Source organism: Pyrus communis, chromosome 14 (genome assembly GCF_963583255.1).
Source record: "Pyrus communis chromosome 14, drPyrComm1.1, whole genome shotgun sequence".
In the NCBI taxonomy this organism is placed as follows: Eukaryota; Viridiplantae; Streptophyta; class Magnoliopsida; order Rosales; family Rosaceae; genus Pyrus; species Pyrus communis.
The window spans coordinates 3,586,962-3,651,130 of NC_084816.1; the positions used below are offsets into that span (position 1 = coordinate 3,586,962).

The 64,169-nt window shown below is 36.3% G+C and overlaps 8 protein-coding genes, 1 non-coding gene and 1 pseudogene across 11 annotated transcripts in view; 8 read left to right on the forward strand and 2 right to left on the reverse strand.

The window, feature by feature from the left end:
- The window catches only part of LOC137715665 (superoxide dismutase [Mn], mitochondrial-like), a 1,779-nt gene extending 723 nt beyond the window's left edge, over positions 1–1,056 (forward strand). The window contains exons 2-5 of the mRNA XM_068455002.1: positions 100–211; positions 350–525; positions 664–741; positions 964–1,056. Of these exons, the coding sequence (XP_068311103.1) occupies positions 100–211; positions 350–525; positions 664–741; positions 964–1,056 (459 nt within the window). The remainder of the gene's footprint in view (positions 1–99; positions 212–349; positions 526–663; positions 742–963) is intronic.
- A 1,003-nt stretch (positions 1,057–2,059) lies between these two features.
- LOC137715036 (small ribosomal subunit protein eS26x-like) lies at positions 2,060–4,369 on the forward strand. Its single transcript, XM_068454249.1, has 5 exons — positions 2,060–2,200; positions 2,303–2,395; positions 2,575–2,659; positions 2,837–2,967; positions 3,900–4,369. The coding sequence occupies exons 1-5, from the start codon at positions 2,198–2,200 to the stop codon at positions 3,984–3,986; spliced, it is 399 nt and encodes a 132-aa protein (XP_068310350.1). The 5' UTR covers positions 2,060–2,197; the 3' UTR covers positions 3,987–4,369.
- Positions 4,370–7,646: 3,277 nt separating this feature from the next.
- On the forward strand, positions 7,647–11,907 carry LOC137715487 (uncharacterized). 2 transcript variants are annotated; one of them, XM_068454833.1, is made up of 9 exons: positions 7,647–8,145; positions 8,649–8,834; positions 9,327–9,419; positions 9,565–9,747; positions 9,833–9,935; positions 10,031–10,216; positions 10,297–10,632; positions 10,754–10,802; positions 10,962–11,125. In XM_068454833.1, exons 1-9 carry the CDS (start codon positions 7,888–7,890, stop codon positions 10,984–10,986), a joined length of 1,419 nt encoding a protein of 472 aa, XP_068310934.1. In that variant the 5' UTR covers positions 7,647–7,887; the 3' UTR covers positions 10,987–11,125. The 2 variants fall into 2 exon arrangements, with proteins under 2 accessions (XP_068310934.1, XP_068310933.1); XM_068454832.1 differs by having other exon boundaries at positions 7,648–8,145; positions 10,297–10,802; positions 10,962–11,907.
- A 543-nt stretch (positions 11,908–12,450) lies between these two features.
- On the forward strand, positions 12,451–12,521 carry TRNAG-GCC (transfer RNA glycine (anticodon GCC)). Its single transcript has one exon. It is a non-coding gene; the product is annotated as a tRNA-Gly (tRNA).
- Positions 12,522–18,377: 5,856 nt separating this feature from the next.
- On the forward strand, positions 18,378–24,059 carry LOC137716278 (probable serine/threonine-protein kinase WNK4). Of its 2 annotated transcripts, none has more exons than XM_068455706.1 (7): positions 18,378–19,128; positions 20,800–20,943; positions 21,340–21,563; positions 21,646–21,803; positions 21,881–22,190; positions 22,282–22,599; positions 23,066–24,059. In XM_068455706.1, exons 2-7 carry the CDS (start codon positions 20,897–20,899, stop codon positions 23,485–23,487), a joined length of 1,479 nt encoding a protein of 492 aa, XP_068311807.1. In that variant the 5' UTR covers positions 18,378–19,128; positions 20,800–20,896; the 3' UTR covers positions 23,488–24,059. The 2 variants fall into 2 exon arrangements, with proteins under 2 accessions (XP_068311807.1, XP_068311806.1); XM_068455705.1 differs by having other exon boundaries at positions 18,379–19,128; positions 20,800–21,065.
- Positions 24,060–28,865: 4,806 nt separating this feature from the next.
- On the reverse strand, positions 28,866–30,240 carry LOC137716244 (transcription repressor OFP4-like). Its single transcript, XM_068455668.1, has one exon. It carries the CDS (start codon positions 30,138–30,140, stop codon positions 28,989–28,991), a length of 1,152 nt encoding a protein of 383 aa, XP_068311769.1. The 5' UTR covers positions 30,141–30,240; the 3' UTR covers positions 28,866–28,988.
- A 4,233-nt stretch (positions 30,241–34,473) lies between these two features.
- On the forward strand, positions 34,474–35,136 carry LOC137716298 (transcription repressor OFP17-like). The gene has a single exon (XM_068455736.1). The coding sequence runs from the start codon at positions 34,474–34,476 to the stop codon at positions 35,038–35,040; it is 567 nt and encodes a 188-aa protein (XP_068311837.1). The 3' UTR covers positions 35,041–35,136.
- Positions 35,052–37,023, reverse strand: LOC137716297 (protein GRAVITROPIC IN THE LIGHT 1-like). The gene is made up of 2 exons (XM_068455735.1): positions 35,565–37,023; positions 35,052–35,416 (listed from the first exon to the last, which is right to left on the reverse strand). The coding sequence occupies exon 1, from the start codon at positions 36,926–36,928 to the stop codon at positions 35,603–35,605; it is 1,326 nt and encodes a 441-aa protein (XP_068311836.1). The 5' UTR covers positions 36,929–37,023; the 3' UTR covers positions 35,052–35,416; positions 35,565–35,602.
- A 9,976-nt stretch (positions 37,024–46,999) lies between these two features.
- LOC137716326 (EPIDERMAL PATTERNING FACTOR-like protein 6) lies at positions 47,000–48,703 on the forward strand. Its single transcript, XM_068455765.1, has 3 exons — positions 47,000–47,240; positions 47,366–47,409; positions 48,277–48,703. The coding sequence occupies exons 1-3, from the start codon at positions 47,135–47,137 to the stop codon at positions 48,508–48,510; spliced, it is 384 nt and encodes a 127-aa protein (XP_068311866.1). The 5' UTR covers positions 47,000–47,134; the 3' UTR covers positions 48,511–48,703.
- Positions 48,704–53,711: 5,008 nt separating this feature from the next.
- Positions 53,712–57,448, forward strand: LOC137715666 (putative disease resistance protein RGA3; annotated as a pseudogene).
- The last annotated feature ends 6,721 nt before the right edge of the window (positions 57,449–64,169 follow it).

Genomic DNA, 64,169 nt, shown 5'->3' on the forward strand with positions numbered 1-64,169 from the left:
TCAAGTACGTTCATACTTTATTTTAAATCGTGGTTTGGAATTAGTTTGTTGGGCTTTTCTTTTCCATCTAGAAATTGGTTAATAAAATGTAATGTGCAGGAAGGAGATGGGGAGCCTCCAACGGGTTCGTTAGCATCCGAAATTGACGATCGGTTTGGTTCTTTAGGTTCGCTGATTCATAAAGTGAATGCAGAAGGTGCTGCTTTGCAAGGTTCCGGCTGGGTGGTAGGTGTTTTGCCTACTTCTTAGCTTTGCTATTTGTTCCATTCAATTCTTTAGGATGGATTTCGCCAAAACGAATAGACTCAAGTATTGAGAGTTAACGCTTCTTTTTTTTCAATTTTGATAGTGGCTTGCTCTCGACAAAGATCAGAAGAAGCTTTCTATCGAAACCACATTCAATCAGTTGCGGTGTTCGAGTCTTTGCTATTGACAATTTGGATTTATGGATTTGGAGATGTCACGGGCTGCCGTTCAGTTTTAGATCTATTTGCTTTTTGCAAACTCCTCAGCTCATTAATATCGGTAATTCAGAGGGTACTTTTACGGCGTGATTGAGTTGAGTTTGTAAAATACACGCATTTGCTTCTCTTATTGGTAAACTTGTATTCCATTTTTCTGGCTGCGCTGTGTATTATGTTGCCTGACGTAAACTTAATGCAGGATCCGCTTGTTACTAAAGGAGCAAGTTATGTACCTTTGCTGGGGATAGATGTGTGGGAGCATGCTTACTACTTGCAGGTAAATTTGCTGCGTTCGGTATTATGTTTTTTATACCCGCGATAGTCTGATATGGCCGTTTCATGACTAGTAGACAATGAACAAATCTGCTTGATTTCATAAAAAATTTCGGACTTCCGCTTTGTTCCAATATGTGCTGAGCTATTTCGACCTTTAGCCATCTTACTTGATTCTTCATCATGGGATATACCTTGAAGTCTTGAATTATTGACGTTTGTGCAGTACAAAAATGCGAGGCCAGACTATCTGAAGAACGTATGGAACGTTATTAACTGGAAATACGCAAGTGAAGTGTACAAGGAAGTTTGTCCTTGAGGGCTAAAGCCATTTTCCTGGTAAGTTTTTAGGTTGAGTTTGTCCACTTTGTGCAGGAATAAGATGCATCCGTTGATGGGATTCCGAAACTTGTACCGAGACATCCTGTCTTTTCGACGATGCATAATTGCATAGTGTATCAGCTTTTGTGTAACTCGTTTATTTGAGGATCTCCTTTCCTCTTGTGTATTCCGACTTATGATTACTTAAGTTGACGATGGTGAAGCATGTAGCTCCTTTTTGTAAATCCTCTTTTTTTTTTCTGGATTTCTAGTGATGGCAGCACATTGATCATTGACTAACCTGCGGTGCCCTGGCGGTTTGTTTTATTGCTCATTTTCAAACAGAGATGATTTTCACACGCGTTTTTCTTTTTCCTACACACCATCATTTATTTATGATCATTGAATTGAATAAATCAAAAGTTAGTCGATACAAACAAACAAGAGTGTGCATAACAAGAAAACAACTGAATCCAAATCTGCAAGCAAAAAAGTCTCTCTATGAATAAGGCAAAAGAAATCTTTTGAAAAGAACCAGTAAGGTAGACAAATTGAAGTTTGCAAGGATTGAACCATTCACAAATAGCACTATTATGAAACCAATATATTCAAATGACAATACTATCAGTGTATCAAAAACGACAATAGGTTAATAAAATTGATATCCACATAACATACATAACATCGAAATGATATCAATATTGATATAATGAAATTGTTTGTTACAGTAATTTACAATTAAATTGTAACAAAAATCTTTGATTTGTATCAGTTTAGTTTTCATTCTTGAACTTTATTAATAATTTTTCTCGTCGTTGAAATCATCCTTAAAATATATTGTGTCCTATTCACGTAACCTAGTACATGTAACCAAAATTCCTTATGAATTGAGTAAACGTAGTTTTGATCGATTGTTTTTTTTAGGGGGAAAAAAAAAATGAGGGAGAGACAATGAACAGATTTTAGCGGGCCCGCCCCGAATGGATCATAAGACCCCGCAAAACCCTAGTAAAAGAAGCGCACCCATATATATCCTCCAACCTTAAGAGGCCGCCGAAGCGTTTGGCAGCAGCAGAAGAAGCAGCTCAGATACAGACGGCGGCTTAGGGTTTCACTTCCCTGTAGGCAAATCAGCAAACATGGTAATTCTTCTCTACCTCATATCTCCATCCCCGAATTACACGATTAACGACTAATATTTTACTTAATTCAGTTTGGAAATCTCAACCTCTCTCTGTTTGCAGACTTTCAAGAGAAGAAACGGCGGCCGGAACAAGCACGGCCGTGGCCACGTGAAGTTCATCCGCTGCTCCAACTGCGGAAAATGCTGCCCCAAGGTGTGCTTTTACCTAATTATCCTTTTTTTTTTGTATTTTTATTAAAGTTTAAATCTTTATAGTGAAAGATTCTAAGTGGGCTCTGGGTGTTGAATTAGTTTTTGGATTTTTTTTAAGTGGGTTCTGGTTTTGAATTAGTATTAGTTTTAGGATTAATTTATTGGGTCTGTGTTAAAAAGGACAAAGCTATCAAGAGGTTTGTGGTGAGGAACATTGTTGAGCAGGCTGCAGTTAGGGATGTTCAGGAGGCTTGTGTTTACGATGGTAATTTTTCTTTCCCTTTCTGTTTAATACAGTAAAAATATTCTTCGTTTTGTTTTTGGTGTTATTTTTGTTTTTGGTTTTGATGATTGTGCTGATAATGTTTTTCGCTGTTAGTTTTGTATTTGTTTTGATGATTGTACTGATAATGTTTTACTGGGAATGCTGTTTGATTTGAAGGTTACACCCTTCCTAAGCTGTATGCTAAGATGCAATACTGCGTTTCTTGCGCCATCCACTCCCACGTTGTGAGGGTTCGGTCTCGCGAGAATAGGAGGAACCGTGAGCCCCCTCAGCGTTTCAGGCGCAGGGTATGCTCAAAATTTCATTGCTATGTATCTCTATCTCTTATTTTGTTTTAGTTTATGCCTCTGTGCAATTTGGTTTACGGTTCAGTGTGAGATATACTTTCATTTAAATTGTGTGTTGTGTTTGTTCAATACTTGCGTTTTTGGGGATTTTGTGCCTGAAATTAATACATTATACATTCTACATTCCCCCTACGTGGATTAGTGTCCATTTTGTACAAACTTAACAAGTTTAAGAGCAAAGGAGGTAATGCCATCTTGAATTTTCTTAAAAGAGGTTCAAAAGCACCCAACTGCAAGGATGTTATCTCTTTTGCCTTTAGGACATGCATATTTGGTAGCTAAGCTTTGGACTTATTATTTGGTTAAATGATCGTCGTACTTCCATTATTAGTGACATTGAGGAGCTTGAAAACGCATGCTAAAAAATTTTGGGTTTAACTTCAAATTTATATCTGCTATCATAGTATTATTTCATTAACATATTTACTGGCAGGGAGTTTCTCATGCTAAGGTATAAATGCTTTTGTATCCAGCTGTTGCTTTCTTCCTTAATTTAAGGTTTTTTATTTGCTAATATTAGGATAAATTTTGAAGGGCAGTACTTATAAATGCACGTTGCTTCCTATCTGTCTAGTTCAGCTACATCCCCTCTCCCGAATGTTAGCCTTTTACTAGCCTTTTACTTTTTTTAATTATATAGTTCCTACTCGGAAGCAACATTTGATGTAATTGGTTATGTGAGACTATAGTATGGAACCTTTTCCCCAATAATGTTGTTATGTGGCCTAGGGAATGCTGGGGATGCTGGAGTGTTAGAAAGTTAACTGTATTATGTCTTCATCACATTTGGCTGTAATTTTTTATTTAGTACATTTGCTTTCATCATTCATTTTCTTTTACTAAACCTTTCAATTTTGATTTATGCATTTCAGGAGGATACACCTAGGCCCGGTGCGCCTGGTGCTCCTGGTCAGGGTCCACGCCCTGTTGGAGCTGGAGCGCCAGCTGCTCGTCCATGAAAAGGCATCGCATCAGCTGCTTGATTGCTTTGAGGATGTGCATTGAGTCTTTTAATTTTGGCTGCTACCTTACTTTATTTCCATTTTATCTTTGAATGTTTCTTCTTTGACGCCGTTGTTACTTATGTGTACTATCGTAGTACTTTAGTCTTATATGTCATACTATCATGTTGTGGGAAGTTATTTGCAAAAGGTAGCAGGAGATTCAAAACCAGAGATCATTTTCGTGTGTTAATTTTCATCCAGTGTTGGTTTTCACTAGATTTTTATTTTCGAAGATTTTGGTACTCTAGATTTTAGGCTAAATTGTAGCCATGATCCTTGAACGATGTTATGAGTTTAGTTTTGGTCCGTGAGCTCTAATAATAGAATAGTTGCTCTCATCCTCGCATTATGTCTCGTGTTGCACTAGTGGTACTTTTCGTTATCTCTGATCGGTAAAGTAGGATCCAAGTGTTGAAATCAGTTGTTTTTCTTGATTTCTCCTTATTGCCAGTTTGTTGCTAAGCATTCAACCCAAATTTGTTGAGTCGTGCCACCACGTAGTGATGTAGTTTATACTAGGACACTACTTGATGAACACCGTTACGTGGTAATGTTGTGTTGTGATCAGTTACTTAACGGATTTAGGGTAAAATGTTAACAAAGGGTTCATCGTTAAGGTTCATATTTCATGAACACCGCCACGTGGTAATGTGGTGTTAACAGTCAAATACTTTATTGATGTAGGTTAAAACAATGGACAAGGATTGTCTGCCCTCTCACTTCTGATGCTCTTCCGTACCTTTCTGTTACGTCAACATTTTATATTACTATTCATTTTTGTCTTATTATCTGTATAAAAAAATAATATAAAATGTTGACATGACTTAACCGTGACCACACAAAACAGGAAAGCATGGGAGGGCACCGGAAGTGGGAAGGCAGACAATACTTGTCCTAAAACAATAACAAAAGGTTAGGCGTGTTATAATTGAGTAATCCAGTAGGGTTTGAATTTCTGTAAGGCATTGGTTTTCCATCCTAAAGGAGATAAGGACTAAAGGTGAACAAGTCCACGGAGAAAGAGATGGATGGTTTGGCGGGCGTAGGAATTGGCTGGATGGCAGGTCGAATACAGTAGACAACTAGACGTGTTGTTGTTGTTGCGTCACTAATCGGGTAAGATATGAGGTTTCATATGTCAAAAGTCATCTGAATATTCAAAGAAACCATGTGCACTGCCATCCAAATCCACACACTACACAATCATGCCATTTTGTGGGATACATTATCGTAAAAATTTGAATGTTCAACTACGTCATCTCTGTAAGACATCTTTCAACCTCGCTAGTTGTAATAGTTGTCTTAGTCAGCAATCTTAACGAAATCTTTCTTTGCTCATAAATCCAGCTTGGTGCCATACTTTCTTCGACAGACTCTGTTTGTTTTATTTATTTTTGCTGAGTACTGCCATGTAATTACACATTTCCGAACTTTATTTTGTTTTAAATGGGAATTACTAGTGAAATCACGGTTATTCACTTTTTTGGGATTCGGAGGAGGCTAGTTGGGAATTTCATCTTACACGTGGTCACGATTAAGCTGATTCACAACTTGCAAAGTATCGAACAAATTACCTCCCCCTTTTTTGAACACATTTTCCAGTTGGGATATTGTTATTATTGTGTAATAAATATGGCACAGAGCAAGACCATAAGTAAAATGAACAATTTTTAGGATTTAATTGATAGTGTAATGTGTGATTTCATATTTAGGCTCAATGCACTCTATTCCCAACAATTAAGACATGAACCTAATAATATACCCTTCATTTCGTCACAAAAAACAGTGAATGTTTTTATATTTATTAATTACGACATTATTTAATAAAGCGTTAAATTTGGGAGGCAGGTTCTCTGCCCTTCCACTTCCCGTGCCCTTCTGTTTGTGTGGTTACGGTTAAGCCACGTCAGCATTTTATATTACTATTCATTTTTGTCTTATTATCTCTATAAAAAAAACAATATAAAATATTGACGTGACTTAACCGTTACCACACAAACAGGAGGACATGGAAAGTGAGAAGGTTGAAAATCTGCCTCCTTAAATTTGACCGTTCTTTCTTTTATGCATGTAGCTGGTACATATCAGTCATACATACATCAGTAACAACAATAATTCACCCATATGAAAAAGTAAATCGAGGTCAAGCATAAAAATAACATGTACAACTAAGCAAAGGGCAGGTCGTATCTGCATCAGTAATCGATTCATTCATGTACATTAAAAAATAAATCGAATTTAGACACACAATAACTTGTATTATTAAGTAAAGAATCAATCGTATCTACATTAATGATTGACAATTGTTCATATGCATAAAAAAATAAATCAAATTCACACACAAAGAACAAAAAAAAACGTATTCCCAAGGATCTTCCAGCGGAAAAAAAAAGGACAAAGAATGCGAAATTAGGAAATAAATATTTCATACACTTACGGTATGAAATATGGACAAGGATCCCCAATGTCTGAAAAAAGCAGGCGGCACGAAACAACGTCGTTCGTCTGCATCAGCGCGGTGTTGTGGTGTCTGCCAGGCGTGTCTGCCAGGCGTAAGCATTGCCGCGGTCACTGTTCTAAAAATTTCCTTCTAGATCCATTTTAGACGGTTGATCACTGTTTCGATTAATTTATAATAAAATTATATATATTTTAAGCATAAACATACATTTATTTACACGAAATATAATAAATTTAATTAAATCCGCCTAATTCCCTTAGACGTCCGTTAAAATCCGCCTAACCATTTAGGCGCTAAACCCCAACCCATTACCGAACTAGCGCCTAACATCTTTTAAAACCTTGGCTGCGACATGTTGTGCTTCCTCCTTGACAAGCTGATGCGTCGTCGTTTCATGGCGGCCTTGCGCTTGCATGGCGTCGCGTCGCTTTCCGGCAGACCTGTGTTGTTGTGTACTCGTGTGGCCCACCAACTGAAAACTCCCAAAAAAACAATTTAACGTTAAATTTTCACTATTAGTCCTCGTACTTTAGTTATATTTTTATCTGCTCCTATAGTTTTTCTTACATTTTCATCCTTATGATTTTATTATGAACAGTGACGTTGTTCGAATTCTTCAAACATGAATGTAGCTAAAGCTAGGCCTAAAGGGGACACCCCCTCTACAACGAAGTTCATTTTTCAATCATTTCAAGCACGTGCGAAATTTTTTTCAATCCACCCTAAAAATATTTAGCTCCATCCTATCGCCTAGTTGAATTTTTCAAACGAGAAGTATCTATAGTTTTTTGAGAGAATCGACAATAAATTTATAATGAAAAAGGATTACAACTGTAAAAAAAAAAAAAAAAAAATTGACTCTGATTATAGAGAATTAGGCGAGCAAAAAATACACATCAAGATCCGACATGCAATTGCACAAACAACCTACGCCTTTTTCTTGCTCAAGAGTCAGAGCAATTAGATGGAGAGGTTCCCATAAGTAAATGGAAACAAAACGAAGCTCTAGGGATACAAATGTTAAGTACAGAAAATACATGAATGAAATTGAAAATATTACAAGGACCATTCGTGCAATTTAACTTAATAATAAAATAACAAAAAATAAAAATTTAAGAAAGAAACAAAAGGGGAGAGAGAGAGAGAGAGAGAGAGAGAGAGAGAGAGAGAGAGGAGGATTTTTGCCGCTTTTGCGTTTGGGTTTTGTGGAGGTGGGGGGGGTTTAAAAAGGTTTTTCCTCACACCACCAAAAGAAATGAAACTGTTCGTTCCTCTCCAATTCTCCGACCACCACTCTGCTAATCCCTCCCTCAACGGCGCCGTTTGGGCGTTTCCTTCCTCTTCTCTCCATTATTTTCTTCTCCTCCCCCAATTTGGCCTCCATTGATCAATTTCATGGCCCGCCTCCTCTGTTCGGCGCGGCCGAACGACGGCGTTTTCCGCGAGGATCGACCCCGCCCTTCGCCGCCCTCGCCGTCATTGCCGACCTCCAACCCCGATCCCTCCTCCAGAGCCCCTGAGTCTTGGGCCGGAGCCGAGAAGGCGACCCAGGAGATAGTCTCAAAGATTCAGCCTACTCTGGCGGCCCACCAGACGAGGACGGAGGTCATTCAATTTGTGCAGAACCTCATCACATGTAACGTCAGGTGTCAGGTAATTACAATTCTGCCGAATTACGTTTCTTTCGATTTCAGTCTTCCATCTGGGTTAGTGTTGGTTTTGTGTAATTCTTGTGCAATTTGGTGGTAATGGCGATATGGTTTAGCTGGTAATGTCCAAATTTGTCTAGACTTGCAGTGCCACTGCCCACCTGTAAGCAAATGTTACTTGTGATGTGATTGATCGTAGCTTTTCAACGTAATGACTTCAATAAATGGAATGGAATTTTTGTTTGGAGCTGAAAAAATGGATACTTTACGCGTTAATTGAGTTTTGTTTGGATCCTAATTACTTTTAGAGGCATATTTTCGTGTTCGATTTCTGTTTGGCAATGAAATGTTGGGACTTGGTGAAATTTGTGAAGCAATATTGTTTTCGAGTTCTTTTTTTTTTTTTTTGAGAAACCGATGATGTTACTAATGATGTTTCCGAGTTTCTTCATTTCATTGACTTGCTAATAAGTTACGTCTGCAATTTTTGTGTTGTTTATCTCACAGGTTTTTCCTTATGGGTCAGTTCCATTGAAAACGTATCTGCCTGATGGAGATATTGATATGACGGCATTTGGCAGTGCAAATATTGATAAAGTCTTTGCAACTGATGTCTATGCAATTATGAAGGGAGAGGAGAACAACGAAGCTTCTCCGTTTCATGTGAAAGATGTACATTACATTGATGCAGAGGTTCTTCTCACCATGATGCCTTTTTTTTTTTCCTGGGAACCTTCAGTTTTTTGAAAACCTTTCCAATTCCATATAGTATTAGAGTTGAAGTCTCTGGTATTTTTCTTTTGTTTGCATCAATGTACAATACTTTTTTGTTCCATACATTGTCTAGAACTGATTTGTTGGTTCAGAGTTCTATTGTGGTATATTGCCCCCTTTTATATATACAACACAGCTGTTTTTATAGGTTTTCTATTCGCTAGATTAAAGTCGTTGGACTTTACCTTATTAATAGGAAAGGTTTCTGATATTCATGCTTGGATATTATGGAACTCAACATTTGCATGGATTTTGTTGAGTGCTTTTACTTTCCTGTGTTTTAACATCAATGCTTCAGGCTCATTGATGACGCTCCTAGGTTGATGAAGATATCATAATTTTCTTCATTATACATTTTCAATTTCCATTTACGAGGATACATCATCTCAAATTTGGAGGTTTTCGTTGCAGGTTAAGCTTGTGAAGTGCATTATACAAAATATAGTTGTAGATATATCCTCCAATCAGTTAGGAGGATTTAGTACTCTGCACTTTCTTGAACAGGTATGATCACTTCAAATTTTGATTAGCTACGGTTGGTATTGCATAACTGAATCAGATTGCTCCAATGCTATTTTAATTTACCTACTATATCACTGGCATGAAAGTTCACTCCTGAGTATTATTTCTCATGTCGCTTCGCGTGCAGGTTGATAATTATATTGGCAAAAATCATCTCTTCAAGCGGAGTATTATTCTGATAAAAGCCTGGTGCTACTATGAGAGTCGTATTCTTGGGGCCCATCATGGGTTGATTTCAACATATGCTTTGGAAATATTAATCCTATATGTTTTCCATTTTTTCCATTCATCACTGGATGGCCCTCTGGCAGTGAGTACTCCCAAGTCAATTTTGAGTCCTTATTTCAAAAATATATATATAAGTTTAAGAACTTAATTACTTTTCATTTCTATAGGTCCTTTATAGATTTTTGGATTACTTCAGCAAATTTGACTGGGAGAACTATTGTATAAGTTTAAACGGACCAGTATGCAAATCATCCTTGCCTGATATAGTGGGTAAGAGATATTATTGTGTGCTTTTGATGTTGGGTGGCTTATTTGTGTTATCGTGCTCTCTCTCTCTCTCTGTGACTCACTCACTTAAACTGCAGCTAAGGCACCCGAAAGCGGGAGAGTTGATCTACTGCTGAGTGAAGAATTTATTAGAAATTGTGTGGAAATGTTCTCTGTTCCAGCAAAGGGGTATGAGACAAACTTGCGAGCTTTTTCCCTGAAGCATCTTAATATAATAGATCCACTAAAGCAGGACAACAACCTTGGGCGAAGTGTCAGCAGAAGTATGCATTCTCTCTCTCTCTCTCTCGCTCTCATGCTGTTGTGGAGTTTTATCATAGTATGATTGATGGGTTTTCCACAGGTAACTTCTATCGAATATGCAGTGCTTTTAAACATGGAGCTCGCAAGCTTGGTTGGATTCTTTCATTACCAGGGGAATGCATAGCAGATGAGCTGCCCAAGTTTTTTGTAAATACTTTGGATAGACATGGAAGCAATGGTCAGACTAATGTGCACAATAATGCCTTGTCTGGAAGTTCTGAATCTTTGAACGTTTTGTTGGAGCTTGGTGGAGATTTCGACAGTCATGGAATGAACCTGCAATATGGTCCCTTTTTCCCTGGATCTGCTCCATTACCTCCTTTATTTCCCAGTCTTCCCTTGTCACCTCAGCTATGGAAAGAGAACCGATGGGGAGGTACGTCTGAAGCCCTTCATTTCCATCAGAATACTAATTCTCAAACTAACGTACATGGTGTTGACTGGGGAGCGCATGCGTACCATGCAAATGATTCCACTTTCTCCGTTGCTGCTTTCAGAGGAGAGAAAAGGAAACCCCGAGGGACTGGAACGTACATCCCAAATCCGGTAGTGGCAATTTTGTTTTCTAGATAATCATTTTTTCAGACTGCATTCCTGTAATTTTATATTCATGAGCTTTATATTTTTGGGTTTATTTTTCTATAAAGTCATTCTCAGCAGAGGACTAGTCCTGGTTTTCATAATCTCATGGTTATCTTATTACAGTCTTTTCAGAATTACCGTCCCTTAAAGGATAGGTTGCCTGGAAGGGGAAGGAAACAGGCACCAGGAACTTGTTTTCCATTTCAGAGACACGCCTTTGGTTATGGCTTCACAGTAGCTCCTCAACAGTCAGTCTCACCTAGAGAATGATGCCGAGAGCTCTCAGAAGCGGAGTACATAGTTTTAAGTCATGGAAGCTCCAACATTAGATTACCATTAACCTCACATGCCTTTTTGGGAGTCTTTTCATGACAACAGTTTCTCCAACTTGCAAGCGAAACTCGACTCTAGATCCTCATCCCTTCAGTTAAGGGAGGGAGGCACCCGTGCCAGAATTGAATCATCAAGCAGAGTTGTTTGGAGCCGATGAGGAGAGGTAGTTGGATTTGGTAATTTGAAGTAGTCCTGCACAATAGCTTTCTTCAAAAGCTAAAGTTCTCTTGTTGATGTCCACCACTCACCCCTCGAGTGCCGTTGAAGGAAGGATTATACATTGGAGAATGAAGACGCTTATGACGGTAGGTGCTAATACACTAGACCGAGCTTCCGGGAAGACTTGTTCCTCTCAGCCTCGGTATCCTTGGGGACCTCTGTTGTTGGTAGTTTCGGTGTAAAATACACATGTTGTACATGCTGGTTCCTTTTCTTTTTCGTTTCATATCTATGCGCACATTTGTGCGCCTTCATTGGGTTGGGTGGATGATGTATATACCGGGCAAAGTTTGCCCCTCGGCCTGTCATTCCCTCCCGAAGTTTCTAGTTCTAAACACACTACTGAGAAACCTTTGTCGGGTATTTTGGCTAGAACTGGTTAGTATACACATGATGAGATATATAAATGTAACCAGGAAAATTTTGGTTATGTTTAGGTTTTTTTTCGGTCGAATGTTACTATGAATTGATGAAAGTTTATTTTGGTCAAGTTCATTTGTTTTAAGTGAAGTCGTGACAGTTGTGGGTCTGAGTTTAATCAAGTTGCTTAGAACAATGTGTTTTTTTCCTCTTAGTAATCGAGTTTGAACACCCTCCGGAATTTAGGTTTTATATTAACTTAAAATATTTGTACTAACAAATTGAATCAGCTACAAAGGTTACTGTGTAGGAACCTTGTGCTTGACACAAGATGAATAAAATTGTCATGTAAGGGCTCGTTTGGTGCCTCGATTCAATTGGATTATAAGGTTGAGGTGAATGTTTTTTCATTTTTAGGGAGGATTTGAAATGGTTAGACATGAAGGAGACTCTTCAAATCCTGCTGATTGTTTGCTCCTAAATCTACATTTTTGTGAGAATTTAATAAATAATTCTTGTACTTTCATGTTGAACAAAGTTTATTCATTTCTTCCTTCAACACGTCTTGAGTATCCAATCCAATCTAATCCTACCAAATCAGCCCTAAAATGATAAATCCACCAACTTTATCCCTTAATTTTCACCTGTTTCAGTTAGTTCTTGAGGGTTAAGTAAGAACATGCAAACCGAACTCAGCAAGGCACCAGTGGTCTAGTGGTAGAATAGTACCCTGCCACGGTACAGACCCGGGTTCGATTCCCGGCTGGTGCATCCCTTTTTTACTTTTTTTGTCTTTTTCAGAATGAGAACCTAATGAAAAGGAAAGTTTTGTCCACTCCAGAATCCACATTTCCAACCACACAGTCTCCTGACGACGTGGCAATCGACTTTTGGGAAGAAACAAATTAAGTCGTACATGGGTGGCACAATTAAGTAGGAAGAAGAGGGAATATGATTCTTCAGATCCTCAATCAATCATGAAATTAGATATTATATTTAAAATTTTAATTTAAAATTAAATATAAATACAAAAATTGATTACACAATGTACGATGAACGAACACAATTAATTAAATCTAGAAATTCCACAAAGAGCATCCGAAGAATATCCTTATCCGAAGAAGAGCATCTAAGTTGCTTTGTCCCTCACATTATTTATTTTTAATTTATTATTAATTATTATACAAGGACTATGAACTTGAACCGTATATTATTATTACTGTATTCTAGATAAAATTGGCTGAATTCATTTGATCTGTCCATTTCATCCTTCCTCCTTCCTTCAACATCACAATAAACCTTTCAACGGCCTCCGCGGATATCATCCACCACTAAACAAAATGTGGGCGGCTTAACACCCTACATTTACAAATTACAATTCAATAAGATAAACAATCACATTTCTGAATTGTGTGCATATGCGCAGATTAATTAACTCACGAGGAGGTCATAGTCAGGGCTGGTCTTGAGATTTCAGGAGTCATATTCGAAAGTGAATCAGAGGTCCTAAAAAGTACTAAAGATTTTTTTTTTTTTTCTTCAAAAAAATATTTTAGTTTTCAATTGAGCTTCTATAAATTTCATGTTATTGTGTGGAATTTTTATATTATTTTGTGGAAGCTAAGCATTTAATAAAAATAAACTGATAAAATAATGGAGATGAGTTTCGAACCCATCCCCTAGGCCATTGTAAAGAAATAATAATACCACTTGCACTAAAACTCAAGTTTGTAATATTCTACACATACTAATATATATAGGTATATGAATGCAAAATTGGAAATTAGGGGCCTTCCGATTTGGAGGCCTTGTGCGATGGCACCACTTACACCTCCTCAGAGCCGGCCCTCCATAGTACGGGAGAGGTAGATGAACTCTATCAAGAATTTGTTCGTATTGATCTCATATTAGTTATCACGTATGATAAATAATGAATTTCTTTGTCAAGTTTATTTACCTATTGTAAACATGATCCTTTTGCAGGTTGGTATATGTGTGTGTGTATTCTCGTGTAAGTGTAAAACTCGTACGAAAATCTATGCAGGCGACATTGACACCCAAGTCTTCCTACAGTATTAGAGCCACAGTTTGTCTAAGCAAATTCCTCAAGTAACAGATAAACACCAAGGAAAAAGAACATTTCTGGATCTCTTTCTCCTAATCCACCACATTAGAGGATCTGTGTTATTGAAATTTGATCCAATGGCTACAAATAGGAACTCACTTTTAAAGTTATAATAACTTTAGCCGTTTGATCAAATTTAAATGACATGGATCCTCTGATTTAGTGGATTAGGAGGAAGGAATTCGGAGATGATCATTTTCCAAACACCAAAGGCAGGCATAAAACTTGTCTTATTGTACCTGTTCATCTTCATCCTAATTTTTGTTGGGGGTGTACCATCCATACACTTCTTTTTACTTCTCATACACCTTTTATTAATTTCTGTCCGTTGATCTTCTTCATTTCATCCAATTCGACGGCCCAAAATTAGAAGGATGTGTGAAAATTAAAAAGGAGTGTGTGGATATCACACCCCTTTTTGTTGTTGTTTACACATGTAAGAATTTAGAGTAATGCAATTCTTACCACAATTTTATATCATATTTCTTTACCATCTTAGGTGGCAGATGAGTTGGACAATCTACATCATTTAATTTCAATCTTTTTAAATGATGATTGTGATATATAAGGAGTCTCTTTCTTCCACCTAAGATTATTTAAGTGTTTAAATTAATAAAAAGATTGAAATTAAATGATGTAACTTGTCCAACTTATCTGCCACCTAAAATGGTAAAGAAATGTGATAAAAATAGCATTACTCAAGAATTTAAGCCAAATTAATCAATGGGCACAGATGTCTAGTCATACTTTAACTATAATTACCTGCACTAGTGTGCATATATATGGGGTGCCATACATATTTTTAATAAAGTATTTCAATGATCTGAGTTGTCTATTTTTCAAATATTTTCTTAAAGATCATGTCTATTAAAAATTACTCAAATATAGGTTTTTTTTTTTTTTAAAAATCATGTCTATTAAAAATCACTCAAATATGAAATTATATGACAGTTGGCTGAAGGATTTGGATTGCTTTGTAGAACCGTATTTGTTCATTTTCTTCATTATTTAAAACAATCATTGAGTTTGACTATTTTCGTATTCGCAGTGCATGAACTTATAAATGTAATACTCCATTATCTATATAATAGAAAGCGATAGCTCCAATTTGGGGTCACGCATGCTGACAAAGTTTTTGGGGTCACGCATGCTGACAAAGTTTTTGGGGTCACGCAGTTGACAAAAAGATTAGGACAAAATTGTCCCTCAACCAAAAACATTCAAAAGCAGCCCAAAATAATATATCAAATAATATAAGGGTAATTTGGTCATCATAAAATATAATATAAATATAAGTGAGAAGATAGAAAAGAAAAAAAAAGGGAAAACTAATGAAAATGGCTTGAAAACTTTGAGTTTTAATGATAAGGACAAAATAAAGGGTAAAGTGAATAATGCCAGGATTGACTTTTTAGTGTAAAAATGTGGTTTTTCGTTAAAGTGAACAGTACCGTGGACTTTTTGTTAAAACTCCCTAAAAAAAATGAAAGGATAAGTGAAAGTTGATGGTGCCCACGTGAAGTGGAAAGAAAAATATAATAAAAATCTATATAATAGAAAGCGAGAACCCTAATTTGGGGTCACGCAGTTGACAAAAAATATTAGGACAAAATTGCCCCTCAACCAAAAAAATCCAAAAGCACCCCAATATAATATATCAAATAATGTAGGGGTAATTTGGTCATCATAAAATACAATATAAATATAAGTGAGAAGTGAGAAAAGAATATAAAAAAAATGAAAGAATAAGTGAAAGTTGATGGTGCCCACGTGAAAGGGAAAGAAAAATATAATAAAAATAAGGAAAATGATAAATATTGTGTTCAAAACATCTTTAGAGGCGCATAGTGCCGATGATAAATGTGATTCAATCAGTTGTTTATTAAATATGATTTTTTTATTTATAAAAAAGGTATTTCGCACGCGGATAATAATGTGATTAAATTAATTGTCAAATGATTGTTTTTTGTTAACAAACGATATTATCTACACTAAGGGGAATGAGGTGGGCTTAGCCTCACAATGAGCTAGTAATAATGTGATTTAATCAATTGTTTATTAAATATTATTTTCTCTATTCTTAATGTAAATTCTATATAAACCAATTTTATTACATGAATTCAGCTGTTTTAATTGGTTTATGAGGGATTTCTTTTAGCATGATTTAAAATTATTCATTTACTTCAAATATTTAACTTTCCTTTTGTCAATTTACGCATATAAATACATTTAAAACGTGTAAGTCACGCGTAGCAAGCCGTGATTTAATTCAAAAAATATCTTCTGCACGCGCATGAGTGCGTGCATGAAGGCTAGTTAAACTTAATATAATGCAACTCGTTGTGAATTTGGACTAACAACATTATACTTTGTGGTCATTATTTACCCTTATTTTAATGTATAATTGGATTCGGCTGCACAGACAAAAGCAAATGGCTCCATAATTACAATTCACCACGTTTTATTAATGTTTTTTCTTCAAATTTTACCCGACAAGTCGTGACTTGTTTCATTAGAAATAGAATGAAAAAATGGTAATGGAAAGTTTATCCATTTAATTATGATAATATTTGTTCTTTGTTAATTTGTACACTACAACCCACAAACAAAATGTCTTCCCCTTCTCACCTGTCTGAATTAGTCCAAATTCATATTAGGGTTTTCAGATATTTATCCTGTAATTCTTATCAACAAGTTTGTTGTAAATTACTACAAATTACAGAAGATGAGTCGCAAGATGGCATGTGTGCATGCGTGGCCGAAATAGTCAGCCAAATAAAGGTATAAAAATGTTTTGGTGACAAATTTCACAGGTTTCATGCCGCATGTATAGTTTATATATATATATATATATAGAGGTAACTGTGAAGTATGCTGTGAGGAGAAGAATGGGGCCAAATACAAAGAAGAAATATCATTGAGAAAGAGAGGATAAGAATAGAATAAGTGGGGAGTGGAGGGACCCCAATGAAAAATTGAAATGCATGAAAAGATAAGTGAGAGGTTGATAGATTTGTCAACCCAATACTAAATACTTAGAAGAATCATGAGGTGGGCGCCCTCAGTGGATTCCCACAGTTATTTAAGAAATTTATGGTGCATCGAAAATACGAAAATAGGGTTTGGAAAGTCGGATTAAGAATTATAGCTCACAGTTTTTATGAAAAATAACATTGTGATTGCAGATTGTGATCGACCGGTAAGAGAAAATTCCAGTGAGTATGAAGCATCCTTACCATTTACCAACAACATCAAGTTTGTTTAGCAGTGCTTTGACAAGTGCCTAAACAAAACGTATTTGCCTTAAGGAAAATGCTAGAGAGGGTCGAAGACTTGAGAGGTTATGTTTTTAAATCATATTTTGTAAGTCACATGATGTGTCAGTTTATAGTTGAGATCTTTATGATCTACAAAATATGATTAAGTATACATCATCATTAACTTAACTTTAAGATGAAACAAGTGAAAGCGTTCATATTATTGAGCATATAATGGATGCTAGTCCAGATGTCTGTGGACTTGACTCAACTATCATATGTCACTGGCATATACCAGGACTGGGAGCATATCTTGAAAGAAATTTTAAGTTTAAATCTCTCTTATTGTTTTTTTATTATAAGAACAAAAGAATCAAACCCATATCTTTGAATGCATAAAAGAAAGAAAAAAAAAACTCTTAAAGTGTTTGTGATACACGTCTCTTGCATAGCTCTTACTAGTTATAGGGATTAACTTGGTTCTTCCATGGTGAGGAGTTCTCCTCAAGATGCTTTGTAACAAATTCACAAAATTTCATGTTTATGATCAAAATTGTTCATATTATAAATAACTCAGTAAAGATCATTTCTTGAAAATCAATAAAATATAAGATTGTTTTGTCATCGAAATATATAAAAACAAATAATCATGTACAATAAAAGTATATTTGTCTATCTAATTATTATGGTTGGTTGATTAAATAACTTTATTTTTAATTAATATTTTTATAAATATAATTTTTATAAAATGATTTATAATAATGTTATCACGAGATTCCATGAATTAGTTTAGGAGCCAAACCGTTCCTCCTATTTATTATTGAATTTCTTTTTTTTTTTTTTTTTTTTTTTTTTTAAGTCAATAGGTTCACAGTCAACTATATAATGATGGTCACATTAAACATTACCAAACGGAAGTCCAACCTACAAAATGCAAAAAAAGGCAAATCATTTGATGCAATAAAACAAGAAATTTTTTTCCTGTTCTGTTCTGTTCACAGAACACAGCTAGGTACACCAAATGTATGAATACAAATGGTTAGAAGTTTAAAAAAAAATTTTAATCACTTATATTATAATACTTTGTCAACTTAACTATGTTTCCGACACACTGAAAAATCTCGCCAATAAAACAACCCAAATAGTCCTAGGGAGTTGCTGCCGCCACCACCACCAACTCTCACATGTCGTCCTGTACAGTCTACTAATGGTGCAGTATTTGCCTCTCTCCTATATTTACATCTTTTACCACTTCTCTCCATTCACTTGAAATCTCAATTGCTTTGCCCACAACAACTACAAAATCCCGCAAAGTTGTACAATTTGATTTCTTCCCTTTCCCACAAATGGTACCAACAATGTGCAGCCGCAGATTCTTCAAGTTTCGTACCCCATCTTCCACTCCACCGCAATCTCTCTGATTCCTTAAAACTTTTGAAAACTTCCCAGACTGCCCTTTTCCAAAACCGCACCAACTATTCCTCCAAAATTCGCCACACAAACACAAGTCTCCCTTTCAACGTTTCAAACTTCCTCTCCATCTGCCTCTAACATTTGACATCTTCTGAAAAACCCAAATCACGAATGGTTGCCAACAAGTACGAGTGGGCGTCACGCGCCGTGGTAGTGAGCGTGGACTGTATGGGTTGGATTATGCTGAGGATTGACTACTCGAGGCTCTTCTGGCTCTTGTTTGGTGTCTTCTCTTATGAAAACCACGAGGGAAAGCCTCGGATTTGATTTCCCAAATTTCCCAGTTTTTATTTTCCACACCCTTTAATTTTCCCACCACACCCTCTTAGATTACATTTAGCTACCCTTTTATTTGTTTCTAGTGATCAACTGCTCTGTCTCTGGTTTGTTCGTCAAACAAAAGAAACAACGTCTGAATTTGTAGTCTTGGGAACTGGGAAGTCATTAGTTGGAATCCTCGAACATGTCGAAGGCAGACAAGGCTGGCTATGTTGAAATGGATCCTACTGCGAGATATGGTCGGGTATGTAATTTGCATGTTACCATTAATTTGTTTTCTGAAACTTTTTTGAAATTTTGAACGTTAACCAGTTGCCGGAATCGATTGTTTTGTGGTTCAAAGTGTACACCTTGCTTATATTTTTCATGAATTTAAGATGTTTTAGTTCCTTTTTTTTGTTAAAGTTGGTTACTTTTTGTTTCTTTAAGTTGTTTAATTAGATGGGTTTTGAGAACTATCTGAAAAACCATGGAAATGATCTTAAACTTCGGAATATCAGATTATCAGATATTTGAGTTTGATCAAATTGGTGAGCATGGTTTTCTTGCTCGCCATGAGTAGGTAATCAAAATTATATTGTATGTGTATGTATCTATGGATATATGTATGTATATCTGTGTGCATGTATGTATGTACGTACGTGTCTATGTACTTATACACAAGTTAAAAAGAAGGGTGACTCCAAGCCAACAAGCTACACCCTTTGCGAGGGTTGAAGGAACGTCTACCGTATACACAGTCTTGCCCTTGGTGTGCAAATCTGTGATCTTTCAGTCACAAGTAGAATAACATTAAGTCTGTGGTTATAGAATTTAGATAGTTTTTAAAGATGGAATAGTTTATTTGGTCAATCTTGTTTTAGGGCGAGTCACTGTCTAATTCATTATTAAGTACTTTAGTTTAAGCAGGAGTAATAGCCATCCGGGTGATCCCGATGACCTTAAAGTCTAACCCATTGTCCATTAGTTTTGATGACAGTTGGTGTTAAGAAATATTGTTAATTTAATTCAAGAAGCTAATTCTTCTCTCAATAATATTGGTTTTATATTCTGTGAGCTCTTTGGACTTGGATTGATGGTGCTTGTTAGGAGTTGAGAGAATCGGGGATTAAATTTGATTGTTTAATTTGGTGCTTCATTAGTTTAGTAGTAAAACAAAAGCAAAAGGTTTCTGGGCCTATGCAAGCAAGCATCTAGCTGGAAGTTCTGTTTTAAATAAGGAGCCTTGAGGCGCGCCTATATGGCTTTGGAGGCGGGGCAGTGACAAAAACGCCTCTGCCCAGTGGGAATAGTCTTAAACTCGCCTAGACGTGATCGAGGCACGCCTAAGGCGTTCTACTGGGCATTTTCTTTATTAAAAAAAACTGCCCAAGTTCAAGTTCAGTTTAACTATATGACATATACCCTCCAAGTTCAAGGTCAACTAGACTATATGACATACCCTCTAAGTTCAACTAGACTATACGACATACCCTCCAACTAGACTATATATTAATAATTTTAGGTCCCATGAGGCGAAGGGCTTTTGCCTAGGCAGGGCTATCCATGCAATACCTTAGCTTCGGCTTCGGCTTTGCCTTTTAAAACATTTGTTCTTGATGCTATATTATCTCTGAAGGGACAACCTTGTAATACTATTAGAATGAGAGCTTCAAATCCGATTATGCCCCGATGAGTACTCTTGAACTAAAAGTCAGTTCCTGACTCCTGAGCATTTGTTGTTACCTGATATTGGTGGACATTGGATTAAAATCAGCAGAAAAATGTAAGACCAGGATTATGCATTCAACAGCAATTAACCGTATGTTTATAATTTCGCGCGTTGAGCCAATTAATTTGTTCGGGTTTTATGTATGGAAATGATCTTTTCGATTGCTTTTTGAAGTGATGAGAGCATTTTCTTTGTGTTGAATAGTTTGAAGAAGTTCTTGGCAAAGGAGCAATGAAAACAGTGTACAAGGCAATTGATGAGCTGCTTGGGATGGAGGTGGCATGGAATCAGGTAAAGCTTAATGAAGTTCTGCGCTCACCAGAGGATTTGCAGCGGCTCTACTCAGAGGTTCACCTCCTTGGCACCCTCAACCATGACTCCATTATTCGGTTCTACACCTCTTGGATCGACATTGAGCACAAAACTTTTAACTTCATTACTGAAATGTTCACATCGGGGACGCTAAGACAGTAATCTCCTTTCCAACTTTAGTTGCTAACTCTAGTTCCTCAATTTGCATATCTTTTGAACTACCCAAATGGAGAAAATGCAACAACGGACCCTAACTGTAGCCTCTGCTCTTGAAAGTCATCTCTTCATTAAATTTATGTTAATGAGAAGGACAACTGATCAAGAGATTTTGAACCGTTATCCTTGATACTAATTCTTAAGCATGAAACAGGATTCCTATTCAATGCATTTCGCTAAATGTATTGATAAACTACTCTATCTTTCATATTGCAGGTATAGGAAGAAATATAATCAGGTAGACATCCGAGCCATAAAGAACTGGGCCCGCCAGATCCTTCGGGGTCTTGTACATCTACATGGACATGATCCTCCAGTGATCCATAGAGATCTTAAGTGTGACAACATCTTTGTTAATGGGCACCTTGGGCAAGTCAAAATTGGTGATTTAGGGCTTGCAGCAATTCTCCGTGGTTCCCAATCTGCTCACAGTGTTATAGGTACTCGTTTATCTCCATTATTAGCTCAAAAATGCTGGCACTTATTTCCGCTAGAAGATAATTTGTCTCTCGATACTTTCAGGCACTCCGGAGTTCATGGCACCAGAACTATATGAGGAAGATTACAACGAACTAGTCGATGTCTACTCATTTGGCATGTGTGTTTTAGAGATGCTTACATCTGAATACCCATATAGTGAGTGTGTCAACCCTGCACAAATCTACAAGAAAGTGACAGCGGTAAGGTGAAGTTTCAAAGTCAAGATTAATAGGTGTTAGTGAACAGAACCTTACCTGTTTCTACTGTATTTCTTCAGGGGAAGCTTCCAGGAGCATTCTACCGGATTGAAGACTTGGAAGCACAGAGATTCGTAGGGAAATGCTTGGTAAATGCATCAAAGAGATCATCGGCTAAAGAATTAATGCTTGATCCATTTCTCGAGTGTGGCAAAGATGAATCATTGCCTTTGGGAAAGCTTGGACTCCCGAAGCCATTTTTAAATGACAAAGAAATGGAGAAGCTGCAATTGAGCGATTATCCTACCAGGACTGACATGACAATCACGGGGAAGCTAAATTCTGAAGATGATACCATTTTTCTTAAAGTTCAGATTGCTGATAAAGAAGGTACTATTTAACAACCTCTGGCTGTTGTTGTAGTTAAAGTGAACTCAAGAGATTCAAATGGTGAACGTTTCTTCAACTTTTTCTCATGCAGGTTCTCTTAGGAACATATATTTTCCTTTTGATATATTGAATGATACACCATTTGATGTTGCGACGGAAATGGTCAAGGAATTGGAGATTACTGATTGGGAACCATTTGAAATTGCTAATATGATTGAAGGGGAGATATCTGCTCTGGCACCAGATTGGAAACCTGAAGCCTACCACACATTTAATTATCAAGATGACGACGACGATGGACCTCACCACCCTTCTCACTCTTATTCCTCATCATCCCACTCATCGTTATCAGGCTTGATCAGTTCTCATGGGATTAACAGAATGAAAAATGCCTGCGATTGGTTCCAAGGTATGGCTCATAGAACTCACTAAGTTAATTAGCACTGTGACTACCCACTATTATTTTTGGCCCCTTACTGCTTGAACTAAAAGCCCAAGGTGAATATGACCATCTTTTCTATACGCTAGTCTTTCCTGGAAGGCCATTGCCTATGAATGCTCTTTTGTTTTTCCATTCCTTTTTTTATAGTCCATTAGGGATCAATGGGGCTAGTTGTACCCCTGTTCCATTTCTTATACCACATCCTTGGTGAAGAATGGACTTCATCCCAAGTCCCTATAGATATGTCAAGAAACTTTACGGACCTGATGAGAACATAAAATCACATGATAATATCTTGATTATCATCTCGGATTCCTAGGTAACGCCTTTAGGGATGCATTTTCCTGCTAAAATTACTGACATAGGGATTAAGCTAAGCCTCATCTTAAGATTTTGAGTCTTACATTTTAATTGCAAATGATTGCCGTTGCAGATGATTTGCTTGATGAGACCAGCTCACAAAACTCTTCGCACTCAGGAACATATTCCAACTTAAGTTTCATTTCTGGCAATGAGCACGGCACTAAGATGATCCCCACAGGAGGAGACAAACATCCCATATCAAAATGTCACAAATCAACAAGGTTTTGTCCCGAAGAAACCAGCAATGCTGGGCAGTCCATAGCCAAAAAATACGTTGGGAGATGCAAAGCTTTACTAGCATCTGGTTCAAAAGATGAAAGGGTCATGGACAGCCGTAAATTGATGAGGAATAGGTCACTAGTAGACATAAGAAGCCAACTACTACACCGGTCTGTGGTTGAAGAGGTGAATAGGAGGCGCTTGTCTAAGACGGTGGGAGATGTTGAAACTATTGGGTTTCAAGCGCCTTGTGATGTTTCAAAGAAGTTGTAGAAGCCATTAGCTGCTGTTTGGTTTGTACCACAAGCAATGAGAAATTAAAGGAGGCACAAACTGCATAAAAAACTAAAAAACTCACGTCACAAGATTAATTTCTAGTTTTCAACATCATTGCAAAAAACAAGAAGCACTTATCTCAAATTGTATAAGAATAGTTTGCATATGGTATTTGTTTGTTTTTCTGGTGCTTCTGGTTTTCCTATCAAAGAAATTAGTATGTAAATTCAAAGGTAAGGCCAATCAAAGTTTGAACTTGTGTTATTTAAAAGGAATTTTGCCGGGTAAATTACACCAGTTACTTTGTACATTTCTTATCAGCAGTAAAAGTAAGGGAGGAGTTTATTTCGCAATCTGGAGATACTAGAAATGACAGTTTACTGGCTTGATTTCCTCCTGATATGGTGGGGGAATAGTTGTGAAGCTACAAGCAAGGACTGCTTTGTACTAATGAAGTTGTCGACCACTTCAAGAACCAAGTGACATGTTGTAAAATTTCTGTGCAAACTGATTAGTATTGTAATTATGCTTCCATAATATTTTCTATAAATAAATGGCTAGTTTGTTAAGGTGTTGATGCCCTTTTCATTTACTTCTTGCCATAAAATAAATTTTATTTAGTTTAGTCCAGACAATTGATAATCTTAATGAGAAACACTTACGATCAAACTACAAAAATATAAGTTCCTCACCTATAGTTGGATAACAGTTGGGTCTAGATCAGGTCTTCTTTCTTCCAAATGAACTTCTAGGTGTGGTACCTATGAAATGAAGTTTTGAGGGATTTATGTAATATGAATGCAATCATGATGGTGACCCAAACCAATAATGTACTGGCATGTGAAAAAGTTAAAACCCATGATATGCACTACGTTCACAATTAGTATTTCGATGTATGTAAGTTCTCTCATTTGGAAGGAATTCAGTCCTACCCCTTGCAGCTAGCAGGCAGCAAGTGTCAAACATGCCATTTTACATTATAAGATGAAGGTGAAGTGAGAATCCCATGTCCATATGCATGAGGATGCTTGTCTTCACTTGTAGGCATGAGTAGTCCCTGCCTGGTTATCTAATTCATGGTAACACAGAATGATGTGTTTTAGGTATGGGTTATTTCTTGTTTGGAAATTGCTTGTATCTATAATGTGGAATTATTGAAGATGGGTTAAGTAAGGTAGCTGCTTTAGGAAAGTTCCTTGATGGCTATGTTTTGCTAATTTTGGATATGTGAAGGCTGTAGACTTCTTGCTATATGCGAAATCCAAACAGTCCTTTAGCCGGGAATCCTGGGTTTTGCACATTTTTTGTAGGTTATTATTATTATTATTATTAAAAGAGTGAAAATGTTCGAAACTATTACAATAATTTAGAGAAATGAGAGTTTTAAAGTCGGGACGCATGAATAAAAATCCAACATCTCATTCATTAGGATATTGGACCACATACTTGTAGGTTTGGTGATGAATAAGAGTTTGATCATGTTAGTTCTAACTCCCGAGTCCGACTATACATCACTGCATAATCTATACACGCACATTGTCTTTTAAGTGGTTTGCGTCTATCCATTAAATCCATTTGAATTCTTAAGCATATATCTATCCTTTGAATTCATCAACGTATGTCATACATTGTACTCTGAAATTTTTTGCTAATTAACTCCATGTCTTCACCAAATCACACTTTAAAAAATTGTAATGATGGTCATATGTAAAAGAAAGCCATGCCCTTCTAATTAATTACATTCCAAAATTATTTGATTAAGATCTTCTTCATGAAACTATAATTAGGGACCCAATTTGGAGTTGATAATGAGTTGTGGTGATGAGAGGTATGGAAGAAAAATCACTGATGTTTAATAATTAGAGGTAGCATGCTGTAATTGTAAATCGTAATGTACTTACTGCCCCATATCATGTTTTAAGTGAATCCTATAAATTAAATGAACTCTTAAAATACGAGAAAGAAAATTTTAACCAAGACTTTTTCTTCAACAAGTTATTAGGAGAGAGAAATTTGAACTTAGAACGTCTTCTAGACTTCTAGTATTAAAAAAAGGTGATCCCAAGTTAATAAGGTTTCTCGTTTTGCGAGAGTTTGGAGAAGGAGAAACGTCTATTATACGCAGACTTATTTTTGTTTTGCAAAAAAATTGTTTTCACTACTCAAACCCATAACATTTTAGTTTATATTTACCAGAACTTCTACTGGTATCTACTTTTGAAAAACGGTCGACCAAGTGTGAGGTCATGGGATTTATTCCCGGAGAAGATTATGACTGACCTTTAATTAGATTTCTTTCCTGAATTTTCTATGTGGTCCTAATTGGATTTATTTTCCTCAAACTGGTACTTCTTTGTTTGTTGATCCTCTTGCATGTTATGATGTGTCCAAATTCGATATCTTGTCATGTAAGGTTTGCTTGTCATATTGCACCTTCGCAATTGGTAAAATTACCTTCTCTCTCTCTCTTGGTACATACCACTGAGCAGTAAAAAATCCTAAAGTTAAATCTTATATATAAAGATTTAACGGATTTCTGCAACCGTTAAATTTCACATTAAGCTCTTACAGTTTGACATAGTACTGTAACGGGACTTGAAAGATAAAGAGAGAATTAATATTTGAACAAGTCATTTTCTCGCCCCTAGCAATTAGGGTCTTTCGTAGAGAAAGTTTTAACCTAATGAGTTCATATGTGGGTCGACTAGTTTGCCTGAAATGGCTCTTTAGGTTATGCTAGGTTAATAATTTGATTTCATTTCAATATAACCAGAGAAGTACCAAGTCAATATGTGGTACCATGCCAAGTATTTTCTATAGATAAAACCAAGTGTGAGTTTATCTTTTTTCCTATTTGGTTTGTACCTACTATGTAGTGTACATGCACAATGCATGCCTTCAAAGGAAATTCACTTTTATAAATATATAATTTTTTTCTCAAAAAAAAAAAATTCAGTTCAAGTGAAAAACCTCCCAAATAACCAGTATCTTTACATTAGAACAAAGGAGCAGGTGTAGCCTGTGAAGAAAGGGTCTGATCCCGAATAAACATGTTAGGAAGGGATACTCCTATATTAGTTACAACATCAGTCACAAAGTTTGTTTTCCTATAAATATGCTTCCAAATCACACAATGAAACGAAAATGCCAACCAACAAAATATATATACCTTTACTTTTTATCTATGAAGCTCTTTATTTCCAAGAGACTGAATGGTGAAACATTGGTGGTCCTATATTACCAAAAACTGATGATACCCTAAAAAATTAACCTATTATCTGGTATGAAACGATGGCAATTGTTATATTTTGGGCAGAGTCTATGGTCCTCGATCTCCTGTCATCAAGAAAACAGCACAGTAGCCCCAAATCCACGGAAATTAGGTTGAATTTATATCAACCCTACAATATATGTATATGCATGCTTAATTGTGTGTCAAAATCTACAAGTCAAATATACAGGCTCTTTTAAGTTTCCTTTTAACATTTATTCTAATGGAGAGGAGATGCTTCTAAACCCAGAAGACAGAAAAATTTCTTTGAGACTTCCCTATCACGTGACAAGTTAATTGAGTGATAGGTATTGTTCGGTTAATTGCTGTCATTTTTTAATTGTAATATATTAGGTTATCTACGTTATTTTTTTATAATTACCTATTAAACATAAGAACTGTCAATATTTTCCTTATGTATTTTTATTCCTTGCTATGGCTCTAGGTTATTTTCTCTATATAAGCTATGTAATTTAAGGTTTAGAGGACTTTTCTTAATATTAATACTAAATATTGCTCTTCGAGCGGCAAGAGTTATTGCATTTTATCTGTTTTTCGGGTGTTTGTTGTTGATGTGTGCGCTTCCTGATCCGCATTAGATTTAGAATAATGATACATGTTACTCGTTACATGGCAAGAGAGTCCATGCAGAAGCTTTATTCACCATCAGCAAAATTACTATATACAATTTCTTTAATGTTTTACAAATACAGTTTCATGGCAATCACATTGTTTAATGTTTCAGCAAAGTTTTCTCATCTGACTCCTGCACTTTTGTACAGTGTCGTTCCTTTGGATTACACTAATACGACTGATGATCTGATACCGACTACTTGAGCTTGTTTCCAGAAACAAAACCTGGGGGAACAACAATCTTTTCTCAAAATTATCCAGACAAGAACCAAGCCAAAACTCTCAAACAGGAATATGTGCTTACCCTTCTGACATGGTAAGGCCCATTCTTTTGTACCCCCGTGCTATTTTTCATGACGTTCACATTCAGCTTTTACAATATGTAAAAAAACTGTATTTAAATTTAAACAATTAATAGTCTAGTGTTGCAATATTGTGGTAAAAAAAGTCAAATACTAATAAATTTTTTATTTTTGGTCAAGCAACTAATTTCATTGAAGATAAAACATACTAATACAAAGTGAGACTAGTCCGAAGATAATCTACAACACGGTACAATTGCAGCCCATTACAAAAATAAAAGAAACAAGCCCCAAAAGTGAGCTCAAAATAAAGCCTAAACCGAAAACCTTAGATCTAGAAACAAGAACCAACCGCTTCCGCCAAAATAGCAGCACCACAATTGCCAAGCCACCGCCACCGGTTGGAAGAACCAACGAATTAAACGGATGAACGGAAAATAAGGGCGGGCAAGCTACCTGCATAAAAAGTGCTCCCATATTCCTACAAAATAGTGGGAGATGCACTTTAGAAGCCACTGAAATCCAAAGCACGCCTCCAATTGAAGTCCATGAGGAAAAACTTGAGGAGCTAGATAGCCGAACCAAGGGCAGAAGCTTGCCGCTAGGAATAGCAAATTGGAGAGGAAAAAACATGAAACTCATATCTACTACAAGATTGCCAAACTTGAGACAAAGCTCAAAGAAATTGAGACAAAGCTTAAGGAAAATGAGAGAGAAGGTCAAAGAAAAACAACCAGAAAACAAGGGCCAAAGAAAAAGAAAAGAAGATGGGGTTTAGGGAAGAAAGAGAAGGGAAAAAAAAAAGGAGGAGATGAGGTTGCTACTGACCCCACCCAAGAGGAGAGGCCGGCGGGTGAAGGTGGGGTTTGGGAGAGAGGAGCGGCGCATCAGGGTTTGAGAGAGAAGATTAATTAACAATTTTTTTAAATTTAAATCCACTTTATGGTGTTAAAAATTTGTTACTAGTTCATTTTTTGTTTTTTATTTTTTGGATATTAGTCTCTTTATTGTCTATTAGTGGACACTATGCAAACGATAAAAGAACACTAAATTGTGGTTTAGATAGAGCTTAAATCATGATTAGCTAGCTGCCGGTTCAAATTTTTTGTTAAATATTTCCTGGCTCAAAATCAGTGAATCCAGTTCCTTCAACAAACAATACATGCAGCTTTATTGTGGTATAAAGTTATATTCTTAGAAACCCAGAAGTCAGAAAGTAGTCATCTTAAGATTATATACATGCATTGGCATTTAACAATTAATCTAAGAAAGTTATAAATAAATAAAAAAGGTTACATTTTGATGTGAGCCATGTCAAACCAGATTTGCTCAAAGGCCTTGACAATGAGATCATGATATTCATTTGAGTTGAGTGAGAGATAGCAAGCAAGAAGGTCTTCCAAATCCTTAGCTGCCCTGATGTTGTTCTCCACAATCATCTCCATCATTGACTCCCTGAAGTCTCTCTGTGGATCAACTGAGGTCTTGACAACTGCAAAACTCTCCGAAAGGCGCCTGTTCTTCGACTTCAAGCACGACGATGGTGATGATGACACACTCTTTCTACCACATGGCTGAGTTTTCTTCTTGCTTCCAAGTCTTGGAGAGTTGCCTCTAAGTCTTATGCCTGTTGAACTGAGAGAAGCCTTTCGAACCGAATTTGGGGTAACCTTCCTTTGGTTACCCTTTTGAGTCCTAATGCTTTCCTCCTTGACAATTTTGACAGTGAGAGACCTTTGTCCTTGTATTTTCTTCGCTTTTGGGGAACTTCTCTTGAACTTGGCTCCCTCATCAAATTTCACTGGCTTTGTCAAAATTGGAGGAAGCTCTACCTCTGAGATCATATCAAAATCAAACCCATCAAGCTTCTGATCATGGATTTTTCTTGTACAGCCTTCATTTTTCATGTTAGCAAATTTTGGGTCACATTCAAATTCTGATGGGATTAATTCATGAAAGTCAGGCTCACTAGAACTCTCACTAGAAGAGCCAAAGTAATCTGGAGATTGAATAGTTCTGTGGCTCTCATCATCAGTCCAAACCGAATTAACCGCAGCATGACAGTTGCAATTTGATGAGGATTTTGAGACAGATTTGTTAGGAGAAGGCTTGTAAACTGCTTTTCTTTTGGATGTTCTGGTGGATAGTCTTCTGGGGTTTTCAGGAAAATGTGTGTCTGAGGCTTTGGGGTGGATTGGGGAATTATAATACCTGTTTTCTCTGTTGGGTTGCGTGGACAAGTAGTAGGAGTATTTTCTTGTTTGAGAAATGTGGGATTTTTGGGGTGGTGGAAATTTATTTGAGATTGGTTTTTGTTGCTTGGTGGAGTGATGGTGGTGGTGAGAGGTGTTGTGGTTTTTGGTTCTGGTACTTCTCATGTCTTTGAGCTTGTAAAACCAGGCATTTGGGATCATGTCTGAAAATCTGAACTTGTAGTTCCCCATCAAAGAATGAAACAGGTAGCTCCTCCCTCTCCTTCTCTCTCTCACTGACTCACTTGGTTGTGTGAGTGTGTGTGTGGCTCTCACTCTTATGAGTTGGGGGTTTTGAGTAAGGAGCACAAGTGAAGATGGAAAAATAGTTAAAAGAGCTGAACGTTTTGGTCTATAGAAGGTTGTAATTGGGGTCCAGTACTATAAAAAGTTTAGTAAGAAAGCAACAGGTAGCAAGTAATGAATATTAAAACAGGGTCCAGTACTATAAAAAGCTTAGTAAGAAAGCAACAGGGAGCAAGTAATGAATATTAAAACAGGAAAAAAAAAACTTTCATGCAATGAGTTTTACGTCTTCCCGTTTTAATCACGAGATGGGAAATGAAAAAAGAGTATACATCAAGTTGAAGGTAAGTTTTAGCCCTAATTAACTAGGGTTAATTTGTTTGTTTGTATTACTTGGCATATCCAATTAGTTCACTGTTTATGCATGGTGATTTCTTGCAAACACCAAGCGAACTATTCCAAATTTTTACCTCATCTTCTGCAGACTGAAGCATTGAGCTCCATTAAATATGCCAAATTACCCTTTTACTAAAAATTAAAAATTTCTCTCCATTTCCTTTTTTATTTAAAAAGAGATCAGCTGGTGGGTTCGTCACATAAATTCATCCTTTTAGGGGTTGAAGAGTTTCGACCCCCAAAGACATTTCAACCTCCTCTTAACCACGATCGTGTAATTTACTAGAGCCAAAAATCGAACTCAAAGACGTGTTTACAAACCTATAATTCGATTTTTTTTTTTCTTTTTCTTTTTTATTGGATGTTGTTTCTGTTCTCTTGTTTCCAACTTCATAAACCAAACACAAACTAACTGATATTAAAAAGATGATATTTTTAATAATTACAAGTGACCTTTTCAATAATAACGAAAACCAAGTAATTTTTTTTTGGTACATGTAAACCAAGTATTAAAAAGAACCAAAACTATGTATTAAAGTTGTTTTAAAGTAATAATATTTGTGATTATGTTGTACAAACTTAAGCTCGAAGGTTTCCCAAATTTCTATATTATTTATACATGGAATATATGGTACGATATTGTTTTACTCTTTATCATAAACAATGAAGAATATCAGAGCTTGATTTATTTGATGCTTTCTGGCTCCTGTATACATATATACCCCAAATGCGTTGTTGTCCCCTTCTTTTTAATTTTCTAATTTTTTTTTCTAAAAGAAAATATCAACTAGTGGCTTTGCCACGGTAATTCACCTTTTTAGGAATTAGGAAGACTTACTGAGGCAAAAGTCATCCTCCCTCTACTTATCAATATATAATTTACCAGCGTCAGAAATCAAACTCAAAACATAACGTGTAAAATACGGATTAGGAATCAAATGAATTTTATCTTATCTGGATCTTACTTCTTTTGTTTGCATAAAGCAGCCAACACTAATGATGATTTCACTAACAGCGAAGACCCATTTGTCTACCAAGTGCTGCGTATCTCCCATAATTCCATGCTTTACAAATGATGATATTCCATGCCTTTTCCATGTGCTTAATCTCCACAAGGCCCACCTGCTCTTAAGGCCGAGGCTGGAAAACCTCTGGTTACTAGTTATGGCATAAATGTTTTCACTGTCAGAAAATTAAAAAAAAAAATTATATGATACTGAAATATCGTAACTAAGTTATGTACGTAATGTAAAATAATAAAGCATGTATAGATACGCTACGAGTTTATAGGCAATACCGTATTTTGTTAATTGTTATTGTATTAATTCTCTTTTAACTTGTTAGAGGCAATACAAATTTGGAGAGCGAAGCAACGAGGAATGGCTTGGTGGGTGACTTCTATAATTAAAACCATACAATTAAAAACTTGATTGGGTGTATGTAAGAAGTTGGAAGAATGTTATGTTCAACTGCTCATGTGCCATGAATTATTTTATGACAATTTATGCAGGAGCTTACAATAGATTAACAATACGAATTTGTGCACGCATACTGGCGGTTGACCAAGTTCAATGCATAGTTAAGTCATATGAGCGTTAAAATTTCTTCTGCGCGGTTTAAGCTAATGCTTCAACCCCTTCTTTACTACTACAACACACTAGGAACTGCAAGGTGATCAAATTGTAATCGAGGAAATATCTAAAAAATAAACGGTTCGAATCGTTGAAATACATTATGAAGTGAGTCCCATAAAAACGTATATGTCAAAAATTATGTAAAAAAATCGATGTCACAAATCTGATATCGACTCCTATAGTTACGTTAAAGAAAAGGCCTGTAGTTCCATTAAAGAAAAGGCCTAAGAATTAACACGATATCGACTCCTACGTGTGAAGAGTAAATGTGCTGAATGCGTATTGGGCAATTGATGGTGACAAAGAAATAGGAACAAAGAGACTTTGTGACAAGTGACATTAACTAAGGACAGAGATAAGACACCAAGTGCCAACAGACAAATAAACATTATGAATTATAATCCCCAAAATGGGAAAAGTTAGTTTTCCTTCAAGTCAAGTCTTCACGGTTGAAAAATTATTCAGAATTACTTTCTACATTGAATATGGTTGCACCAAATGAGACTATAAGAAGAAGAAGTCATTCCTACTTGCTTAACATATGTACTAACGACTGATGTACATAAACGAGTTATCAAAAACACAAATATAAAGGTTCACACACTCTTATTGAACAGTACAATGAATTTATTAAGAGAAATTACTCCTTACATGTCAAACATCAAAGTAAATAGATCTCATGGTTGACGTCTAACCAACACGAATACACATAAAATGAGTTCATTTCGGAGCATTTTTTTTTTTAATTTTTCCACAGAGACCAAGAAAAAAGAAAACAATGGGACCAGGATGACGAACGGTCCCAAATTTTGGAGAATGAGAATCCATATCTCTTCATCGTAAATCTGCATTCATCGTAAATCTGTGAGGATCTCGAGAATGAGAATCCAGATCTCTTCATCCCAAATTTTGTGAGGATCTCAAGGATCCGTTCATCGTAAATCTGCATTCAGAAATCATTTTTAATTTTTAATTTAAAATTTGACACAAACAATACGTGATGAAAACTGACCGTACAATATAGGATGAACGGACGTGATTCACAGATTCCCAAAATCCTCACAAAGAAAATCCGAAGATAATCTTGATGGGGAGAACGAGACACCTCCAACAAACCTTTCTACTGTTTCTTTTCTTTTTCCATTATCTATTTGGTTTGTTACTGTTTCTTTTCTGTTTCCATTATCCATTATTTCAGCCCATTGGGCTAGACTGGACCATGGTAACACTGGGCCTCTAGCACTGGCACCCCATTCTTGTTAGCCAGAATATTTTTTTGTGTGTGTTTAGTTTTTCAAAGTTTTGACATTTTACAAGAAATTCAATCATCTTATCTTTATATCTTGAACCCAGAATTCTATGAACTGAGATCCAAATGCATATCAGAGGATAGACGTTTTGATGTTCAACCAATTGGTCTCAAGTTATCGCCAAAATAAACTTGTTTAGGTTAACTCTTTGTTCATGATGTTTTGGTAGCAACTTTTTGTTATCCCAAATTCGCGCATGTACTGTGTTGAAAATTTATTGTCAATATTTGTATAGATAATGAATGATGTTATTACTTTTACATTTCCTTTGGTTGAAACTTTGGTATGCTTCTTCTGATTTAATTTCCACTTTGCGTAGTTGAATCATTGTAAATGGTCTCCAAGTTGTTTGCTCAAATTTTTGTGTGGATATTGATGCGTAAATAAAATTTTAACTAATATTAACGTTGTTTGATTCAAAATTTGAAAAATCATGCAAAATAAGATATTATAAAATTGATCTCGATAAGTTTGGCAAAAGCAAACCAAATTCATGTAAGCCCGAACTCATTTAAAATCCGAACTCAACTAAACCACCATGAATTTGAACTCAACTCAAATCCAAATTGTGAAGATTAGGCTAGAATTGAATTGACCATCTAACCCGTCAAACCTACCCAAATTGCACCCTTACTTAAAATATCCATTCGAAAGCTTTCCAATCAATTAAAAAAAATATATTTATGTTTCACATCCTCGTATATACCTCACTGGAGATGCTAAATTTTTCATGGCATCCCACTTACTTTGACTCCAATACGTGAACCCCATTAATCCATCCATCTCTACGTAATACTCTCTCTCTCTCTCTCTCTCTCTCTCTCTCTCACCAACCGTTGTTGCAACATAAAAACTCTTAAAAGCAATAAGAAGTAGCAAAGTCACCATCCTGCACTATCCCTAGCTTCAATCACACTCTGTTTATCGCAATCATTAGATATGAAGTTGAAAGCATCAGTTGCCTTGAGATCCAAGCTACTCAAACCATGCAGAAATTTCTTACAAATCTTCAGATTCAAGCTCAAAAGACCCTTCTTTATAAGAGCTCTTCATCTCCGTCGATCTCCTTACACCCAAGTTAGACCGGATAAAAAGGGTCCGAAGAAGAAGAGTCGGTTAACTTCGTTCCTATCGACATTCTATTCACCCGGGAAGCCGAAAAGAATGGACAGACTATCAGCGCTCAAGAGCTTATCAGAAAAAGGGGGTGACGGGAATGGAATAACGCATTATCCGTCACCCGTCACACCGGCTTATTTGAAGGCCATGAGAGGAAGGGCGGCGACTTCGGGTCACGATGAGGTGCAAGATGCGTGCAGGAGTTTTGAGAACTATTTGGTGGAGATGATCATTGAGGAAGGGCAAGTGTGGGACTTGATGGATGTGGAAGAGCTTCTGTATTGCTGTAAAAACCTCAAGTGCCCTGTTTTCGTTGAATTGGTTGGGAGATTTTATGGAGAGCTTTGCAAGGACTTGTTTTCCACTACAAGTGATGGAAGTTCATAGTGTGATTTTGCAAAATTAAATTCTTTGATATAAATGCCAATTCATAAATACATTTTTGTAACATGAGAGAAAGAAATGGAAATTGGATCTTGACATGCGTACTTTAAAACAATCGTCGCTAATGACATGTTTACTTAGAACGAGAGAAATTATGAATCGAGGAACTAGGAAACACGGAAATGGGATCTTGATTTTCAGGTATTGGATTGCAGATTTCATGGTAGGAGCCACATGCTTTGTGATTCCGTATGTGATAGCAAACAAGTGGAAAGTCATGAATCGAAATAATTCCAGTATACGCGTTAGTAAAACACATGAGAAGTCAGGAACCGGAATAATTCTAAATCCCAATCCAAGCAAACATGCCATAAATGTACTGCAAAAGAATCAAGGAACAAGCACATATCACAACTTGAAATTTGGAAATTTAAAACTCCATCTACGATTGGAAAACTCTGATAATTTCTCTCGACTAAATTAACTATTAACATTTTCATAACAGAAGTTAGGTTCAGCTGAATTACCAGTTAGCCAGTGAACTGTAAACGTTACCAAACGACGGTTACATTTTTGGTTTTGAAACATACACCCGAGACCTCACAATTGTTTCCCCAATTCTAAATCCGGGCATGACCATAAACTCCACTTGCCGTTCACCCAACACAGCTGCACCTTCCCCGTCTTCCTCCACAGACTCCATGTGGACATCAGAGAACTTACTTCCTCTTTTGACAGCGAACATTTTTGCTTCAGAATCTATCGAAGCTGCAATGCCACGTAACACCCAAACGCACCTTGCCATTCTAGCGAATATTTGGTAGAATGAAGTCCTCGGATGCTTTCCGCTCAATACAAGTGTCCTGTTATCCAGATGCCCAAAAAAACTAGCTTCCATCATTGGATGAACAACTAGCAGATACTTTTCTCCGCAGAATCTGGCAAAGTCGGAATCTGGTTTCTCTATCAGGGCATCGATAGGGTCATCATGTCTCATGATTCCATCCACATTGCAAGATTTCAATGACATTCCATAAAACATTCTCTTAGCAATGTAGGCTTCAAATGCATACTTTTTGTGGGCCCTTTTCGAATACCTAGCTTCCACTTCCACTGCCATTGCCGCAACATCCAAATCCCAGCCTGAAGCTTTCATCAAGCTAATTAATGGCTTCGCAAAATCATGAATGGATTTCGAAGCAGCTCTGAAAGCATCCTGAAATGTTGCAATGTTCCACACCCTTACATTCTTCCTCTGCAAACTTACCTGCTTTACCTTTTCAGCTAGTGCCGCATTCGCCATAGCCAAATCCCCGAGCTCTTTCTGCACGCAGAGTATATCAGAGTTCTTAACTTCCATTTGAAACTTCAACTCGTCAAGTAGCTTCTCATTCAGTTCAACCTTCTTCTTCAGGATATCCAACCGAGAGGGATCAGACTTGAGCTTCATACATTGCTTCTCCTTATACGCGCTCCTCATCTTGCAGAGCGCTTCAAGCTCAGTCATAAAATGTTCGTCTGCAGCTACAATCTTCTTCGGGTTATAGGGCAAATGAGCTTGCTGAAGCTGAACATAAGCTAATTTCAAAGCCGAAACAATGTCAAACAACTTGGATAACTCCACATCCCCAAGCTTATCGCTTGTTCTCGTAACTTCCACGGGATGGGGATGGATTTTCACCCCATCACAATCCGTCTCCTCCGTCACATCGCTGCTATCCTCACCCAAATGTGCATTTCTAATGTTGGGGTTGTTGGGTTGTTGGCTCTGCTCTGAGTTTTCGGCCGAAAACACACCAATGGATCTCAACTTGCAAACTTTGGCAAACTTGGAGACAATATCAGATATGTTTGAGGAGGGTTTAAGGGGTTTGGCAGTAGTAAATTCCATTTCCTTCCTTAATGGTTCAAAAACCCTAATAAAAAACTAATACTGCAGATCCAAATAACAATCTCACTAAAAGCACTTTTGCTTCCACAAAATTTAAAAAAAAAAAAAAACACCAATTTGATATAACTTGTCTCTCAAATTGGGCAGACCAAATCCAAGAAACCCGGCTTAGAAGAAACCCACCAACACAATATTATACTCAACAAAAACCCCAGCAGCCAGCAGAAATGCAAAAGCACTTCTGAGGATCAAAACCCCAAAACAAACGGAACCCAGATACCAAAAATTTCAACAGGAACAAACCAAAAGCCCTTTTACAACACCCAAAAGCCAGAAATCAACAGAAGCGATTCTACAGCAGAAGCAGGGCACATGCACAATAAGAACAACAGTATTTGGGATTCACAAGAAACTTACAAGCCAGCAAGTGAGGCAGCTAAACGATGGCGCCTTGAGGAAGAGCTATCTCGTTGTTCTGCATTCTCCAATGTCCAGTCTCAGCGAAAAACGGGGCTTGGTGGAGAAGCCAATGTAAGTCATATTTTAAGACTTCATACGAGAACAAAGTTTATTTAATTTTTCAGAAACTGCTTGGAAAATGTGAGTGAGGGCTCAAAATTTGGTGACTTTTTTAATAAATATTATTAATATTTATGGGAAAAAGTGCAAAAAACCCAGACCGGGAATCTCTACTGTTTCTCCTCCTCCTGCCACCACTTTGAAATTCCTGCATTTTTTTACTTTTTCTGTTTTTTTTTTTGGATTTTAATAATTTGGGATTTTTCAGAGAAAGAAGCTCCAAAAGAAGCGCACGTTGTTACCAAAAAGTTAATTGTAAAAAAAAAAAAAAAGAGGACCGCACGCGAGTTTCTTTTAACTTCTGTGTCAGAGAGACTCGCAGCGTCGACGCGCATCCCAAGGTCTGCTCTGTTAAGTTTACTGCTGGTTTTGGATTCCCAGCTTGAATCCTGACCGTTGAAAGCGCGGTGCGGAGTATGTGATCACAATGAAATAAGAAGACACGATGTACATAACACGACACGGTGTCGTTTGGAGAATGGATCCGTGTGTGGAGACAGGAGAGAATTTTTTGTGTGCAGGAACACTAATCAGTTATGACTGATCAACGTAATGTCATACAATGTCTAAAAACGTTAAGAGACGAATTAACGTTAAAATGTAAGATGATAAAGAGCCAAAAAGTTCATAGAGAAATCTCATTTTAAGAAAGTTTTTTTAGCATTTTTTTATAATTTTTTTATCAAATGGTAACACCACATTAAACATTTGAAGTGAAAAAAAACCCTAAAAAGCTACAATCAATACGATTTTCTTAATTCTCCCTTTCAAAAGAAAAAACGAGCAACAATCATACCAAATCAAGCTATTCACTCTTTAGTTTGGTTTAAAAATAACTTATTTGTTCCTTAAAACAGATCTCACACAAAACAAATCGCTAAAAAAAGCAATTGGTTGTGCGAGTTCTCTAGATCAAAAAATTGGTTAATCGAAGGATGAATTCATTTGACAAATTTAACATCTAATCTAACAAATCTATCATTTGACTAAAACAAAATAATGGATTCATTTGACATCCTATCTTCAAATCCTATATTTTTCTTAAATGAAATCTCTTTATCTTTCTTATGAACGCTAATTTCTTTTTACTACACATTTGCACACGGAAAACGAGGTTGGTTCCATGCACACCAAAACGACATGGGCTCCATGGACGCAAAAATGATGGGCTTTTGGTATGCAAAACGAGTTCGGCTTCACGCACGCAAAATGAAACAAACTCCTAGGTGCTCAGAAAACGAGTCGGGCTCCATGCACAGAAAAATATATTTTGAAGAACATAAATATGATAATTTGTTGGCAAAATGATTCAAATTCTTGAGGATGCCAGAAAGTCACACATCACTTTGTGGCACTCCAAGAATTTGAATCATTTTTGTACATTTTATTAATTTTCTTTTATTCATCTCACTACTACAACAAACTATCATATTCATGCTCTTCAAAATATATTTTCCGAGAAAAACCTATTATAATTTGTATTTCAACACTTGTAATCAACGATTTAATTAGAATTTAGAAAATCACTAGCTAGTTTGCTGTCAGAAACTTTGGTACAAATATGAAAAAGTTGTACTGCAAACTTGTATAGTTAAAGGAAGTAACTAAATATAGGTGATTTGGCTTATTAATTTTTTTTTTTGTCAAACGATAGATTTTGTTAGATTAGATGTTAGATTAGTCACTGATAGGGTTCGAACCCACGCCTTCAAGCAAAGGCACAACTCTAACGAATTGAACTAAACTGATACTAACAACTACCAAATTTGAATTACATTATTGTTAACTCATTGTGAGACTAAGTCCATCAATTCTCCTTTAGTGTAGATAATATCATTTGTTCCAAAAAAAAAATGACAAAAATACAAAAACTACCAAGGTGAATCTGGATTTGGTGAATTAGGTTTTTTGGCATTGGTTTCGGTTTTAGTGAGGAAAAAAACGAGAAAAAAAAAAAAAAAAAACTATTTTTGAAGTTGCTGATTTACGTATGGTAACTTGGTATCAAAAGTGGGTTGTTATTGATATTATCTTAACTGATTTCGTGTTTATGTGCGAAGCATATGACCATCTGTGTCTCTTAACGATGTTAAGCGTGCACGAGATCAATAATTGAGGTGATAGAAATAGTTTTGTTCACTAAGAAACATTAAATCCGAGTGTATGTCTAAATACTTCAAATTTTAAACAACAGTTCAATTACATATTCTCAAATTTAGATCGAACATTTCTTTTTAACCAATTTTTCATATTGAATGAAATTAATCCTTAGCCAAATTATATACTGGTTTTTAATAAACAAACGTGATATTCTGAACTAAAAGGGAATTTGAACTCAAGTATAAAAGAGCGAGTATGTTTGACAGATGGCGTAATCCATATCCACTTTCACCTATTGAAATGAGTGAAATTGTACTTTGAGTCAAGTTTTTTGTAAAATATTTCATTACACTCATCTCGCTTGATCCGATTTAACCTATATTGGTAGGCAACTTCCCTTCTAGTGAACTCTAAGGCAAGGCAATGAGGAAAATCAAAGTTAATAGAACGAGGGCCTTATTGTTTTAGAAACTGTAAAGTGTAGAATGTAACTAGAAGAGCAGTCAAAATGACATGCATGATCACGTGAAGAATCTATCTGAATAGTTCAGTTGGTAACATGTACGTGCTTAAAAGGGACAAGAAATGAGTACAATATTAGAAAGAAAAAGAGAGATGCAAGCAAACACAAAACGCTGAAATTTTAATATTAATTGGGGGAGTTTGCATGCAGCCAAGATCGTGAAAACGATATAAAAATTGAGTAAGAAGTGTAGGGGACCGTTTTTCATATGGCAAATGTATGATCCCACTTGTCCCCTCTTAGGATCCTCTGATCACCTTGTAATATGTATTGCTATACTACATGAAAATAGTGACAATACCATCATCAATATTAAATTCTATATGTTATAGTCCCCTTTGTTTGTTCTTGCTGTTTTCACATATGCCGCAAGTAATTAATAGTTCTCACGGCATTATATTAGGGGTGGTGCTATCCACACTCTTCGTTACTTTTCACACATTTCTTTTAATTTTCAGCCGTCGATTCGAATGAACTGAAGAAGATCAAATGATAGAAATTAACAAGGAATGTGTGAGAAGTAAAAATGGATGCGTGGATAGCATCACCCTATGGTACTAGTACAAACTCATAAGATACGTAAGGGAGAGTAAAGTGCTTAAATGTTGCAAATGGGATTAGGGGAGTGAAAATTATTGGCACTTGTAATATAAAACCTAGTTCATTTGCGCTCATCGCTTGTATTCTCTCTCAACTAAATTAGTGTACTTTGATTTTTTTTTTAAATTGAATTAGTGTGACTAAAGGACACAGTTGTAAGTGATTAATGAGTCTTTCACACTCCTCACGTAGCAAATCATATGAGATGCGAGAAAGACGCATTTAAGTAATAATATATGAAACCTAGTTCATTTGCTATAATCTTTACATGCACTCCTCCGAAAAGAGTAAAAGAAGCTTATGAAAAGAGTGTAAATAGTTTAATTGTTGCCACATACACCTATAAGAATGGACAATAGCATGTTTGAATTCAAAGTACATGCTGGTCAAATAACAAGTGTTTGAGTTACTGTCTGTTTAGCTTGGTGGGTTCTTCTCTGTGACAATAAACAACTAGTAGTTATATGTTTCTTTTGTTTTTTTGTTTTTTTTTTTTTTTTTTTTTACAACACTAGTAGTTTCAAGTAGTTATATGTTTTGGCAGACCTTAGTGGTCCTATTTTCCAATACAAGATGGTACAGCCTTTTCTAACCAAATATCATTAACCGTTTGGACACAACACATAAAAGAAAATAAATATCGAACCCTCAACCCTGTAATTTTGTATGGAGCTGAGAGTACAAATAAATAATATCTGAAGTTAAAAAAAAAAAAATAATAATATCTGAAATGTAGAGATGTTACCGCACTTCTACACAATCCATTGGAGTGAATAAAGGGGGTCATAATAGCTCCATATTGTTGACCAAAAAATAAAAACGAAAATGAATGAAAAATATTTGAAAATTTTGAGTTTTAGCAATAAAGACAAAATAAAGGGTAAAATGAATAGTACCAGGATTGACATTTTAGTATAAAAATGTGGTTTTTCGATAAAATAAATAGTACCAGGAATTTTTCATTAAAGATCCCAAAATAAAAAGAGTAGCTCTGTAAATTTGAAATTCCAATTTGCTGTTGGGTTTTATCTAAAGAGAAATTTCATCCATGCACAAATTCATCATGATTCTTTGTTATTAATGCAATAGAGGCTTTACATGTATAAACGATTGACATTGTATTAACAGCTAAAAATTGTGCATTTGTTTATAAAAAGTTATCCCTAACACATTTTTTTATATTTAAATTGAGATCCTATGAATGATCATCGTGGGCACTAATTAACCAATTACTAGAGATGAATGTATGACACCGTATCTTAGAGTTGAACCATGACAAGTTTGATGAAATCTAGCTAGAGTATGTGTATGATATATACCACACAATAAGATCGAATCCTGACAAAATATCTAATGTAGCCGCTAAATTGTCCCTGATAGGAGAAAGTAGCCACAGCGACTATCACAAGCAATTATTTATGATAATCAGATCAAAAGAGAGTCCCATCTGTCACAATCATAATACAGGGCTGCCAGCTTTGTTCAAAAGAGAGTCCATCTTCATTTAACCCAATGCGTTGCTCACATCTCTTTCAAACCCTAAACCTAGCAGTGGTGGGACAACGGTCAAATTTAATTCAAGTTTGAAATATTCACGTATGGCTAAGTGGGTCTACATATATGGAGATATATAATACACACACACACATACATATGTGCGAGACAACGACTCTCTGGACTTGGTTTCTACTAGCAAAGAGGAAGGCTAGGGGGAAAGCAAAGGGCATCAGAACCCTATCGAGCAGAAACAAAAGCATAGAAACAAGAACAGGTTTGCAATATTTGCAGAGACTTAAAATAAGTTAGTTTCCTTTTCTCCGCATCTGCATTTTTTCCCAAATGCCCACGCTTGCAAACAAATTATTCATTGCTTGGGTAAGATAATAAAATCGAACAAGTGTTTCTGTATATGGTTTTTCCAGTGTCTTTACTTCATGGCGCAAGAATACATCCACTTTTATCGTTTCAAAAACCTAATGCACTTATAATTCCTGACCCATTTACCCTCTCGGCATTTTTTTCGTTTCACCTAGCCAAGTGAAATGTTTGAGAATCTGCAGAATGGAAGGTTAGTATGGTACGAGTGGCTGGCTGCAGATTACGTTATATGTCGAATGATTTGTTCATGGTTTATATCGTTGTCTGTTAGCAATTCATGTTAGGAAAAAGAAAAACACAGATGTCTGTCATTTCACTATCTCTTCCAAGAGTACATAAGCTTATTCTACCATTAATTCCATGAGAGTAAGATGAAGGATTTAGCTTGCAAGTAGCAAATTTAACCTTTTTTTCCTTATAGGGCAAGTGATCAAATCTAGCGAAAGTTATAACTTCATTTCTTTGTAATGTTTCATGTATAAGCAAAAGTAAATTTAATTTCCTCATTTATGTTTAATTTTTATTGTTATTTTTATATCCATGTTTTTTCAATTTCAAGTATTGTATTGAAAGGGGTTTACCTAGACCTAGACCTGTAAACGGATCGGGTTTATTGGGTTTGGGTCGGGTTCAACCCGTTAAACTAACAGGTTATTACAAAAAGGGTCCCTGAGATTTGCATGATCAATAGAAATGATCATTGAGATTGAAAATCAATAGAAATGGTCCCTGAGATTGTTCACCATCCATGATTTTGGTCATTCCGTTAAAAACTCTTTGGGCAATTTTCCAAGCTTCGTAACTTAATCGATTCTTAACTAAATTCGACCCATAATATATTAAAATGAAGATAAGAAAGTGTAGAACAAGATTATACCTATTTGGAAGCCCAATGATTGCCGGAGATGGCCGGAAAATAGCCTAAAAGGTGACTGGTCTGCGGGAAAACTGGAAAACACGCTGGAAACTGGGCAAACATTAAACATTTATAACTTCTTCAATACTCAACGAAATTGAGTGATTCAAAAAACAAAAATCATACTTCTCGACCAGACGAAGAGCATGGTATCTTTCTTTACCACTAACTCGCCGTGGTTTGGCTGGAAAACTGCTCGAAAGTGGCTAACTTGAAAATGGTTAGCCACTTTCGAGCCGTTGTTCGACCAAACCACAGTGAATTAGTCTTCAAAAAAGGTACCATTCTCTTTGTCTCGTTAAGAAGTATTATTTTCGTTTTTGAATCACTCGATTTGGTTGAGTATTGAAGAAGTTATGAACGTTTAAAGTTTACCTAGTTTCCGACGACTTTTCCAGTTTTCCCGCAGACCAGTCACCTTTCAGACTATTTTCCGGCCATCTCCGTCAACCATTGGGCTTACAAATGGTATAATCTTATTATACACTTTCCTATCTTCATTTTAATGTATTATGGGTTGAATTTGGTTAAGAAACGATTGAGTTACAAAGCTTTGAAAATTGCCCAAAATCGTTTTTAGCAGAATGACCAAAAATTGATTTTCAATCTCAATGACCATTTCTATTGATCATGCAAATCTCAGGAGCCATTTTGTATAATAACCCTTTAAAAAAAACATGAATTGAATATAAGAGAAGTAGAAAGTTATAAGCGATGTGAAAGAACAAGTAAACTGTCAATTATCCATGTCCTACGTGGGGCATTTCAAAACCCATCACCAAACATTCACCATTTTCTTACTGATTTGTTTGGACAATTTGTCCACACCTGATTGCTTTTGGAATCTCAAAATTTTCATTGATTAGGAGGGTCCAGTTGAGTGGCCAGCCAATTTGATGGTCAGATTCAGTGGCATATTGCCATAATTTTGGGCCAGAAGTGTCACAGATTAACAGCTTGGATTGTTTCACGGCACTTTGATTAGATGCTAACAGTTTGATCTCACCATAGACCAGAAGTAAAATGCTTTCCTTTCATCCCGAAGGTCCACTGCTGCATGTTACAGGCAGTGTGTACTTTTGGTTTTTCCCAAAATTCCAAAGCAAACAGGGGTGAAAACGGAGTTGTGAATTGAACAAACGCATCTAAGCCTTGAAAGGTGGTTGGTGCATAATAATGCTTCACCCATTTTTACAAGTTGCCAATTTACCACACGACTCTTCACAAGTATGTTTGTCGATCAAAGCTAGATTTCATAGTCCAAGCACTTAAAACAATGCTTCAAAAAGAAAACAAATACTTGCAAACTCAACTATTATTTAACTTGACTATTGTTGCATGTATAACATATTTAATCTTTGATAGGTTTGTTTCTAAGATGATTCTTAAAGTGGTTTTTACTAATATTCAGTAGTATATTTTGCAATATTCAACCGAAAGGAAAAGAAAAAAAAGAAGGTCTTGACCAATCTTTCTTATTTAGCATAACATTACTCTAGACTAACATGGATAACACCTTTTTTTTTAACAAGAAAAGTAAACTTACATAAGGATCCCCGATAGATAAAAATAACCACTCCCCATAATCTGAACATCCTTACACTATCAATTGAGTTACATGATATTATTATCATGTTCAAAGTCTTCATTCATACTCTATTAATTGCATCGAATTTTAAATAAATTACTCCTTCAATTCACAGTCCGATAGAAACAAAAATGATAATATACTTAATTTAGGAGATATCTTATTTAATAATGTAATGTAAATAAAGTACTGTTAAGCCCAACCCAGTGTTTTATTTCCACACCCACTATAAAATGATACTCTTATTGACAAATTTATCCTCGTATAAAATGACCTTTAAAGACCTAAAGACCAACCAATCATATATTGCCACTTAATTATTAGTTATATTGATTCTTTTTAAGCAAATTATTAGTTATACAGTTTCCCAAAAAAAAAAAAACAAATTATTAGTTATACTGATAAAATAAAATAACCTAAAATATCATAAATAAGAAAAAGAAAAAAAATATCATGAACCCCACAAGCTTTCCTGGGGAAGAAACTTTAGACATTAAACTTATCAGGCAGAGAGTGAATTCGGACTTGACAAAGCAAAGCCTCAAGGCTTGCAATAAAGTGCATGTTGTGGAAGGTGTGATCAAGCTTCACCAAAGAGTAGAGCAAGTTAATCTTCATGACTATTGTAATGTTGAGATAGATGAGGAGAGAAGCTCATACTCCATATTACATTAGGGGACTCACAGATCCGACACTCGTTGAACTCCGATCGTGTTTGGTGTTTTGGAACAATTTGGATACCTACCATATATTGAATTTAGAGGAATTTGATGTCAGGGAAAGCCAGTGCAGCACCAAACTATGAGTGAAGCTCTTCCAATTTAATCACACTCTCTCTTGTGCGGTCTGAATTCAAATTGAAAACGACAGAAATTGGGTACTGGAGCGGTTTTCGAGTCGTGGTGGTGTTGCGATGGTTGGCGATAGAGGAGGGACGCTTGGTGTTGGGGATTTGGGGAGTCATTAGTGACGATTTTGCAAATTTTCTGGGGAGCGAGTTGCTGCTAGTGATATTTGGAGTTCTTAGGTATTTTCATTTAGTGATAATTGTTTTTTTTTTTTTTTTTAATTTGTAATAATTTTTTTAAAGCAAGAAAAAAATTGAAAAACAAATATGTAGGGTTATTTTGGAAATAATGGTGGGTGGGAAAAGAGTTGATGTATTTTTTTCACTTTTTATGATGCGTGTAAATATAAGATGGGTGGAAAAATAAGATATTGGAGTGGACATATCACCACTCTATAAATGTTCTAGTAAGAATAATATTTTGGTCCTGAAGAGTTTGGACAGCAATAATACACGTTAAGAGAGATTTTTTTTAGTATGCACACTGAGATTTTTTGTTGTTAATTTTTTAACTGGTGTATTTGTACACATGTTTAACTTTTCTTTCATTTCGTGAATGAGACACTAGGGGATAGTAAAACTTTGGTGCATTAAAAAAATTAGAGAACTGAAAAGGGATGAGGGCAGAGAATAAAAACCAAAGAAGATATAGTCAAAGAAGGGTAGGGGAGTGAGAGAGGTGGCTGAGGAAAAACAAGGAAAAAGAAAGAGGGGGAAGAGTGGACTGTGGAAAAGAGGAGGGCTGCAGAAGGTAGCAGAGCAGTAGTTGTTTTAACATTTCTGGGTTTGGGAATTGTAGAAAGACAGTAGAGAAAAGCCTGCAAGAGAATCAAACAACCAAACATGGCAATGCTTAGGATGCGACGACCCTCATAGATTCACCCTTCTTTTTTCTGTCTCTCTCTTGCTCTCTCTCTCTCTCTCTCTCTCTCTCTCTCTCTCTCTCTCTCTAAAAACTTGCTTAAATATTCGATCCCTTTACTTTTTCAACCTCCACAACAACCACCCCCCACTTAAGAGCTGAGATGACAGTTGCAACATGGGAACTTAGTTAATATGAAAAAGGGTTCCAGAGAGAAAAACAGCTAGAGAGAGAGAGCCCAGAAAATATCAGATAAAGTTGCTGTGTTCTTCTGTCATTGGTGGATTTTCTTTGAGCTTTCATCTTGCTGTTCATGGAGTTGAAGGCACTTCACAGACTAATAAGGTTCACCGCCATCAGCTTTTTCTCAATTTATGCACTTTTCACCACCATCAGCTCCACTACCAGTACATGCCCAGGTGAAGTTTTCAACAATCAAATTAATTTCCCATTTTATATTCTTCTTCTTTACAAAATTGAAATTTTCACTGAATTAATGTTCATTTAAACAAATTTAATTTATCTACTTGTTTCTAAAATGCAGATATTGCGTGTACCTTCACGGCTAAACTCGATTCATATTTTCAGGTAGGTTGTTCCACCATACCTATCATAATTTATGGTCCGTGATTTTAACACTCCTCCTTTAGCTTTCTCCTCTGCGCTTACAAAGTGTTTGGAGTGCAGATGGCTAAACGAAGAGTGCCGGAATCGCTACCTTATCTTATACTTCAACATTTAATTAGCATTAATGCGTATTTCTTATGTTATTTATTTTTCTCCATATGAATCACATCAATCATCGTGACCTTACAACAAGACTCTAGTAGCTTTGACTAACTTTGACGCAAGCTGGGTTTTTGATAAAGACTGCATATGCAACTATGCATGTTTGAAACTGAAAGGACAAAATAGAACCATATTATTGTTATTATTACTGATCAAGCCACCGTGGTGATCGATAAGTAGCACACACTGACTGGGGGCAGGGTGGTCCTGCTGCTGTTTACCCTGGTCCATCCTTAGAAAAATGGTCTTGTAGTAGGCTCAGCCTGCCTAACTAAGAAGCCCACAGCACCACTGGCGTAATTTAGCACACAGCTTTAGGCTTGGAGGGACACCATATTTTTCTTTGCCATTTCAGAAGCAAAAGAAAAGGCTTTTGTTGTTCATATTGTCGTCTTCTAAAAACTCCAATGCATCTTGGTAACTTGCGCCTGCTGTGCTCGGCGCCCAACCCGCTCCAACCATGTTCTATATATCTACACTCCCGTGAACAAAAAATTGTTATGGGGGCCGGCGCACATTAGCATTATGCGGGCGCACGTTAGCACTAAGGATATATGTGTGACAAGTCTCAGTAGACAATAGAAAACTGTGTGCGCAAAAGGGTTGGTGATATAATTGTGTTATAGCTGCTAATTTTTAGGAGATTAACTAACTAATGTGGTGCAGGAATTTGGGAAGCACGGTGACAAAATGAGGGAGCAGAGGATGATGCCCTTGAGCTTGGCTAGGAGGTACCTGAGTGGACCTGGATCGTCGCCGCCTCGGTGCACATCCAAGTGCGGCAGGTGCACGCCGTGCAAGCCAGTTCACGTGTCTGTGCCACCCGGGACGCCGGTGATGGCGGAGTACTACCCGGAGGCTTGGAGGTGTAAATGTGGCAACAAATTGTACATGCCATGAAAATAAATGAATATGATCATCATATGCTTTGTGATATTTATTGTGTTTGTGTTGGTGTTACAAAGTCTCTCTAGCTAGCTACTTTTCTAGCTGATCATATGCTTATTTAGTAAAAAGAAGGGATATTTATAGGGCTTAAATTTGTGTAGGAAGATATTTATACATTAACCCTTATGAAATATATGTTACGATATGTATGGAGAATTCATACAACCGATTCCGTTTGGTGAAATAACGTTTGGTTGGTGTTGTATATTTATGGAGAATATATATCGAGTTAAATACCATGTTCAGGTTCTTATTCTGCTAAATAATTGATGATGCATCATGCATGATCATTTCTGCCTCCCAAGGTTTGGAAATTTTTTATCTTCATAGTAATTGAATGGTTGTTTCTTTCCTTCTAAACTTTCTTCCCAACGACTAGTAATATGAACTCATTCCGCACACTCGGGGAACTAGAACTGGATAATCATGGAACTAGATAAGCTAGGAAATAGTGGCGCCTGAACATCAATGGAGGTTCTCCACACTTGGAGAGATTCTTAACTACAAATGGAGATGTAATCCGATAAGTCAACAACACTCCTCATTGGAAGAGAAACTTACATTTCACGGATTCACTATTCCTCCCTCCCCCACCCCCTCACTTGACCCTGCTCATACAATGAGTGTTGTAGAGATAATGAAAAATCCATAAAAAAAAAAATGTAACAAGCTCTATCTCACGTACAATTTGAACACTAGTTTTACTTCAAGTACTATAAAAATAAGAAAGAAAACGTGCAATCTGTTTTCTATAATTCAACAATTATCGTCTATGATATTTGAATTCATGAACTCTTTCATAGAAGTAGAAATTATATGCCACTAGATCGATCAAACAGTTATTAGCAATTGTGCACATTGTCTAACATGAAACTTTTGCCACTACATTCCTTTTCATAATAGTTGATCATGTCGATAGTACATAACTACTTCAATTATGAGTTGAATCACTATCTCATACCTCATATTTTAAAATTGGGTAAAGTACAAAAAACAACCTCAACTATGGGTCAAATGACACTTTCATACCTCATCTTTTAAAATTGACAATGTCATACCTCATCTTACGAATTTGTATCAATGTTATACCTTCCGTTAACTTGGCTGTTTATTTCTCAATTAAATGCTGACGTGGCTTGATCCAGGACCCATTTTTATTAAAAAAATTATTAAAAACAAAAAAAAAATCATTTAATATTATTTAAATATTAAAATAATAAAGAAAATTTATTTATAAAAATAAAAAAAAATAATAAAAAAAAAAAAAAAAAAACCAACATCAATTCGTCCCTTCCCCCCCCCCCCTCTCTCCCTTCTCCCCATCTTCATCTTCTTCCCCTTTCTGCAACTGCAACCCAGAAAAATAGAAGAGAAAAAAAAAAAAAAACCAATTTGGATTTCCTGCTCCTCACCCCCTCTTGTCCCCACACCCACGCACCCAACCTCCCCACCTTCGCACCCCACCCTCTGCACCCAAAAGCCCAGGCCCATACCGTTACTTGAGGAAGAGGTATGCATCTCCCCCAGGAAAATTCTTGTTTGTGCAGACCCTTCTTTTACACTTAAAACACTTCTCCGTACAAATCGCCAAATTTCCTCCCGCCATGGAAAGCCTCCATCCCCAACGCTTTCCCTCTTTTCCCCCAAATAGAAACTAATCATTTCCCACCATAATCCCCAATTCCCCAAATGTTGCTCCGCCTCTGTTACACAACCTGCCGCTACTGCCTCCACCTCTTCCCCCCACCACCACCGTCATCACAATCCCGCCCGCTTGGTTTTTTTTTTTTTTTTCTCTTCTGTTTTTCTGGGTTGCAGTTGCAGAAAGGGGAAAAAGATGAAGATGGGGGAAGGGAGAGAGGGGGAGGGGGGAAGGGACGAATTGATGTTGGTTTTTTTTTTTTTAAATAACTTTTCTTTATTATTTTAATATTTAAATAATATTAAATGATTTTTTTTGTTTTTAATAATTTTTTAATTAATTTTTTAATAAAAATGGGTCCTGGATCAAACCACGTCAGCATTTAACTGAGAAATAAACGGCCAAACTAACGGAAGGTATAACATTGACACAAATTCGTAAGATGAGGTATGACATTGTCAATTTTAAAAGATGAGGTATGAAAGTGTCATTTGACCCATAGTTGAGGTAGTTTTTTGTACTTTACCCTTTAAAATTTATAATATCATACCTCATTTTACAAATTTGTTGCAATGTCAGATATCTGTCAATTTTTCTATTAAATATTGACATAGTTTGAGGCGGGCCCACTTCCTAACCCAACTAGATAAAAAATAATAATTAAATATTAAAAAAATTAAAAACAAAATTATTTAAATATTTTTATTTTTAAAATGTGGGACCCACTGCCTGCAACCCATATGGGTTCTACATCTCTCCCAAAACCCTAACCCAGATCAACATCCAGTTCCTTGAGGTTCACCATCGAGAACTACGCCATGGAGAAAGGACCTAGATACAGAACCTACGCAGAACTCAGAGAATCACGGCTAAGGAGGAAGTACATGATCCCTGGGAATTTGCATGCATTCGTTTTCCTGTCGATGCGTTAATATCGGAGAGAATTGAACCATAAACTTAGGGGGAATTTGAGATACTTTAATAAATTTATAAATCCATGGATTTTTATAAAGTTTAATTATGACATCCCACATCGTCCAGGGAAGTGATCCTTATATGTATATTCTCATCCCTACCTAGCACGAGGCATTTTGGGAGCTCACTGGCTTCAGGTTCCGTTGGAACTCTGAAGTTAAGCGAGAAGGGGCCTAGAGCAATCCCATGATGGGTGACCCACTGGGAAGTTGCTCGTGAGTTCCCAAAAACAAAACCGTGAGGGAATGGTAAGCCCAAAGTGGACAATATCGTGCTACGGTGGTGAAGCGGGCCCGAGAAGTGATCCGCCCCGGGCGGGGATGTGACATTTGGTATCAGAGCCTAACCTTGGCCGTGGTGTGCCGACGAGGACGTCAGGCCCCTAAGAGGGGTGGATTGTGACATCCCACATCGCCCAGGGGAGTGATCCTTATATGTATATTCTCATCCCTACCTAGCACGAGGCCTTTTGGGAGCTCACTAGCTTCGGGTTCTGTTGGAACTCCGAAGTTAAGCAAGAATGGGCTAGAGCAATCCCATGATGGGTGACCCGGTGGGAAGTTGCTCATGAGTTCCCAAAAACAAAACCGTGAGGGAATGGTAAGCCAAAAGCGGACAATATCGTGCTACGGTGGTGAAGCGGGCCTGGGAAGTGATCCGCCTCAGGCCGAGATGTGACATTAATTGATTATAGAGATTTCATATAAAATTTTGATTCAATTTCCTCGAAATCTCATGGAGAGATGTGAGATTTGTATATGCTTAAAATACATTATGAAATTTCTCTAATTCCCTCTAATTCCTCAACTTTTTAAAATTCTTTAAAATCAATTTATAATTGAATACAAATGTTATAAAATTTTTTAAAATCTTAATTGAATACTCCTGGATTTATAAGGATTTCAACAAACTATCATAAAATCCTGATTAAATACACCTTGAATCTCAAAAAATTATTTAAAATCCTGATTGAATATCCCTTAAATTCATTAAAAAAAAAAAAAATTCCTCAAAATCCCAATTTGAATATATCCTCCTTATTCCAATCGTAACTCATTATCACCGTCCTAGTCACTTAGACTTCTTAACAAGGTTAACATTAAACCGTCTCACTTTATGGTGCAAGAAAAATGGGCGCCTAATTTCAAGTAAGAAATTGTGGGCTTTCTTGTCACAAGAGATCATTATGGGCCTTTTTTAATTTTTATTTTGTGAGCCCAGTATATAAGAACAAGCTCTACTTAACTCTAAGCTTCTAATGACTTTGTTTTGTTGAACAAGTTTGAATTATATATAGTGATGATATTTTAATGATATTGATGTCCAAGTTTAGGCATTGCGTCAATTGTTAAATTAGATTTTAGAAAGAAAATGTGTAAACTATATTTGTGAGTCTGCAACAATTTGCAAATGAATATGTTTCATTGGTGGACATTATTATTCTCGAAAATATTGTGTTTTTACGCTTGGCACAATTTAATGCTATTGCATGCTTTGTGGTGCAACTTCATCTTTTGTTGTTCAGCCCATTTTGGATCTTATTTCCGCCACGAAATAGAAACTTGTTAATCTATATATATATATATATATATGATAATCCATATGGTTCACAAATCAAGCAACCTTTACTCACCACTTGATTTGTCAAACGTCAAAGGTTCCTCTAAGTTGGAATGTCAAATATATATGTACAGATGGTGTGTAATCATCTGTTTAATAAGAAATAAAATCTTCGTAAATTACTTGGCGTAGCTATTTATTTTGCTTTCGGAGTATTACTTTTTTATTGTTCTTTTCAATAAAGTTAAAACTGTTAATTTCCTTACGAACACATGATTCTTGTTCATGATTATTTGATGAAAAAGAGCCAAAACGCAAAGGTTAACGTCGACAGTAATGAGACATAAAGACCAATACATACAGTAAAGGAATCAATAAAAAAAAGTTAGAACTTGAAAGCAATTTAGCAAATGATAAGATTCATGAGAGCGCATTAAAGAAGGAAAGAACAAATGAACCAGAAAGTATAGACACATAGCTTATAAGCAAAAAAGATTGCAATATTGCCATCAATCGTCATTTTATTATGACTTGTTTAAATATAAGCCCGTGCAATTCATAATGACCAAGTACACTCAAGGCATCACGAAGAACCATTCAATTCGAAACGTAAGATACATGGAAACATAACGTAAGGAAAGAACTAGATGTGTATAAACTATAAAGCAAGGGATTGAATATGTCCTTCGCTTAAAGTATAAAGCAAGGGATTGAATATGTCCTTCACTTAAACTATGAAGCAAAGGATCGAATATGTCCTTCAATTATTATGAGAAAGTTGGATCATAAGTTGTCTAAGGAAAAATATTGTGAAAGTATTGATTGAATATGTCCTTCACTTAAACTATGAAGCAAAGGATCGAATATGTCCTTCAATTATTATGAGAAAAATATTGTGAAGGTATTTAAAACCACATCCGTCGTATTGCAGCCGGCCATCGTCATTTTTTTTCCTTCTATCTACTTGAGAGAAAATTGAGAGAACAGTCAGTACTCGATCGGCATGGAAGGGAAGCTTGCAGAAACTGTGTTTACTTTTTCTGTTGAGGGAATACTGTCGAAGGTGGCGTCACTTGCTGCTAAAGAACTCAGTCTCGCTTGGGGTTTCAAAGCTGAACTCAAACGGCTTCGCCAGTCATTACTCACCATTCAGGATTTCTTGGGAGCTGTTTCCGACCAACCACAGGATCGGGTCAAGGCGGTGGAGGAGTGGGTGATGAAACTTAAAGATATAGCTCATGATGCTGACGATCTGATGGATGAGTTCGACTACGATATGGTTCGCCGTAAAGTTGAACTCCAAAATCATATGAAGAAAAAGGTACTCAACTTCTTTTCACTCTCCAATCCACTTGCATTTCGTTTGAAAATGGCACATAAAATTCAGAAGATCAACCAATCCTTGGTAGTTCTCAAGGGTGAGGCAGCTTTCATTGGTCTAGTCTCCAAGAAAATAGATGCAACCCCTCAGGAAGCTAGATGGGACAGACAAACCAACTCACTCATTGGCAGAGATGAAATAACTGTTGGAAGGGAAGAGGTTGTATCAGAAATAGTCACAACCTTGACCGACTCCCGAAGCAACCAAGAAAATCTTGCGGTTATGGCCATCGTGGGAATGGGAGGCCTCGGTAAGACAACATTGGCCAAGTCAGTTTACAATGAGGATTCGATACACAAGTTCTTTGAAAAGAGAATATGGGTTTGTGTATCGAACACTTTTGATGTCAATTTAATTCTACTTCAGATTTTAGAATCTCTTAATCCTGCAAAAGCTCCTTCAAAAAATAATCAGAATGCAATTCTTACAAACCTGCAAGAAGAGTTGAAAGATAAAAGATACTTACTCATACTTGATGACGTTTGGAGCGAAGATCACCGAAAATGGGAGAATTTGATAGAATGTTTGTCAAAGCTTATTCTGCTAGAGGATCCAAAATTATTGTCACTACCCGCAGTGGCAAAGTTGCATCAATTTCTGAAAAACTACTTCCACGACGTGATTTGGGAAAACTTTCTGTGGATGAATGTTGGTCTATCATGAGAGATAGAGCCCTCCCCAATGTCAGTGCTTATGTAGCTCCTGAGTTCCAGATAGTTGGAAGGGAGATTGCTAAAAATTGTGGTGGTATTCCATTAGTGACAAAGGTGCGTACTATTATTATGTATCTTGACATAGAATTTGCACCTTTTTTATTTTTATTTTTTATATGTTTTCATTTATAAATTAGGACAATACCTGCATTCACACCATGGGATACACCACCCTATCAATTAAAGTAGTTAGGCGACATAAATTGGATGAATTATTTTGTTATGACTCAAATTGGTATTTGTTAGGCTATCTCCAATCTAATAATTTAATAGTTGAAACTTTAAAGTCAATTTTAATCTTAAATTTGACTCTAAAATCTACTTGGCTTGAACTAAGTGTAGCGATTAGTTTGGATTGGACTTTATCCTGTCTTCTGTTTGGTGTTAACTTTGGATTAGAGAGAGGATAGTCCTTAAATTATTACCCGAGTGAAAAATAGGTCCATAATTATTTTTTCGGAAAAATTAGTTCTTAAACTAATAAAAATATGCCACTTACATCCCTAATATTAGATTCGAAGTTATTATATTCAATTTTGCGTCAATTTAATTAATATGACTTGTATGTGATACAAATTTCATGATCAGAACTATTCATTTTCATAATCATCAAGTAAAGATGTTCATTACTAAATTTCATTTCAAATCATAGATATTAGCTATTTAATATCATGGATATTTTACTTGGTACCAACATTGTCAATTTGTTCAATACATATGGATGACTAAAAGATCTTCAATTTAATTGATAGTTGATAGCAAACAAACTGATCCAATCCCTTCGAATTTTAGTCATACTATTTGCAAGATGATTGAATTGAGTTCGAATTTTGAAAGTACAATTTACGTAGATTAGTGTTCTAGAGGGTGTAAAGACTTCACCAAAATTAGTAATTGACATGACATGCACACATCACTTGTACTTTAGATGGTATATAAAAATGTGGTTTCGTTAGCATTTTCTTATTCAAGAACCAACATTAGCAACTTATTGATTTGAACAAGACATAAGCTAGACTTGAAACAATTGAAAGGTGAGTTAATTGTTTGTAATTTGGAGCACGTAAAGAATGGAGAAGAAGCAAAGAAAGCTAAGTTGGAGGATAAGAGGAAAATATGCCATTTAAACTTCCAATGGACAAAAGATAGGTCAATAACCAACAACAATGAGCATGAGGATGTACTGGAAGGCCTCCGACCGCATTCTGAGTTGGAGAGCTTATGTATTGAAAATTTCATGGGCGATAAGTTTCCATCGTGGATGATGAGTAAGCCATTACCACTCAACAACTTGAAGAAGATTCAATTACTTGGATGCGACAAATGTGAAGGAGTCCCACCGCTCGGTCATCTACCCAATCTTACGGAGCTTGAGATTAGTGGAATGGCTAACTTGAAATTTGTTGGAGATGAGTTCTACGGTTATAATCATGTCCACAATGTAGTCACGACAAGTAAGGAGATAATTACTTTATTTCCTGCACTAAAAGTATTAAAAAATTTTTGGTGTGGTGATCTAATTGAATGGAAGGAAGCACCAACGATGTCAGCACAAAAAGTAGTGGTTTTTCCATGCCTTAAGCAGTTGACCACTAAACACTGTCCTAGTCTAGAGTTGATTCCAATTACACAGGGCATGGCATCTCTTCGAGAATTATATATTGATGATTGTGAAGGATTGTCAAGCCTACCAAGTGGGTTAGAGTACTGCACCCATTTGACACCCTTGCATCTTGTCGCCTGTTGTATATTAGGAATTGTAATGGACTATCAGGCCCACTGAGTGTATGGGCCTCTCTCGTGGAATTGACTATATTTGATGGTAATAATCTGACATCAATTGAAATTAAAGACGGCGTGTCCTCTCTTCAGATGTTGGTAATCAATGAATGCAAAGAATTATCAAGCTTACCTGCTCTTCCACAACAATGTTCCTCTCTTCAGCGTTTGGATATAAGTGGAAGCCCAAGCATGGATTGGTGTCCAAAGTAGCAGCATTAGTCTACAATCTTTTTCAGATTTGCGCACCTTCACCTCCCTTGGAGTACTGACGATTGGAGATTGTGAAGGATTGGAAAGTTGGGTGAGCGGTCTGCAATTCCCACTCTCTCTTGAGTCGCTGGAAATAGTCACTTCTCTCCGTTATTTGAGGATTATAAATTGGTGAAAGCTTAAATATCTGCCGATGGGGTTACAACAGCTCTCGCGGTTGGAGGGATTGAACATCGGTGGGTTCTCGGAGGAGCTCGATTCCTTCCCTGATTTTCAATTTGGATCATTAATGCAACTGACAAGGTTATCCTTGACGGGTTGGCCTAAGCTCAAGTCTCTGCTTCAACAAATTCAACACCTCACTTCTCTAACATCATTGTGGGAGTGGAGACTTTGCCAGAATGGTTGGGTAGCCTTACATCCCTTACACATCTAGTGATTAAAGATTGCAAGAATTTGTTCAATTTACCTAGTGTCCAAGCTATGCAACGCCTCACCAAATTACAAACTTTGTATATTATTGGATGTCATCCCCTTCTAAAACAAAGATGCAGCAGGGACATCAGCACAGATTGGCCTAAGATTTCTCACATTTCAGATATCATAAGTAGGTTTTTAAATTCTTGAAATCAAATTACAGAGTTCATGTTAATTATATGTTTGTTTCTTTTGTTCGTTTATTCGTCTCAACTACTACAAACAAATTTATACTAGTATAACAAAACTTTTTTATCCTTCCTCCCTGTTCTTTTAAATCAGTTCACTGAGTCTCACAACAATTGGATGGAAGGTAGGCAGCACCTTACCAAGCTACAACAAATTTGTATTGGAAATACCAAATTTCATGGTGTGCAAGGCCACACTTCTCCGAGATTACTTGTATTCCAGTTTTATGTACAAACGACTCCAAATGGCTCCAACTTCCACATTGAAATTAATCCATGTAAGCTTTTCAAATCCGCACCTCCTCTTCTCTTCTAAATGCATTCTACACTTGACTTTTCACTTACTTGTATGTTATGTTTTCCAGTGGCATCTATATCTCTTTTGTCATGCTCAATAGCTGCAAATTGAGTACAGGTACGGATATGCTTAACCTTCATTTCTCAATAATATACCTCAAGTTATAGTACTTATCAAGGTAGCAAGCTTCTTAATTACCCGTTCTTGGTCTTGAATCCTTTTTAATCAAATATTTCCAGAAGCCAAGTAAAATCATGTTCATATAGTATATAGAATTGCTGAAATTGCTCTCTGTCTGTTATTATCCTTATATACAAAGATATTGGACGGATATTTTTATGGTTACTTGTGAAATCTGAACTGATTTTTGAATCATAAGAACAGTAATTACATTGTAAATTACCCGCATTATTGCAGAGATTAGATAAAAGAATCTTAGATGCAATGCTAGATGATATTTCCAAGCTCTGTGTACTATCAGTTGAAAAGTTAAAATTTGTTCAGTACTATATATTTCCTAAGTTGTTTTGTTGTTATATTTGACCAGGCAGAATTGGGAGTCTGGTAGAAACTCTTGCTTGAATCATTTTTATTTTGGACAAACTGGTAAGCTCTCATACCTTTAATTACATTGGATCAACATCCTTTGTTCGATACTTGTCACAAAAACAAAATGTAATCTTATCAGTTTGCACAGGCTCGGCTTTTCATCCTATTCCCAATAAGTGGTGAGTAGTGGGCTACAAATGCAAGTCTGTATGTGAGGGAGTGGAGGCTTTACCAGACTTTTTGGGTAACCTTACATCCCTTATAGCGCTGGGGATTAGGAATCACAAGAATTTGATGAATCTAATCTACCCCCTGGCAAACCTATGCAATGCGTCGCCAATTTACTGTCGTAGTGAATTACGCAATGTAAGTTTTTCAAACTCCACCTCCTTTTCTCTTCTAGTAATTAAGTCACCTACTATATATGTTGTGTTTCCTGTTGGCATATATAACTCTTTTAGCATCCTTTGGCATTTCTCATGACCCTAATACTCAACTGGAACGATGTAGTGCATTAGGTGCAAACAGAGGAAATTTGTTTTTTTTCTTCAGAAAAGTGGTTTTTGTTGTTTTAGATATTGTTTCGTCCTTCTTTCATCCACTGCATGTTAAATTTCTCATTCTACCTTGTTCAGTAATATACTTGCCTTACAGTCCTTTTCAAGCTAGCATGTATCTCTGAATTGGCTCATAATGTTGTTGTTGAGAAATACATTGAATTCGAAGCGGATTTAGTAGTTCAACCATCAGTCGATTTCATTGGTTCATGCACAATGAGGAAATTTGTTTTTATTATCCCAAGACTTGTTTTCAGGTTAATAATGTTGATGAACTGTTACCAATATTATTGCTGAAATTATCAAGAGTGATATTCTTGTGTTTTTTGGATCTTTCCTAGCAGAGAATTCAAGATCTTGGGACTTTTTGAGATTCCGTAAGAAAGGTGGTTAAAATGCAATTATCGAGAGTGATATTATTGTTGGTGTGTTCGATTGTGGGATTTGGCAAGAACTTGAGAGCTCTAAAGACGAAGGTTTTGGTCTGCCTCCCAAGAGGTAGAAAGGTGCTTGTGAAGGCTGCAAAAATTTCCGTTGCAACAAGTTAGTTTCCATTATTTTCAGTTATGACATAATCTGCTAGTCACTCGTTCAAACATTTATAAACCAAATTAATACTTCCGGTCGTTATTCTTTTTTGTCAAAACAAACAATAACTAAATCGTAAACAAGAATGTTCTGCATAACGCCTGTATATGTTCCGCATGCATAACACAAATTGTATGCTTGTGTTGCCTCTGTAGTTGGTAATACTTTGTAAACCATATGAAAGTTCATTTTGCAGCAAGCTCATTGGACCTTGATATTAGTCATGAGAGTCTTCGAGGGATTTTTTTCCATTCATGGAACTCACTCTGTCTCAGGGGTGGCAGGGGATGTATACTTTTATGGCCTAGGAAACGATAGTGCTAGAGGAGAGGTGTTCCTGCTGCGAAAATTGCAACATATAAAGTATGCGAGCTTTTCTGCTGCGGTCATATCAGGCTATCTGTTTTGATTAACATAAACAGTTTGAACATTGATGCTCATGGTAATTTCCTTCCTGCAGCTTTGTTGGCACTAAGTTGCAGCATGTAATTTCTCAAATGTTTCGTGAGGTTGCTGAGAAATATATGTTGCCCTCAAATTTGAAGGGGACTTAATTATTCATCTTCAGATGATTACTTTTTGTTGTAAAGGGCCAGACTTGTTCTCCCTGTGATTTAAGAATAACCTGATCCATAATTCTTCTCAACTGGCATTTTCTTCATTAGCTTCTATTGACAACCGATAGTTCCAACTTCCGAGGTACCAGTTAACTTATAAAGTTTCTTGATTAGTGGGAGTACTTATTTTGAATCTAAAAGTGTTGAACCTTTTTCATTTTTCCTGTTTCTTCACCAAATTCTTTTCAACTGGAATGTTTCTTGTAGATGTGAGAAAGATTGTGATCTTAAAATTGCTGACTAATGACTTTTTATCCGATGAAAATGGTAGCACGCAGCAAATTTATCACATTTGGTGCTTCAACCTTTTGCACTTCCCATGTTCCTAAAAAGAGTTATTTTCATTCTGTTGGCTTCTGTGTCTCAGATTGCTAACCCTCGAGTAACTTGATGAAAAGTCGAGTACCCGCATAATATTGCAGAAGTTAGGTAACAGAATCTTCAGTTGCAATAGTTCCAAGCATTTTACTACCAGTTGAAAAGTTGAAATTTGTTCTTTATATTTTTCTGAAGTTGTTTTGGTGTTATCTTTGTACAGGCAGAAGTGGGATTCCATTCAAAACTCATGCGTGGATCAGTATCATTCTTCAACTTCAATCATGTTTCGTTATCATAAAATCTTAATTTGGATACAAATTGGTACTCTTTATCTTTTCGATTACAACTGGATCAATATTCTTTATTCATGCTCGTCGCCTAATTGAAATGCATCCTTATGAGTTTGAACAGAGATTTGAATTCGGTTGATTTTTTGTGTTGTGTGGATCTGTAGAAGCTTGGGCTTCCTAGCGTCCCTTGTGCCCTGCATTGCTGTGAAAGAAGAGTGCAAGAAGCAGCCAACTGTTGAATAGTAACTCTCTTTCTCTCTTCAGTTGCTCTCTTAAAGACTTATGCTGATTTGAATGTAACCTACAAATTATAGTAAAAACCAGAGAAACTACAAAACATGGACGAAGCCCAGATTACACATGTGCAAAACGAAGTTCGCTCTGTTGCTTGTAAAATAGTATATTCTTTTAGTTTCAATTTTTATTTTTGGGTAAAGTTGGATGCAAATGCAACCTCATACTACATCATCTTTAAAACATTACAATGTCATGCAAAAAGTTGTGTTTAGTTTCAATTTTATGCATTCGTTAGTTATTCCGTTAAGTGATAATTATTCATTTGCGCCATGTGGGCAAAGACAAAGTCAACACCTCACCTCACTAACTTCTCTAACATCGGTGGGTTCATGAAGTGTTCGTAATGGACTCGGCACTTCCATCTTTTCTTCTTCCGTTTCTCAAAACCATCACCCTCCTGTGTATCGTAAAAATGTACTTAATTTGATGGATGTGGAGGACCCTTTGGGCCACCATAGGTTATTAGTATTTATTAGGCCCACTAATAATGTTAAGCCCACTAAGACAACCAAACCTTAGCTATTCTTTTTGTATTTAAACCACTATGTTCATCTGAATTGGGCATGAATGAAGAATTGTTATTTTCTTTCTTAATTTCTTGCATTTTCCTTTTCTTTTCCCTGTCTACGAAATGGGTCCTATCAGAATGTTAAAGTTTGAAATTTCTAATTTCCTACTTGCTTTGTTTTCAGAAAATTTCTGATTTTCAAAGTTTCTAAATTTTCAAGGTAAAAATTCCAAACAAGTGGTTGGATTGGATGTAAGCCAAATTAAAAATTCTGATTTCCCTATCCAAACATTAGTTAAATTGGCAAGACATGTATGGAGTCATAGACATTAAGGTCTCGTTTGGCAGCTCGGACTGTACTGACTATTTCTGTCGGATAGGATAAATAGCCACCGGATAGTACTGACTAAATTAGTCGGGTGTTTGGTACAGTATCGGACTAGTGACCGTATTATTTATACTGTGTTTAGTATTATACTAGATAGGAGGAATCAAATTTAAAAAAAAACAATTTTAAAAAAAGTGAAATCATTTTTTTGTTCCCAGATCTCTCTGCACCCCCCAAACACCCTCCCTCTCTCCCTTCTTCTTCCCCGACTGCAGAAGAATCCCAAATAATTGTTCCCTAGCTCTCTCCGCCACACCCCTCAAACTCCCTCCCTTTCTCTCCCATATTCTTCTTCCCCGACTAAATAATCCGGGCGTTTTGGTTGGTTTTATTAAGCGGGTGTATACAGTATTATCCTATCCGACCGGTTAAATTAATCCGGCGCTTATTTAGTACGAGTGAACGCCAAACACCCGAGTCCGTATAACTAATCTTATCCGATCCTTTATCCGATCTGCCAAACAGGGTCTGAGTTCAATTTCTCCTCCTGTACAATGGCTTCTATAAAAATGAAAATAAAAAAAATAAAAAACACGTTAACTTCTTTTTTAAGGGACAGAAAAAAAAATCAAATCGAACAACGAACCAAAGCTGAAAAACTGCAAACCGAAAAAATCAAACCGAATTATAAAAATTGAACCAAACCAAATTTTATTGATTCGGTTCAGATTTCAGAGATTCAAAAACCGAACTGAAACAAACTGAAACCCTTAAAACGACCTCATTTTATGTTTAACATTTAACCCTAAGGTCGCTAACCCTTCTATTTATGTTTTCTGTAAATTGACGTACACAATGTTACAACATGTTTAATCTGGATTTCTAAGCTAATGATAAGTGACACTGCCATTTACTCTTTATTTTTTATATTTAAAAATAGATTGGGATTACCTGAGAAACAAAGAAAGGGAATCTAGGCATCGTTTTTTAATTTCTAGAAAGCTCAAATATTGTTTGAAATGTAATTTCGAAGGTGGCACCTAGTTGTAAACTAAAGATATTTGCTTTTTTTTTTTTTTTTGGGTGAACACTGAAGATATTTGTTTCTGCATGCTATTAGTTCTTGGAATTTAATCTACTTGGGATAATTGGTGTTGCAGGTACTTCAACATTTACGGATAAAATTGCTCTTACTTACAGAGAAACACCACCTTTGATCCTAGAGATGGGTATGAATGTATGCGCCCTTTGAATTTCAATGAGTATATCCCTTGCCATGATGTTTCTTATGTAAAAACTTTGCTGCCACCTTTGCAACTAAGTCTAGGTCTTTTGCAAGGTGCATACTAGGTTTAATTATGGAGGTTATTCCATTCGTTATACAGGAAATGTATTAGAAGGCGGCTTCTAACAAGCCAATATCTATTGAGTATGCAAATGGTTGCCCAATCTTCCTTGGAAGAACCTCTCTGTTTGTTTACTTTCGGAATAGATGCTTTGATCATTTTTCTTTGCAGTTGAGGTTGTTATTTGATTGGTTTATATGAACTTGAATATGTACAACCTTCTCACTTCCCCTATTTTCTTATTATTAGTTTGCCAATGCAAGCCTTTATTTAATTTCTATTCTTTCAATGGACCAATTTTCAAGATTTATAAAAGAAAAAGAACCTGAACCAAACTGAAACCGAATCAACAAAATTGAAACGAGAAAACTGAAGGAAAAAAAAAAAGAACCGATTGAAATTGAACCCACTCCTAAACCATGATGCGGCTACCACCATCTTCACCACCTATAAAAAAGAACTAGAAGCTTAATGGCAAATGAGGAAATTACATGACCATAAACAAGTTTCTTACATATATATATATATATATATATATTTATATATATTATTTTCGCTTATTCTTGACCGAAATACTGTAGGTTTATTTGCTCTAGTCTTGTTTGTATCCGTTTGTCAGGGTTTGTAACGTTCGCATCAGATCAATGGTACTTGTGTATAAACCTAGAACCAATATAGTGTTACCTGCAAAGGATTTGTACCTTGAGTAATTAAGAGTGTTTACTTTTACATCCAAAATTTTATTTTCGAATTCCTCCCCCCCCCCCCCCCCCCCCCCCCCTTCTCTCTCTCTCTAATTCTTCTATTGTTTGGCCAAAAAAAAAGAAAAAAAGAAAGAAATTTGATTATAATGGAGGGAATTGAACTCTAAACATGTCTTAATCTAAACATATTGCCCACCCTTTCTCACCATGTGTGCTAAGCTAAAGGACTTAATTTTATCCTTATGATTGTTTATCTCATAGCATATCTCATGGCCGCTGAGTC

What these genes read in the sequence shown, in the direction of transcription:
- LOC137715036 (XM_068454249.1), top strand. An exon ending in GGAGGCTTGTGTTTACGATG is followed by an intron (nt 2,660 to 2,836) that starts GTAATTTTTCTT and finishes TTTGATTTGAAG; the next exon opens with GTTACACCCTTCCTAAGCTG. An exon ending in CTCAGCGTTTCAGGCGCAGG is followed by an intron (nt 2,968 to 3,899) that starts GTATGCTCAAAA and finishes TATGCATTTCAG; the next exon opens with GAGGATACACCTAGGCCCGG.
- LOC137715487 (XM_068454832.1), top strand. Translation starts at nt 7,888, where the DNA reads ATGGCCCGCCTCCTCTGTTCGGCGCGGCCGAACGACGGCGTTTTCCGC. An exon ending in CACTGGATGGCCCTCTGGCA is followed by an intron (nt 9,748 to 9,832) that starts GTGAGTACTCCC and finishes TCATTTCTATAG; the next exon opens with GTCCTTTATAGATTTTTGGA. An exon ending in TGGGCGAAGTGTCAGCAGAA is followed by an intron (nt 10,217 to 10,296) that starts GTATGCATTCTC and finishes GGTTTTCCACAG; the next exon opens with GTAACTTCTATCGAATATGC.
- LOC137716278 (XM_068455705.1), top strand. Translation starts at nt 19,069, where the DNA reads ATGTCGAAGGCAGACAAGGCTGGCTATGTTGAAATGGATCCTACTGCG. An exon ending in ACATCGGGGACGCTAAGACA is followed by an intron (nt 21,066 to 21,339) that starts GTAATCTCCTTT and finishes TTCATATTGCAG; the next exon opens with GTATAGGAAGAAATATAATC. An exon ending in TCTACAAGAAAGTGACAGCG is followed by an intron (nt 21,804 to 21,880) that starts GTAAGGTGAAGT and finishes GTATTTCTTCAG; the next exon opens with GGGAAGCTTCCAGGAGCATT.
- LOC137716244 (XM_068455668.1), bottom strand. Translation starts at nt 30,140, where the DNA reads ATGGGGAACTACAAGTTCAGATTTTCAGACATGATCCCAAATGCCTGG.
- LOC137716298 (XM_068455736.1), top strand. Translation starts at nt 34,474, where the DNA reads ATGAAGTTGAAAGCATCAGTTGCCTTGAGATCCAAGCTACTCAAACCA.
- LOC137716297 (XM_068455735.1), bottom strand. Translation starts at nt 36,928, where the DNA reads ATGGAATTTACTACTGCCAAACCCCTTAAACCCTCCTCAAACATATCT.
- LOC137716326 (XM_068455765.1), top strand. Translation starts at nt 47,135, where the DNA reads ATGGAGTTGAAGGCACTTCACAGACTAATAAGGTTCACCGCCATCAGC. An exon ending in CACTACCAGTACATGCCCAG is followed by an intron (nt 47,241 to 47,365) that starts GTGAAGTTTTCA and finishes TCTAAAATGCAG; the next exon opens with ATATTGCGTGTACCTTCACG. An exon ending in AACTCGATTCATATTTTCAG is followed by an intron (nt 47,410 to 48,276) that starts GTAGGTTGTTCC and finishes AATGTGGTGCAG; the next exon opens with GAATTTGGGAAGCACGGTGA.